The 72,089-nt window shown below is 38.0% G+C and overlaps 1 protein-coding gene and 3 long non-coding RNA genes across 5 annotated transcripts; 2 read left to right on the forward strand and 2 right to left on the reverse strand.

Moving 5' to 3' along the window:
• Positions 1-20,725: 20,725 nt before the first annotated feature.
• On the reverse strand, positions 20,726-21,181 carry LOC126585249 (uncharacterized). Its single transcript, XR_007610382.1, has 2 exons — positions 21,066-21,181; positions 20,726-20,938 (listed from the first exon to the last, which is right to left on the reverse strand). It is a non-coding gene; the product is annotated as an uncharacterized LOC126585249 (long non-coding RNA).
• Positions 20,871-21,353, forward strand: LOC126585248 (uncharacterized). The gene is made up of 2 exons (XR_007610381.1): positions 20,871-21,006; positions 21,103-21,353. It is a non-coding gene; the product is annotated as an uncharacterized LOC126585248 (long non-coding RNA).
• A 19,323-nt stretch (positions 21,354-40,676) lies between these two features.
• Positions 40,677-42,765, forward strand: LOC126587105 (uncharacterized). Its single transcript, XR_007610988.1, has 3 exons — positions 40,677-41,023; positions 41,429-41,487; positions 42,491-42,765. It is a non-coding gene; the product is annotated as an uncharacterized LOC126587105 (long non-coding RNA).
• A 10,459-nt stretch (positions 42,766-53,224) lies between these two features.
• LOC126587791 (upstream activation factor subunit UAF30-like) lies at positions 53,225-60,201 on the reverse strand. Of its 2 annotated transcripts, none has more exons than XM_050252863.1 (8): positions 59,665-60,201; positions 57,686-57,788; positions 57,403-57,577; positions 56,425-56,575; positions 55,794-55,914; positions 55,489-55,660; positions 54,866-54,919; positions 53,225-53,562 (listed from the first exon to the last, which is right to left on the reverse strand). In XM_050252863.1, exons 1-8 carry the CDS (start codon positions 59,982-59,984, stop codon positions 53,555-53,557), a joined length of 1,104 nt encoding a protein of 367 aa, XP_050108820.1. In that variant the 5' UTR covers positions 59,985-60,201; the 3' UTR covers positions 53,225-53,554. The 2 variants fall into 2 exon arrangements, with proteins under 2 accessions (XP_050108820.1, XP_050108819.1); XM_050252862.1 differs by having other exon boundaries at positions 53,225-53,482; positions 59,665-60,200.
• Positions 60,202-72,089: the final 11,888 nt, after the last annotated feature.

Raw genomic sequence — 72,089 nt, forward strand, 5'->3', positions numbered from 1 at the left:
TTCATGTTGTACGCCACTATCTTTATCTTCTTCCTCTCTCTGGGCAAGTTCGAATTAATTTGACAATTATCAAGGAAGAATTCAGAAATTAAGTGGATCTTCATTGCAATTTCGAGCTAATTTGACAATTATCAAGGAAAAATTCAAAAATTAATTGGCGATCATCGATTCCAAGACCAAATTGGAAATAAAGGATGATAGCGCCCATTGCGGTGCCTTCGCAGTAGCGTCGAGGTCTCTCCAACATAAATACTAGTTCGAGAAGATGATGGGATTTGGCGACGATGGGATGGACTCCGTTACTTTAGGCACCGATTCGGTTTTTGTATGGAGGAGTAAGACCCATAGAGAGAGAGTGGAGGAGGAACGGGAAGAAGTTGGAGCGCAAGGATGGGGAAGTTGGTGTGGGGAAGTTGGAGTTGGACTACTACAACAACTGTTTCAAATACAGTTTCCAACTCTCTGCACGTCTAATTTGTGTCCTCTTTTTTCTCTCCTACCCCACTTTTTTACCATTTTATCCCTATTTTTTTATATTTTTTGTGTTTCTCATAACTGTAATTAAAGGATCAATTTTGGATATATGAATGTTTCACCGTTTTTGCCTTCTGGCTATATATATATAGATATAAATAGTCTCTTCTCCTCAATTGCCTTGTATTATAAAATGTTACTGTTAGAGGTGCATTCACATAAAATCCTATTTGCATTTCTCTTAGTTAAGAAATTCTACACTTCATGTTGGTTCAAACTAATCATATATCGAAAAATTGAAATTCAGACATTATTACCTTATCTACACTCATCCCATTGATTTCTTGCTCTAACAATTCCTTTGTGATAGCAGATTCGGGAGGACCGTAGACAGCAGGATCTAGTTTGCTGAGAATCGGAAATTTCTGTGAAATAGAACCCAACTTAAGGACTCTTAAATTGACCCCAAGTTTGGCGTGCAAATTCATTATCACGCAACCAAGCAAATCTATCCACTAACCACAAATTAAATAGCAGGAGAAAGAAGTGAGATTAAAGACGAAATTAAATTGATGCTTCAGAGTCTCGACAAAGTTATTGTACTCTAATGGAGTAGTAAGAGTCTCGACAAAGTTTTCGATTTTATAAACCCACCCCTAATTACTGTTAAGCACTCAAATATAAATTCTTGTATCTACAAACCCGACCCATTTTCTTAAAACTTTCATATAACGATATATAATTTTCTGCCATAAACTCATCGTATATGGTGGTTGCATCCACCATTAAGTGAAAATATATTATGGCCGCTCAATTTTCTAGTTAACAAAGTAAAATATCCCATACAAGCACCTAGTTATTATATCTATCCAGTCCGTAGTTTCTAACAAAATTTGCAACAGATTTCTGATGTGAAAATTATGTTGACACACAAATTAAACCCTATTTGTGACAATTGTAGTAACGATGTAAGTAGGGATCGTTCTAACCGGGGATTAACTAGGGGTACTAATCACTTGAAAACTGAATTAGAAATGCAAAAACAAAGTTTAAAACACTAGATTAGACTCAAAGAATGCTAAACTAATGTTTAAAATACTAAAACAAACCAAAAACTCAAAACAGCAACTAAAAGACTCAAAACTGCCTTAAAAACACTTTCTGGGCAGTTTTGAACACAAAGCACCAAATTGGACGAATTTGGGTTTTAACTTGTACCAAAACACTTAAAAACATAAACCAACACACTTTCTAACTAATCTAGGACTTCAAAATAAATGGGGATTTGATTTGGACGAAAATAAACTAAATGGACAGATTGTAAAGAGAACAGATTGTAAGACAAAATTGTGATGAATCAATGGATGATGGAATAGCTAAGGGGTTCTTCTCCACACATGAATTATATGCAACCTAAATCAATTTCCAGTAATCAAATTAATAAGTTATGAACCTCGACACTCCAAGTTAATTAGGTCTGCTTAAATTAACCTTCAGATTTCCCTAGAATCATTGAATTGGATGAATATGCATCGCAAACAAATTATTCCTAACAAGTTCTCTATATGAACAGCATGATAAAGACACAAGTTAGAATCATTACGTTCTTTGGAAATCATAAGCATCGACAAGGCATTCGTAACTATGAAAAGCATGATACTCTTGCCATGAATCTACTTAACACGATCGTGACTAGCGACCTTCACTACTTGCGAATATAAATTCATAACGATTAGGTGAAACAAACTTATATCCTAGCACCAAATTCAAGCATGCAAATTAAGCGTGCACTCTCAATCAACATACAAGAATAAGTTCTAAATCAAACGGTTAAGCAAATTGTATTCACGACTTATGCAACGATAACTGAAAGTAATCAACTTATTTCACATATATAATCATGGTTTTGAATCCATCCTTAGCCAAAACGAAATTAGCCAATAATACTTAAAGCAAAACAAAGATTACATGAATTAGACATTGAAATATAAGATAGAAAACACCTAAAATCGTTCAACAACTCAGAACGAAGAGCCAAACAATTGTAGAGAATCTGTCCCCTTTCCTTGCTTGCGGCAGATTGGGTTGTGATACTTCCTGGACTGTTTTGATGATGTAGAATGGAATTTGGGGGGTGTAGAGGCACGGCAAGGGGTGTAGGATGAGTGTGGATGAGTGTTTGATGGGTGGAAGATGGTGGAAAGCTCGGCAAGAATGGTGGAGGGGTGCGACAGGTTGTAGAACTAGGTTTTCTGGAATGTAGAATGAATATGGCAGATGGTGGTTCAGCCTAGATGTTATAATGTGTATATATAGGCATCCAAAACCCTAGGGCAATCAGATTAGGGCCTCTAAAACCCAAATCCATCATAAATTAGGTCAAAACAATCAGATTTTTAGTGGGAAAAGGGCCTAGGGTGCGGCTAGTTTGCTAGGGTTAGAGATGGGCCTTCTAGAATGCCTTGCAAGGCAAGGAAATCAGGTATTCTAGAAGGCTAGGTGCGGCAAGGGTTAGGGTGATCAGATTAGGCAATGGCTAGGGTTTAGGTGCGGCAAAGGGTGAAAATCCACAAGGAATTAGGGTTTAGGTCCACTTAGTTGTAGAAAGGGATGTGTATAACCCAAATCCACAAGGAAAGGGCCTAACAAGTCAGAATTCAAGAGAGATTGGGCTAGGAAGGTGCGGCTCCAATCTAAGAGGGTAAGGATGGGTCATCTAAAAGCCCAAAGCCACGAATAGAAACTCTCGAAAATGGAAACCTCCAAGAATAGAAACTTCCAACTTTAGAAACTTTGGTTTCCAATTCTGAATTCTTTGTTCTTCACTTTTATTTCTTCATTTCTTAAGCTCCTTTGGCCTTCAAACTCGTCGATTCCTTGTGCTCCAAGCATGTACTTTCCAATCTAAGCTCCATTTTGCTCCAAAAGGCTCCAATTTGCATCCTTTTATGTAATATGCCCTTAAACCTGAAAACATATGAAACTAGCATAAAAGACTACTTTAAACTAAGAAAACATAACGAAAATGCATAAGAACTAGTTAACTAAGGTGCATAAATATGCTCCTATCAAATTCCCCCACACTTAGTTTTTGCTAGTCCTCGAGCAAAACAAAGAAACAAAGGAAAAACAACCGGAACAAAGTAATGAAAACATAACGTAAACCTTCCAACGTTTACCTCAGGGATTTCCAATGCACATGACAGATTAAAAATCATCATTCCCACAGATTTTAGTCATCTTCACACTTAAGCACATACTTAATCATAGTCACCACGTACTAGTGCACATTTAACCAATTAACATATGATTTTGAATGTAGTAACATGCCTTAGAGAATTTGCTCAATTCCTTACTAGATATGCACTCAATTTTCACACAGATTTTCTGACTACACACCCTATACTAGTTATATGTGAGGAGATTGATGTAAATATGAAAACGAATGCTCACATATATGTATAACAAAGAAAGCAATTTCCGGAGTTAATAAGCATGTTTTACAGTATGATCTCATGAATGGAATGCTATTACTTAGATGCGAGAACCAGTGACACCATATGCTCATACCAATTTTAAACTCCACAAATTGAAACACATAACACTCAAGATTGAAGTCAAAGGTTGTGACGGGGCTTGGGGTGTTGGCTAACAAATGAAGGATAGGGATAACAACCGTTCTTAAAGCAATAGCAAGCAAAGTAATGAAATTGAAACCTAGAATTCACTTAGACTACAGAAATCAACTTTGAACACAAAGGGAAGAATAAAGCAATACTTAGGGTCGAATTCAATGTTTTGAACCCTTTCTTCAACAAACAATACTTAAGAACTCTTTTTCACATCTTTTCAACTCTTTTTTCATACTTTTCACATTTTTTTTTTTTAACTTTCAAAGCCGTGCCTATGGCACACAAATTCACTAGAATCTCTTCCCCCATACTTGCTTTCTGCCAAACATTAATCAAAAGGAATTCAATTTGAATCATGCTTTACTATGCTTCAAGAACAAGGGTAAGGATGGTCCTAATCTAGGCTAGGTGAGGATAACATGGGTTAACAAAGAATGTAGGCTAACAAGGCTCAATGGGGTTAACTTAAACATAAACAACTGCATGGAATGAAGGCTTTTTGGCTATGGTGGTAACTACCAACTTCATCTTGAATATGTGTTATGCAATTCAATAACATGTTTTGAATGAAATTGGCATGAGTTCTAGCATTTGGAACTAAATGATGAAACGCCCTCTAAGTAATAACCAAGCAAAGAATAATGAGATCATGCAACGACTTTAGAAAACAACAATGCACAGATTTTAACTCTCCAAATAAACGTTTAGGCTCAAGTCTCACAAGGTTGTAGCGTTTGTTTGAGTTCCTTCCTTCAAGCATGTTACAAAAACTAATTTTTTTTTCTTTATGATTACATGTGAATTCATAAGTTATAACCACAACCAAGCATAAACAAAGAGTAAATCAAACTTTCATCCATGTTAATCATTCTCTTTAACAGCCATGCAATTACAAACCGAATCCTCATCATTGTGTTGGAAGGTACCCTAAGACACAAACAAACACACAAAAACAAATAAAAAAAACAACTCTTTTTGGTTTTTTTTTCAAAACAATTTTTCAATTTTTTCTGGGATTTTCGGATTTTTAGAATAACATATACTAAAACACATCAAAACAGCCTAAAAACACCTAAAAACAGCAAGGAACAACATTTGAAATTATGGGTGATAAAACCCTACGAATTTGCATCAAAACACTTTGGTTACCCCCCCCCCACACTTAAATCAAACATTGTCCTTAATGTTTCAAGCATAAACTAACACAAATAACCAACAAGCAAAGAAAACAACAACTAAACAATCTAAATGACAGAAACGAAATAGCAACAAAGAGAAGGGTTTAGGAACGCAAATATGGAATTGGAGTGCTCTCTAGGTCTTCCTTTGTCGAATGCATGGGTTGCCTCCCAAGTAGCGTTTTCTTTAACGTCGTGCAGCCGGACGATGCCACATGGATCAACCTTCAGGGGAACCCACGGCATAGTGGGTTGTCTCCTCCACATCATGTTCTACAAAGCTCTCGTAATAAGGCTTCAAGCGATGCCCATTCACCTTGAACTCTTGACCTGTTTTGAAACTACGAACTTGGACTGCACCATGAGGAAAAACATCAGTAATAACAAAGGGTCCAATCCAACGTGAACGTAACTTACCCGGAAATAGACGAAGACGAGAATTAAACAACAACACTTTTTGTCCAACAGAGAAGGACTTGGTGCGAATCATCTTGTCATGAAAGGCCTTCCTCTTTTCCTTGTAAAGGCGAGCATTCTCGTAAGCTTCATTCCGTATTTCCTCAAGTTCATTCAATTGTAGCTTACGGTGAAGTCCCGCCTCATCTACATCCATGTTGAACTTCCTCACGGCCCAATGAGCCTTATGCTCCAACTCCACAGGTAGGTGACATGGTTTACCATACACAAGCCGAAAGGGGGACATTCCTATGGGTGTTTTGTAGGCGGTCCTATAAGCCCACAATGCATCTTCTAACCTCAAGCTCCAATCTTTTCTTGTTGGCCCAACTGTCTTCTCAAGAATCTGTTTTATCTCCCGATTCGACACATCGGCTTGCCCGCTTGTTTGAGGATGATAGGGTGTCGAAACCCTATGTGTAACGTTGTACTTTTTTAGCAGTGCCTCGATTGTGCGATTACAAAAATGTGAACCTCCATCACTTATAAAGACTCGAGGCATTCCAAACCTAGCAAAAATGTTAGACTTCACAAAATCTGTAACCACTTTAGAATCGTTAGTCCGGGTGGCTTTTGCTTCCACCCATTTGGAAACATAATCCACCGCCAACAAGATATAGAGAAACCCATGTGAGGAAGGAAAATGACCCATAAAATCAATGCCCCACACATCAAATATTTCAACAGAAAGTATAGGGTTTTGTGGCATTTGATCCTTAGCACTTATATTACCCATTCGTTAACAACGATCACATGTAAGGCAAAATGTCCTAGCATCCCTAAAAATGGTTGGCCAATAAAACCCACATTCTAAAACTTTAAGTGCAGTGCGTTGGGTGCCAAAATGTCCCCCACATGCATATGAATGACATAATGTTAAAATAGATTGAAACTCAGATTCATTCACACAACGTCGTACAATCTGATCGGGGCAAAATTTCCGAAGGTATGGATCATCCCAAACATAATACCTAGCATCCTTTTTAAGCTTATCATTTTGATTCCTATTAAGTGTGCTAGGGATATGTTTAGACACCAAAAAGTTCACTAAATCTGCATACCAAGGCTCACTTACCTGGATAGACATTAGTTGCTCATCGGGGAAGGTTTCAGAAATTGGCGATGCTTCCTCATGCACCATTCGACTTAGGTGGTCAGCCACCACATTCTCCACGCCCTTCTTATCCCGAATCTCAATGTCAAACTCTTGTAGAAGTAACATCCAACGAATTAGTCTAGGCTTGGCCTCCTTTTTCGCGAGCAAATACTTGAGAGCTGCATGATCAGTAAAAACAATAACTTTAGTACCAAGTAAGTATGATCGGAACTTATCTAATGCAAATACCACAGCAAGTAATTCTTTTTCAGTGGTTGAGTAATTTAATTGAGCATCATTTAGTGTCCTAGATGCATAATAAATAACATGAGGTTGTTTGTTCTTTCGCTGCCCCAAAACAGCACCAATCGCATAATCCGAAGCATCGCACATCAACTCGAATGGAAGGCTCCAATCTGAAGGTGTGATAATGGGAGCCGAAGTGAGAGCTTCCTTTAAGTGCTTGAATGCCGTGGAACATGCATCATCAAACTCGAAAGCCACCTCTTTTTGAAGCAATCGGCATAGTGGTTGTGCAATCTTGGAGAAATCCTTTATGAAACGCCTATAAAAACCTGCGTGACCAAGAAACGAACGAACCTCTCTAACCGAAGTTGGAGAGGGTAAGTGACGAACAAGGTCTACTTTAGATTTATCCACTTCAATGCCTTTCTCAGAAATAATATGTCCTAGAACAATACCTTGCTTAACCATGAAGTGACATTTTTCCCAATTAAGCACAAGATTCGTTTCAACACAACGTTTCAAAATTAAGGTCAGATTATTCAAGCAATGATCGAATAAATTACCAAACACGCTAAAATCATCCATAAATATCTCAATAATCTTCTCCACATAATCAGAAAATATACTTACCATGCAACGTTGAAATGTCGCAGGGGCATTGCACAAACCAAATGGCATGCGCCTATATGCAAAGGTGCCAAATGGGCACGTGAAGGTTGTCTTTTCCTGGTCCTCCGGAGCTATCACAATTTGGTTATATCCGGAATATCCATCAAGAAAGCAATAAAATTGATAACCGGCTAACCTTTCTAACATTTGGTCCAGGAATGGCAAAGGAAAGTGATCCTTCCTTGTCATAGCATTTAACTTCGTGTAATCAATACAAACACGCCAACCGGTTATAACACGAGTGGGTACAAGCTCTTGTTCTTCATTCTTCACCACCGTGACTCCGGACTTATTTGGAACAACCTGCACGGGTGACACCCAACGACTATCAGAAATAGGATATATAACACCACAATCAAGCAATTTTATAACCTCATTTTTGACTACTTCCAACATAGGTGGATTAAGGCGACGTTGAGCCTCCCGAGATAGCTTGGCTCCCTCCTCCAAAAGGATGCGATGCATGCACGTGGTGGGACTAATGCCTTTGATATCCGCCAAGGTCCATCCAATGGCAGATTTGTGCTCCTTTAACACCCTTATCAACTTGTCTTCTTCTTGGGCCGTGAGTGAGCTAGATATGATGACGGGTAGTGTTGATCTTCTCCCAAGAAAACATACTTCAAGTGACTAGGTAATGGCTTCAACTCAAGTGTAGGTGGCTGCACAATTGATGGAAGTAACTTGTTAGCCAAAACCGAATCTAAAATTGAGAGTGGAGACTTACCAGATTGTGAGGGCAATGACTCGAGGGCCGCGACCATTTCACACACTTCACCACAAGGGGGCACGGCACTAGGGTCAAAGTCCATGCCGTGGGTTGCATGGATTCCCCCACACTTGTTTCTTGCTCCTATGCCGTGCACTAAGGCTATTTCAAGTGGATCGTCATTTCTTCGATCCAAGTGTACCTGTGCCAAAGAATCAACAATGTCAATAGCGAAACAAGAATGGTCCTCCATTGGATATTTAATGGTTTCAGAAAGATTAAAACGAATAATGTCTCCATCAAACTCCATGGTTAATGTTCCCATAAACACGTCTATCTTTGTTCTCGCTGTTTTCATGAATGGTCGACCTAGCAAGATTGGCAATGATGGAGCATGGCTCGAATCCTCCATTTCTAAGACGTAAAAATCTGCAGGAAAGATAAGATGATTGACCTGCACTAAAACATCCTCAAGGACTCCCTTGGGATAAGCGTTAGAACGATCGGCCAATTGAATTATAACGCCATCTTGTTTTAACTCACCAAGGTTCATTGATGCATAAATGGAATATGGCATAACATTAATATAAGCACCTAAATCTAACATGCATTGTTCAAATCTAGTGTTTCCAATTACACATGGGATAGTAAAGCTCCCTGGATCCTTACACTTTGGAGGTAACTTTCGTTGCAAAACCGCGGATACATTTTCACTGACTTTCACAACTTCTTTGTTTGAAATTCTTTTTCTAGTTGTGCATAACTCTTTTAAAAACTTTGCATACCTGGGCACTTGCTTAATAGCATCAAGTAAAGGAATGTTTACTTGGACTTTTCGAAAGGTATCCAAAATGTCCTTTTCGCTTTCTTCCTTCTTCGATTGTGCAAATCTGCGAGGGAAAGGAACATTGGGCAGATTAGTGTTCGAAATCACAACATTTGGGACATTCTTACCTGAGGTGGGCGGATGAAGTCTTAGATGGCTGCGGCATGGGTGATGCTACCCTTGCCGTGGGGTAGGTTTGTTCCTCCTCTTCGATTTGTATCTTCTCATCTTCCTTGTTTCTCACTTCTTTTCCACTTCGTAGTGTGATAGCCTTTGCAGATTCGAAACCACCCTTGGGATTGACCACCGTAGTGCTTGGTAACTTACCATTTTCACGGAATTGTCCCAAAAATTCGGCCATTTGGCCCAATTTCTTCTTTAGCTCATTAACCTCATTTGCTTGGTTCTGCATTCCCTGCGCCATTGTGGTTAGTAACTGATATGTTTTATCATCATTCATAGACGTACCTGGGTTGGTTTGGGATGATTGTGCCTGAGGAGGTGGTTGTGGTGCCATTGGCCTTGGAAAGAAACCCGGGGGTTGTCGGAATCCACTTTGTTGGCCATATTGTGTTGCATCTCTCCACCTAAAATTGGGGTGGTCACGCCATCCCGGATTGTATGTATTGGAGAAAGGATCCCCCCTTGGTTGGTTTTGATTCCCATAACCCACAGCATTGGCAGATTCCCACCCTCCATTCTCAATTAATTGAGGGCATTGATCAGATTGGTGTCCTTGAATGGAGCATACACCACAAATTGTAGCTCCTTGCGTTTTGGGGCCTTCAACCAACTGCGATAACATAGACGTAAGGTTAGCCATTTAGGATTGTAACTCAGAAATAGAACTTACCTCATTTACATGATGTGGCTGTAGGGTGTCTCTTTGCCCAACACATTCATATTGTTATGCATTGAGTGCTCGATTAGCAATGAGAGTTTTGGCATCCCTAGGTGTCTTGTCCACTAGAGCTCCTCCCGTGGATGCATCCAACATTTGCCGTTCAAGTGGTAAAAGACCTTCGTAAAAGTATTGAAGAAGTAGCTCCTCCTTCATCTGATGGAAAAGATTCAACAAGTGATTTAAATCGTTCATAATAAGATGGAAAAGATTCACCTGGGCTTTGCTGAATTCCACTAATCTTCTTGCGAAGAAGAATGACTCGTGATGTCGGAAAGAACTTCTCTAAGAAAGCTCGCTGCATACTCTCCCACGATGTGACAGTTCCGGGAGCCAACTCATTCAACCAATCCTTGGCCTTTTCCAACAAAGAAAAGGGAAAAGCCTTCATCTTCAATATGTTGCCGTCCACGTTCACCGGTGTCATACTCGAGCATACTACTTCGAACTCCTTTAAATGCTTATTGGGGTCCTCCATTGATAACCCATGGAACTTGGGTATATGATGTAGCAAACTTGACTTCAACTCAAATTCATCGGTCTTCTCAGGGGCTGCCCTAGGGTATTGGATGCAAAGAGGGGCTGCATTGGCCAAACCCGAGGCAGAAAGCTCCTTGATGGTTCGATTGTCGGCTGCCATGGTTGGTACTTCCTCTTCAAACCTTGCTGTGGCCTCCTCTTCAACCTCAACTTCTTGCTCTTCTAATTCAGGTTCGGGAGTAGGAGGATTAGACTCTTGCACTTTCTTTTTCCTTCTCAAAGTCCTCTCGAAATCACCGTCAAAGTCGAAGATATGCTCACGAACAGGTTGTGAGCTACGGGTCATAAACTAGTACCTGCACACAAGAGCAAACAAGGTTAGTAACCAACTTAATAGACTCGGCACAAGTAAGGAAATAAGGTGCCTATACACGGCACAAAGACAAAACACACACACACGGTGCAAAATTCAAAAATAAAACAGAAACGAAACAATTTAAACAAGACTCAAGACAAGGGATTAGCAACTTTGCTAATCCCTGGCAACGGCGCCAAAATTTGATGTGAAAATTATGTTGACACACAAATTAAACCCTATTTGTGACAATTGTAGTAACGATGTAAGTAGGGATCGTTCTAACCGGGGATTAACTAGGGGTACTAATCACTTGAAAACTGAATTAGAAATGCAAAAACAAAGTTTAAAACACTAGATTAGACTCAAAGAATGCTAAACTAACGTTTAAAATACTAAAACAAACCAAAAACTCAAAACAGCAACTAAAAGACTCAAAACTGCCTTAAAAACACTTTCTGGGCAGTTTTGAACACAAAGCACCAAATTGGACGAATTTGGGTTTTAACTTGTACCAAAACACTTAAAAACATAAACCAACACACTTTCTAACTAATCTAGGACTTCAAAATAAATGGGGATTTGATTTGGACGAAAATAAACTAAATGGACAGATTGTAAAGAGAACAGATTGTAAGACAAAATTGTGATGAATCAATGGATGATGGAATAGCTAAGGGGTTCTTCTCCACACATGAAATATATGCAACCTAAATCAATTTCCAGTTATCAAATTAATAAGTTATGAACCTCGACACTCCAAGTTAATTAGGTCTGCTTAAATTAACCTTCAGATTTCCCTAGAATCATTGAATTGGATGAATATGCATCGCAAACAAATTATTCCTAACAAGTTCTCTATATGAACAGCATGATAAAGACAAAAGTTAGAATCATTACGTTCTTTAGAAATCATAAGCATCGACAAGGCATTCGTAACTATGAAAAGCATGATACTCTTGCCAGGAATCTACTTAACACGATCGTGACTAGCGACCTTCACTACTTGCGAATATAAATTCATAACGATTAGGTGAAACAAACTTATATCCTAGCACCAAATTCAAGCATGCAAATTAAGCGTGCACTCTCAATCAACATACAAGAATAAGTTCTAAATCAAACGGTTAAGCAAATTGTATTCACGACTTATGCAACGATAACTGAAAGTAATCAACTTATTTCACATATATAATCATGGTTTTGAATCCACCCTTAGCCAAAATGAAATTAGCCAATCATACTTAAAGCAAAACAAAGATTACATGAATTAGACATTGAAATATAAGATAGAAAACACCTAAAATCGTTCAACAACTCAGAACGAAGAGCCAAACAGTAGAGAATCTGTCCCCTTTCCTTGCTTGCGGCAGATTGGGTTGTGATACTTCCTGGACTGTTTTGATGATGTAGAATGGAATTTCGGGGGTTTAGAGGCACGACAAGGGGTGTAGGATGAGTGTGGATGAGTGTTTGATGGGTGGAAGATGGTGGAAAGCACGGCAAGAATGGTGGAGGGGTGCGGCAGGTTGTAGAACTAGGTTTTCTAGAATGTAGAATGAATATGGCAGATTGTGGTTCGGCCTAGATGTTATAATGTGTATATATAGGCATCCAAAACCCTAGGGCAATCAGATTAGGGCCTCTAAAACCCAAATCCATCATAAATTAGGTTAAAACAATCAGATTTTTAGTGGGAAAAGGGCCTAGGGTGCGGCTAGTTTGCTAGGGTTAGAGATGGGCCTTCTAGAATGCCTTGCAAGGCAAGGAAATCAGGTATTCTAGAAGGCTAGGTGCGGCAAGGGTTAGGGTGATCAGATTAGGCAATGGCTAGGGTTTAGGTGCGGCAAAGGGTGAAAATCCACAAGGAATTAGGGTTTAGGTCCACTTAGTTATAGAAATGGATGTGTATAACCCAAATCCACAAGGAAATGGCCTAACAAGTCAGAATTCAAGAGAGATTGGGCTAGGAAGGTGCGGCTCCAATCTAAGAGGGTAAGGATGGGTCATCTAAAAGCCCAAAGCCACGAATAGAAACTCTCGAAAATGGAAACCTCCAAGAATAGAAACTTCCAACTTTAGAAACTTTGGTTTCCAATTCTAAATTCTTTGTTCTTCACTTTCATTTCTTCATTTCTTAAGCTCCTTTGGCCTTCAAACTCGTCCATTCCTTGTGCTCCAAGCATGTACTTTCCAATCTAAGCTCCATTTTGCTCCAAAAGGCTCCAATTTGCATCCTTTTATGTAATATGCCCTTAAACCTGAAAACATATGAAACTAGCTTAAAAGACTACTTTAAACTAAGAAAACATAACGAAAATGCATAAGAACTAGTTAACTAAGGTGCATAAATATGCTCCTATCAATTTCTATCCACCATTAAGTGAAAATATACTTTCCCAACAAAATTTGCAACATTCTTCCAGCTCATTATACAAAACAGTGGTGACTGATGATAGATGCGTAACTTTGTCATTTACAAAAATAGTCCAAACAAAATTTTCTTGCAAAGTAGTACTTGTATACTCTTAATAGCTAAAGAAATGCAGAAGAAATCTTAGAGAGAAATCGAAGAAGATGGAAGGAAGGAATAGAGAGAGAGAAAGAAAGGAAACTAAACAGTCTTTCTGTATATTGTATTGAATGAATGATTACACATGGTTTGCTATACATATAGCTGTTTACATTTGATGACTCAGCACTCTCTTTCTTAACCAACTAACTAACTTGTAACTGACGACATGTGGTGAATGATAAGCTATGATACACCCTCAGTTATTATCCCCCCTCAATCTCAGCTAGGGTAACCTAGTCTGAGATTGCAACAATGGTGAATAAAAGCAGGACCATGCAACCCTTTTGTCAAGATATCTGCAGTCTGATGGTCAGTAGGCACATACTGAACTTGTAAATCCTTCCTTTGAACCTTTTCGCGAACAAAATGAAAATCCGTGTCCAAATGTTTAATTCGTGTATGAAATACAGGGTTTGAACAGAGAGCTAAAGCAAAAAGATTGTCACATTGCAACAATGGTGGTTCAGACATGAACTGATGTAGATCTTTTAACAGTAGTCGTATCCAGACAATATCAGCTGCACAATGTGCCAAGGCTTTATATTCTGCCTCCGTTGAACTTCTTGAGACTGAGGCTTGCTTCTTAGACTGCCACGATATAGGATTGGACCCCATGAAAACCACAAACCCAGTAACAGATCTCCTTGTATTCGGATCGGCAGCCCAATTAGAATCTGAGAAAACAGTTAAGGATGTGTCCTGTGATGTTGAATATGTAATTCCACACTGCAAAGTACCTTGTATATACCTTAAGATTCTTTTAACTAGATCAAAATGTATATCAGTAGGAGTGTTCATATATTGACAAGCCACACCCACAGCATAGGACAAATCAGGTCTAGTAAAAGTTAGGTATTGCAAAGCACCAACTAGACTCCTATATGCACTTGGGTCTTCTAAAATCGTACCTTCAGTAGGCATAAGTTGAGTATGAGGCTTGCATGGAGTTGCAGTAGGTTTACAGCCATCCATTCCAGCTTTATGAAGCAAATCTCTTGCATACTTAGACTGATTGATGAAAATATCCCCATTGGCTTTATACTCAACTTGTAATCCCAGAAAATAAGCCAATCTACCCATATCCTTTAATTCAAACACATCTCCAAGTTCCTGAATTATAGCTTGAACCTGATTCTTATTGGATCCAGTGAGAATGATGTCATCTACATATAGTAATAGAACAACAATATCAGTGCCATCATGTTTCACAAATAAACTTGTATCTGATTGAGACATTTGAAAACCCATTGCAGGTAAGTATCCTGTAAATTTGGCATTCCATGCTCGTGGGGCCTGTTTCAAGCCATACAAAGACTTCATTAACTTGCATACATATCCAGGATAAGTAGAATCCACAAACCCTTGTGGTTGTTTCATATAAACCTCTTCCTCCAATTCACCATGCAAGAATGCATTCTTAACATCTAACTGTCTTAATTCCCACTGAAATTGAGCTGCAAGAGAAATGATTAACCGAACTGTGGTATGTCGCACAACAGGACTGAATGTCTCAAAATAATCTAGTCCATGCTCTTGATTATACCCTTGAGCTACTAATCTAGCTTTATATCTTGAAATAGACCCATCAGGATTCTTTTTCAGCTTGTAAACCCATTTGCTACCAATAATTGCTCTGTGTGTAGGTGGAGGGACAAGCTTCCATGTGGCTTGACCTTTCAATGCATCGAACTCTTCTTGCATTGCTCTTTGCCAATTAATATTTGTAGCTGCACTTCGAAAGTTCGTAGGTTCTGCTAGATCATTAATTTGAGCCAAAAAGGAAAACCCCTCAGTACCATAGTTATCATGTTCATTAATCTGTAAAGTTGACAACTGAGGAAAACTAGCTATAAAGGCTGAATAATCTTTTCTTGAAATAGCCCCTGTTTGTAACCTAGTTTGCATCCTTGGAACAGAATTATCAGATTGAATATGCTCAGATACTTCAGAAGAAATTAGAGGAAGAGTTACCTCTAATTATGCAGGATTGTGGACAGGTAACATCAAAGCTGTGTGTGGAGGGGATGAATGAGTTGTTTCAGTTGACGGAGAAGATGTTGTTGTTGAAATATGAGGGCTTGTCCCAACTGTACTTGCACTAATCTCATTAGCTGGTGCACTGATAGAATGTGGAGAACTTACACCTACTGAATCAGATGTCATATTTCTTCCATCAAAAGCACCAGAACGAGGCTGCACTGGAAGTGTAACAATAATAGGACCATTCACAGATCTATCTCTGAAAGATTTACTCAAAGAAGAAAACTTTGTAGTACAACTCAGGACTTTGTAAGGAAACACACTCTCATCATGTATAACATGCCTGGATATAATCAGTTTCTGAGACTGCATATGAAAACATAGTGCTCCCTTATAACCTTCTACATAACCAACAAACACACATTGAACAGCCCTTGGTTGCAATTTGTTCTCATTATAGGGTCGGATATAGGGATATACTGCTGTTCCAAATATCTTAATATCTTGTAAACTAGGCTTTGTACCAAACAGCAACTGATAAGGGGATTTCATCCCTAATGTTTTACTTGGCATCCTATTTATGAGATATACAGAATGTGCACAGGCATGAAACCACAAGTTCTGAGACAAATGAGCAGTGGTCATTAAAGTAATGGCAGTCTCTATGATGTGTCTATGCTTCCTTTCAGCCATCCCATTCTGTTGAGGGGTGTAGGGACACGAAATCTTATGTACTATACCTTTAAGTTTCAAGAAATCATCAAACTGCTTACTTATAAACTCTCCACCCCCATCAGTTTGAAGACATTTAATGCTAACATTAAACTGATTATGAATAAAGCTGAAAAATCTCTGAAAGACACCAAAAACTTCTGATTTATTGATTAAAGGAAATATCCATACATGCCTTGTGAATTCATCGACAAAACTAACACAGTATCTATATCCTTCTATAGACCTAGTTGGTGAAGGACCCCAGAGATCGGAGTGAACCTTCTGAAATGAAAAAGTACATGTATTTGTCCTATCTAAAAACACCTGCCTTGACATTTTTCCAGAAATACAGAATGAACATACATGCTGATTATCATCCACTGTAATAGCTATATCTGATAGTTTCATCATCTCTAAAAGCACTTCATTGCTGGGATGTCCAAGTCTTTGGTGCCACACTGTAGACTTCACCTTATGACCAAGTAATGCTACTGACTTCTGAACTGATGGAGACAAACACCTTGGGAACAGCTTGACTGGAATCCGAAACAACTCACCATCCTCACTCCTTCCTTGGTAAAGAACAGCTTTGGTTACCTTGTCCTGCACATAGAAATTTATATCATCACATATGAACCAGCAGAAGTTATCTTTGCACAATTGTTTAACTAAGAGTAAATTCACAACTATAGTTGGCACATGTAAAACATTCCTCAAGATCAAAGAGTAAGGTGATGTATTTAAATGTGTAAACCCAATATGTGTGATTGGCAAACCTTCACCATTGCCAATTGTAATTTTGTCATTGCCTGCATATGAAGTGACTTGTTGCAAAGAATCAATGTTTGCAGTCATGTGATGAGAAGCCCCAGTATCTATAATCCAGGAATCATTAGGTAAAACTATTGGTGGAGCATGAGCTTGCATTGCTGTGAGAGTAGGAGCAGGTGGTGTCCCTTGATAGGCAAAGTTATTTCTGTGATAACAGTCTAATGCACTGTGCCCTTTCTTGCCACAAATCTGACATTCCATACCCTGTCCACCTGAGCTTGATTGAGTAGGCCTTTTCCAGCAATTAGGGGCTGTATGCCCTCTTTTGAAACAAATCTGACATTCAGGCACTATGTTAGGCTTTATCTCAGTATTACCAAACCAAGATTGCCAGCTTCCTCCATTTGATCTGCCCCCAGACTGACCACCTCTATTGTTTCCATAATTATGAGATCTGTATGCACCATTCCCATTCGGCTTGGAACCATACTGAGGTCGAGAACCATTATTATGGAACTGTCGTGGAGTGTTGGCTGTCCCCACAAAACCATAAGCACTGGCATTCTCATGATATCCTAAATCTTGATGCTGTGGAAAGGGATAAGATGGAAGAAACATCACTAGTGCTGAAAACTGTGGAAAGGGCAAATGTATCGGAGTTTGAGACTGGGAAACAGGATATGGCATCTGTGCACCATTTGAAGATGATGCCCCTGAGCTATAGTGTTCTTGAGACTGAGAGAACGGATATGGAATCTGTGCAACATTGGAAGATGATACTCCTGAGTTATAATGTTCTTGTGACTGTGGAAAAAGAGATGGCATCTGAACAGCATTCGAAGAAGATGCTCCTGAACTATAATGTCCTCCAAAAACAGAATGTGCACCTGGTATTGGTGTTAAAGTACCTCCACTAATGAAAGGCACATTAGTAGAGTTACTAGAAAACCCTTGAGCCATGGAGGAATAAGAACCAGAACCAGAATTCCCTTGCATATACAACCCAGCAATATTTGGAGACAAATTTTGAATAACAGAATCAGCTTCTCTTTCTGCACACAATAACTGCTCCCTAAACTCTCTTAGCGTCATATTTGTATCTCTTGTAAAAATTACAGTTCTTATAACCGAATACTCTCTTGGTAAACCAGACAATGCTGCAACAATAAAATCATTATCACTGACTACTTCTCCAGCAGCAACTAACTGATCTTTAATATTTCTAAGACGAGACAGATAATGATCAATTGAACTTGCCCCTTTCTGCATAGTCTGAAACTCTGTCTTGAGGGTATTAACACGAGCTTTAGAAACAGATGCATATCGATCTTGCAAATTTATCCAAGCTTCATGCGCAGTTCTAGACCCTAAAACATACTCAATTGACTTATCCGACAAGGTAGCAATCAATAAACTCAGAAGAGCAAGATCCACAGACTCCCATTCCAAGAATGCATCAAAAACTGTATTTGTAACCCCTTGATCCGTACTAACTACATACTTTGGTGGACATGAAATAGAACCATCAAAATGACCAAACAGTTTATAGCCTTTGAGAACAGAAGTAAACTGAAACACCCACTTCGCAAATTTTTTATCATTCAGCTTAATGGTCAGCATGCCTAAAAGGCTCTCCACTTTCACAAATGACGACATTATGTGTACAATTTGTAAGAAAATAAAGAATCGACACACAGAACTTCAAGAACCTTCAATCTAGAACAGTAAACACCCAATTCAACAAACTACACAAATCAAGAAATGACTTTGTGCCCACAACAATCTACAGCAAAGTAATCACCAATGGCTTTGTGCCCACTACAAATCAAAACTCAAGAACTGGCTTCGTGCCTTCACAAACTACAGAAAAACCCAGAAAGATTTCGTGCCCACTACAAATCAAGACGCAAGAAATGGCTTCGTGCCTTCACAAACTACAGAAAACCAGAAATGGCTTCGTGCCTCCAAATTGACATATTTGCTTACAACTTTGAACAATCAGGCCAAGAAAAAAAAAATTAGAGAAATTTCACCTGAATCTGTCTTCAACTCACAAAACGAAGAACACCAAAATCACCATTGATGTAGCACACGAACCCATTATCCACACAGAAGAATCACTAGCTCGATACCATCTTAACAACTAAAGAAATGCAGAAGAAATCTTAGAGAGAAATCGAAGAAGAAGGAAGGAAGGAATAGAGAGAGAGAAAGAAAGGAAACTGAACAGTCTTTCTATATATTGGATTGAATGAATGATTACACATGGTTTGCTATACATATAGTTGTTTACATTTGATGACTCAGCACTCTCTTTCTTAACCAACTAACTAACTTGTAACTGACGGCATGTGGTGAATGATAAGCTATGATACACCCTCAGTTATTATATACCAACCGCCGTCAACTCAACTACTACAAGTACTGGGAAAATATTTTTTACGTCTCAATATTGGGGTGCATTTGTACAACATATTCACCAGTCTAAATATTTTCATATGCAATGAAAATATACTCGCAATATACAGATTAGAACAACGTTTGTTGATGGAATTTGCTAAACCTTATTTGATCATTCGACCAATGTTTTTCAAAAATATTTAGTAACCTGCTGCTTCTTAAGCAAACAAAAGACTTGCTAACATTTGAAGTGCATAGATTATTACGAAAAACGAACATCTATATACCTTAAAGAGTGCAAACCATTTTACAAATGCCCCCTAGCACCCACAACACCAATATATGGATTAGTCATTCATAAAACTCCCTGACCATGTATTATAGTACGAAATAAAATGTCAGCTGCTTTCTATTAACTTGTTTTGTTTAAGAAGGATTTTTCTTTTCTTTTCCCTAAAGAGACAATTCTATTAGAAGAAAGAAGAGGCAAATGCATCAAGTGGTCCAGCAGATCAGCCATAACACCGCAGCCACAAAAGGACCAGAAACAAACAAACGAAAGAAGGAAGATTTGATTTGTGTCTTGGTTCATGATTACTCTATCAATCATATTTGATTTAATCAAATAAAAATCAAATAAATCAATCTTCCCGATTTGACATTTTTATTTTATTTAAATTTAAATTAAATAATTTGTTTAATTTAAACTAAAACCAAATAATTCCCTTTTGCCAAGCATTGACACGTGTCCTCTTGATGACTAGTCCAGTTTTTTTATGAGTCACATGTTATGTGTACAATTTGTGAGACACATGATACATGCCACATAAGCCCTCGCATGTCAAAATTTAATATGTTGGTGAACATTTATTTTTCGCCGAAATACTCTTTCTCATCATAAACCTGCCCTTGGCTTTAATTTGCTTTCTGGAATGTGTTAGGACCCCGATCTGCAAAAATTTTGTTGTAGGACACTTGGATCCAAGTTATATCTAAGAGAAAGGAACGTCGAAGCTGCATATCTAGTGGACCAAAAAGGCAAAATAAACGTCAAGGTTGCGACTTCTGCACATTGGAAAGTATAAATCTCTTCCTTCTGCTCTCGTTTTGCTCAGCATTTACGGATTCAAATGCATTTCACTTGTTATAATCTGTGATGGCACCCCCAAATTGAATATAACTAATAACTGGGAAATTTAACTCCTTGAAAAACTTGGATCTGTATGCTGATGAGGATTTCGTACTGAACACGCTTGCCCCAAGTAAAAATATGAATTAAGACCTGGATCAAGCCTGAACATACATGTGGACCATTTGGAACTTGACCCGCTCTGAGGACAGAAAAAGAATCCACCCCCAAACTGAATTATTGACATATTTTTCATCTCTGAATGCATAAGTGACAGATCTGCAGAAAATAGTCATGTTTCCTCAATAAGTCATGAATCTGTTTACTTTTGGCAGGAAACCCTCAATCTGCAAATTGTACAAAAGCAACGTAAGGAAAAAAAAGCTCAAACATCACAGATCCAAACGATGACAAGGTAAAATCTCTTCCTCAGATTATGATGAACCCTAATCTGTGATTAAATTGCTGATGTACCTTTGTATATACTCATGTTGATTGTTTATGTGTGCAGGATTCTCAAATCCATGTTAGATCCAATGGAGAGTAAGCAACACGCCAACTTCAATAGACAAAGACAACAAAAGGTTCCATGAGCCTAGATTTGTGCATCTAGGAGGTAAAATTTCACATCCCTACAAGTTTGGTTGTTGTAGATCTGGTAATAATAGCTGTACTCAACTCTGTGGTGTATGGACCCGTGATTTAACTGGGCTCCTCATCCATGCATAGTGAAACTAAGTTGCAGACAATAACTGCTCAAAATTATGCCTTGGTACTGGATCTGCAATAACCACCCCCAAACTTGCATCTTTGAAAATATTTCATGATGTTAATTGCTTTAAATTCCTACATAATGTAGGAATATGGTTGATGTTAATGTAGACTTGCTATTGGATGCATGATCCAATATAATACAATTTACCTTTATTTGCCTTGTTTGCAACCTGCAATTATTCAATGTTTTTTTGAAAATTAAAAACAGAGCTAAAATCAATTAGGTAAATAAAGCAAACAACATATATTTTTTTTTTTAAGTTTACTATTTTTTTTCGGTGTTTTGTGTGTTTTTTGTTTGTTTGTTTGTTTGTTTTTTGTTTTGTTTTTTTTTTTTTTGAATGGTTTAAACTAAGTGAAAACTTAGGTATATAAATGCATCTAGAAATTTAAACTAATAATAAAATCAAAAATCAAATTGAAAAGAAAATAAGGAAAGAGTTTAGAAATTTGAGTTGCCTCCCAATAAGAGATTTATTTTAAGTTTGTAGCTAGACGTCGCAAAAGCCCGGTGGTTAGATCACTGGTTTCTTTAGAGTTAAAGATTCACGTGCAATATTGAAGGGTGACTTCAAGTATGGTTTCAACCTATGACCATTTACTTTGAATGTATTGCCATTAATTTCATTTGTAATGTCAACTGCCCCATGAGGATGAACTTTAGTAACCACATAAGGTCCATTCCAACGAAACTTCAACTTTCTTGGAAATAACTTCAACCTTGAACTGAATAACAAAACTTTTTGCCCTAGCTGAATATCTTTTCTAAGAATTTGTTTGTCATGAAATGCCTTAGTCTTTTCCTTGTAAATCATGGAACTTTCATAAGCATCTTTAAGAATTTTCTTAAGCTCGTTAAGTTACAACTTACGCTTTTCCCTAGCAGAATCATGAGAAAATTTAACTCCCTAATAACCCAAAACGCCTTATGCTTTATGTTGATGCACAAAATCAGCGAGGACTTTGGTACAACAGAAAGTGTCAGGTTTGTGACCTTCGCTTGGTTGCTTCGATCACTAGTGAAGATAAGTACGTAAATGAATAGGGACAGGGAAGCAAACACAAGATGTACGTGGTTCACCCAGATCGGCTACGTCCACGGAGTAGATGAGTTCTCATTAATTGTGAAGGGTTTACACAAATACATAGGTTCAAGCTCTCATTTTGTGAGTTCTAGTGAATAGTTTAATACAAAATGACATTAGAGATTATTGTGGGAGAATGATCCCTATTTATAGAAGAGAGTTTCTAGTTTTGTTCTAACATTGACACGTGTTATGTTGTGATTAGCTTCTAATGTTGACACGTGTCGAGCTGTGATTGGCTTCTGATGTCGACACGTGTCGCATTGTGATTGGCCTCCTGGTTGAAGGGAAGCTCTTCTGGGTCCTTGACGGTATAACGTTGACCGGTGCTCAGTAGTTTCGGGATTGGTCAAGTATGGTACAAACAGTGCTCCCCTAAGTTCCCGAGTAAGGGAAGCTCATCGATTGGGGACTTGCAAGATCCAAGCCATTGAGTAATCACGAAACTTCTAAGTACTGAAGTGTGGTATCATTTTCACGTGCCTTATCTGTCTCATATGTTGATGTGGCATCTTCTCTGGAAGTACTTTTCCTCCATCCATGGGTGATATCTTTAACCGATGAAGATGCACAAGGTAATGTATCAATTTCACTTGAAGCTTACTTGTAGTTTCGGGCTTGGTCAAGTGCGATACAAACCCTATAGTAGGAGTCCCACAAGTCGCCGAGCTAGGAGATCTGCCGAAAGAGGTGACAGACAAGGTAAGCAGTCAAACTTCCAAGTAAGCAACCCAGGATCGGAGGTTCGACTTTGGCTTCCGGTTGATTGTTCTCCTTCTCCTTGTCTCTCATTCAGCTGCCAGGATAAGGAGAAGCAAATGGAGAAGAGATGATATGAGATACTTTTGCTTTTGAAAAGTAACTTTCCACAGGCTTATTCTTGAACTGTGCTAGAGGGTTTTCTGGTTCCCTTCAGAGTATAAGGCCGACTCAAGAATTTGAGGGTCAAAACAAGTCCATCAAATCTAGAGTACGTTCGACCTTGATGATATGGGATACTTTTGCTGTTGACGGAATAATGAATGTGGTATGGAAAGGTGTCGTGCTATAGTGATCTGTTTCAGCTCACCGTTGAACCTTCTGCTTCAATCTTTTGCATTGCAGAAGTGGTGTGCACCATTTGAATTTAAATGGTCCTTCAGAACATTCCTTCAGTGTAAAGAGCCAATATCTGATCAACTGTCATGAGGTATGTGCCGGTGGAATTCATGACCTTGACAGCATTTGAGGATGAGTTCTCGAGAGCAATGCTAAGTAAGCAACCAGGCAAAGGTCTCAGGCAGTCAGTTCCAGATTGGAGGTTTGATTTCAGGTTCCGACTGACTGCTCTCTTTCTCTTTGTTCTGCAGGTGTGGACAAGGACGAAGACAAGGACAGGGAGAAAGCATGATATGGGATACTCTTGCTTTCGACCCTGATGATATGAGATACTCTTGTTCTTGGTGTGGCTTATTTGCTGAGGTATTATCAGGGGGAAATAAAGTTGAGTATTTTGAGAGGTTATGTTGAGGGTGCATTCTCGAATGCGAGAAAGGGTTGAGCATTTTTGCAGGTTTGCCTGTCCGTTGAGGAGGGAGGTCGATGTATATAGGGATTTCCCAATAACAAGTAGTAATGCTATTCCTTTACCCTTCTTGGTCACAGCAATGTAGTGGGAGCTGCCGGCTTCACGTGTTTTAACTTTGTCAGAGCACTTTGAAAAAGTGGTATGTGGTACCCGAGGAGTTGATGGTGCATGTGGAGAGTGATGATTGAACAGTAAGATTCACGTGCTTTCTAATTCACCAGAAATCTTCGACAGATTGCCCGTAATTTCCGCAAAGCTGAGTGTGCATGTGACAGGTGCTGACGAGGCTGAAAAAGCAGGTGTTTCTTCGATTTCTGAGATCGGCCCTCGTGGTCTCTAAGTAGCCCAGCTTTTGAGAAAGGAAGCGCCTCTTCGATTTTTTAGATCGGCCCTCGTGGTCTCTGAGCAACCCAGCTTTTGAGAAAGCAAACGCCTCTTCGATTTCTGAAGCTCCGTCGAGTGCAGATTTTTATAGAGGCTGGCATTAAGTTCCACAGCACATCTGAATCTCCACCAGTAGAAGCTCCCTTCTTGCACTTCTAAGATCTTGATTTGTCTAACCTCTTCTCTCTTCAACACCTTTGAAAATGTCTGGCCCCTCCGACCGTCGTTTTGACTTAAACCTTGGAGAAGAGGCAGCCACGCCTTCTCCAGACAACATATGACGCCCATCCTTCATATCCTCTACTGGTCCTCTTACCGTTGGGGATTCTGTGATGAAGAATGATATGACCGCTGCGGTGGTGGCTAGGAACCTTTTCACTCCCAGAGATAACAGACTACTTTCCAAACGGTCTGATGAGTTGGCTGTTAAGGATTCTCTGGCTCTTAGTGTTCAGTGTGCAGCTTCTGTGTCTAATATGGCCCAACGCCTATTTGCTAGAACCCACCAAGTTGAATCATTGGCTGCTGAAGTGATAAGTCTCAAACAGGAGATTAGAGGGCTCAAGGATGAGAATAAACAGTTGCACAGGCTCGCGCATGACTATGCTACAAACATGAAGAGGAAACTTGACCAGATGCAGGAATCTGATGGTCAGGCTTTACTTGATCATAAAAGGTTTGTGGGTTTGTTCCAAAGGCATTTATTGCCTTCGTCTTCTGGGGCTGTACCGCATAATAAAGCTCCAAATGATCAACCTCCAATGCCTCCTCCTTCTGGGGTTCTGTCTAGTACTGAGGCTCCGGATAACCACCCTCCGGTGCTTTCTCTTTCTGGGGCTGTACCGCATAATAAAGCTCCAAATGATCAACCTCCAATGCCTCCTCCTTCTGGGGTTCTGTCCAGTACTGAGGCTCCGGATAACCACCCTCCGGTGCTTTCTCTTTCTGGGGCTCTACCGACTACTGAGACTTCCCCTAAGCAACCTTCGTGAAGGCTCCCTCTTGTTTGTTTATTTTGATTCATGTATATGTACATATTTGTAACTTATCGGAAATATCAATAAACAAGATTTGCTTCATTTCAACGTATTGTGTTAAATACACCAAGGCCTTCTTCACTAAGTTCTTTGAATTTTTCCTTTTGTTGAAGCTTGTATGTTGAAACTTTGTGAGTGAAGCATGTAGGTTGAGGTAGTGCTCCCTTAATTTCCCGAGTGAGGAAAACTTCTTGTTTGGAGACTTGAAAAATCCAAGTCACTAAGTGGTCGTGAGACTTCCGAGTATCAAAGTGCAGTAGCATATGGTAGGAGTCCCCCAAGTCTCTGGTCGAGGGAGTTGACGAATGAGGCATTTCCTTTCTAAGTGGTAGCCCAAAACTCCTTCTTCATATATATTTGTTATGAAAGTTGTTAGGCCCAAAGAAGATGAGGCCTAGGCAATTTTATTTATTTTTTTTATTTTATTTCTTTTTTTTTTTGATTTTTTTTTTTTTTTTTTTTTTGAATTTTCAAATTTCCGGATTTTTGAATTTTCGAATTTCCGAAAAAATAAAAATTAAAAATAATATATATATATATTTAAAAGCTTTGTTGGTGAAGCTTTGGTGTTGAAGCTTTGTAGGTGAAGTTTTGAGGTTGAAGCTTTGTTGGGCATCATGAATTGATTTTGCTTCACACTATCTTGATGAAGAGTGTGTGAAGCTTTTATATGTTTTGGTGTTGAAATTTTGTATTGTAGGTGAAGCTTTGGGGTTGAAGCTTGATAGGTGAAGCTTTGGTGTTGAAGGGTTGAAGGGTTGAAGCTTTATAGGTGAAGCTTTTGGTGTTAAAGCTTTATAGGTGAAGCTTTGGGGTTGAAGCTTTATAGGTGAAGCTTTTGTTGGCACCATAAATTAATTTTGCTTCACACTATCTTGATGAAGATAGTGCAAAGCTTTTGAGATTGATATTTGTCCTCCATTGATGAAGCTTTTGTTGGCACCATAAATTGATTTTGCTTCACACTATCTTGATGAAGATAGTGCAAAGCTTTTGAGATTGATATTTGTCCTCCATTGATGAAGCTTTTGTTGGCACCATAAATTGATTTTGCTTCACACTATCTTGATGAAGATAGTGCGAAGCTTTTGAGGATTGTAGTTGTGTTCCATTGATGAAGCTTTGTTGAATTTCCCAATTTCCAATTTCCTCTTCTTTTTTTTTTTTTTTTTTTTTTTTTTTTTTTTTTTTTTTTTTGGGAAAACTAGAAATTTGAAAATGTGGGAGAGACAACGTATACAAATTTTGCTTCCATACTGTTAAGCGAGAGATTGTGATGCAAGCCACATCTTATAGTAGTCGAAGGTTTGGATGAACCATATAAATTGAATTTGCTTCGAACAGTCTTGATCAAGAGCGTTTGAAGCTTTCTATGAGTTGTAGTGTTTGCATTGTTACAGAGGAGAAATGTCTGAAGCAGATGCAAGAGGGCTGAAGAGCTTGATCTTCGTATACCAAGCACTAAAGCCATTGTTGGCTTGCAATAAGACTTTGTTGGTGACTATAGCTCTTGTTAGGCATAAGTGCTCCCCTAGTTGAGTTGTAAAGCTTGATGGTTTTTGATTATTTGTGAATGCTAGGAGTTCACATGTACAAGTTGTACCACTCGTCTTCTGGTTAGTGGAATGAATGGTGGGTTGCTTTCATCACTTGGTTGGTGGTACGAATGTGAATTCCTTAATCACCTTTCATCACATTTCATCACCTGGTTGGTGACATGAAGGAGAGTACGCGTTGTACATTTCATCACCTGGTTGGTGGCATGAAGGAAAGTACCCGTTGTACATTTCATCACCTGGTTGGTGGCATGAAGATGAGTTCCTTCTTCACCTGATTGGTGATAAGGGTGGCAAGTTTTCAATTAATATTAGAGTACGGGTTGTACATTTCATCACCTAGTTGGTGGTACGAAGGTGAGTTCCTTCATCACCTAGTTGGTGAGAATAAGGGCAAGGTGTCGAGGCACATTGTGGCAAATGTAAAATGACACAAAGTGTGTTGAACCCTTTCGAAGCACAGTTGGCTTATGTATGGATGTGTTGGAATGCATGATGTTTATGCATGAATGTGTTGGAATGTATGATGTTTATGTATGAATGTATTGGAATGTATAATGTTTATGTATGAATGTGTTGGAATGTATGATGTTTATGTATGAACGTGTTGGAATGTATGATGTTTATGTATGAATGTGTTGGAATGTATGATGTAGATCCTTTGTATAGTCTTGTTGACACATACTTAGATTTTGTTTTGTATTGGAAACATTTGCGTTGAAGCTTCAACACTTGAGTGTTTCATTGCTCAGAATGTAAAAGAGTTTAGGGCCGAGTTGGCTAAATCACCTCTTTATTGAATTCATACCAAATGGTCTTTGTTACATAGGATGCCGAACGGCTGTAGCTTAACACTTGTACAATGTGAGTCTATTTGTAATAGTACTTCAAGTGGTCAGCATTCCATGGATGGCCAAGGGTCTTGCCGTCGGAGTTTCTGAGCTTGTAGGAGCCAAGGCGGCTGATGCCGACGACCTCGAACGGTCCGTCCCAGTTAGGACTGAGTGTTCCTTCACTCGGGACCCTATCACAGAGTAATCTTTTCTTCAGTACCCAGTCTCCCACTTTGAAAGAGCAAGGTTTGACCCTTGAGTCGTAGTAGTTGGAAATGCGCTGCTTGTAGTCGACATTCCTCAGGTGAGCCTGATTTCTGTGTTCCTCGACTAGATCCAAGTTGAGGGTGAGTTGTTTGTCGTTCTCACTCTCCATGTAATTCTGGATTCGGTATGTTGCTTGCTCAAGCTCAACCAGGACAACTGCTTCTGTACCAAAAGCAAGTGAGAATGGAGTTTCTCCTGTGGAAGTCCGATATGAAGTGCGGTATGACCAAAGAACTTGGGGTACGAATTCTGGCCAACAACCTTTAGCTTTGTCCAAGCTAGTTTTCAGAGTGCGCTTGATTATTTTGTTAACGGCCTCGACTTGTCCATTAGACTGGGGATGGGCTGGAGAGGCAAAACATAAGTTGATGTTGAACTTAGAGCAGAACATCTTGAACTTCTTGTTGTCGAACTGCCGCCCATTGTCCGTGACTATCGCATTAGGAATGCCAAATCTACAGAGGATGTTCTTCCATACGAAGTCTTCTATTTTTCCCTCAGTAATGGTTGCCAAGGGTTCTACTTCAGCCCACTTTGTGAAGTAGTCAACTGTAACGATTGCATAGCGGACCTTGCCCTTCCCTGCAGGCATTGGGCCGATCAAATCAAGTCCCCATTGGGCAAAGGGCCAAGGGCTGATCATAGGAGTGAGCGGCTCGGGAGGGGAGTGAGGGATAGTTGCGTAGCGTTGACACTTATCACATGAGCGAGATATTCTGATGGCATCTTGGTGGAGTGTTGGCCAATAGTATCCTTGGCGAAAAGTCTTGTGTGCTAGGGATCGAGACCCAGCATGATCTCCGCAGACTCCTTCATGTATTTCCTGAAGGACAATTTCCGCCTCCGCAGGTGTAAGGCATCTTAGGTAGGGCAGGGTAAAACCGCGCTTGTAGAGTTGGTCATTAATGATCAGGTAGTGAGCAGACTTGTATCGAATCTGCTTAGCTTGGACTTTGTCATTTGGGAGGGTGCCATGGGCAAGGAATTTATAAATTGGGGTGATCCAACTATCTCCTTGTTGTAAATTGCACACTTCCGCGACCATGGTGCTTGGTGCTGCCAACAATTCGACATGAATTTTTCTCCCAATCTTGTCTTCCACTGCTGAGGCGAGGCGGGCCAAAGCGTCTGCATGACTGTTTGCCGCTCGAGGAACTTGGGTGATCTGGTAGTGGAAGTGCTTGAGAAAAAGTCGTGTTTGCGCAAGATATGCTGCCATGGAGCTATCCTTAGCATCAAAGTTGTTCGTGACTTGGTTGACCACTAATTGGGAGTCACTGAAGATATCAATTTGTTTAACTCCAAGATGTTTGGCCAAACGTAAGCCTGCTAAAAGGGCTTCGTATTCGGCCTCGTTGTTCGATGCCTTGAATTTGAAACGAAGAGCGTATTCTATCGCCACTTTGTCAGGGGTAGTGAGGACTAATCCTGCTCCGCAGCCCTGTTGGTTGGATGAGCCATCAACATACAGACTCCATGCTGGGGTTGTTGATTCTATCTTCTGAGCTTCCGATGGTAATGAAGCTATTGCTTCAGGTGTAGAAGCAATGTCAACAGGATATGTGAAGTCGGCGATGAAATCTGCTACTGCTTGACCCTTTTCGGCTGGTTTTGGTTGGTAGGAGATGTCAAACTCACCCAATGCTATCGCCCATTTGATCATTCACCCAGACGTGTCAGGACTCTGGACTATCTGTCGAAGAGGGTGATTGGTAAGCACGATGATGGCGTGTGCTTGGAAATAAGGGCGAAGTTTTCGAGCAAACGTGACCAATGCTAGAGCTAATTTCTCAATGTTGGAGTATCGTGTCTCCACATCTTGTAGGGCCTTGCTAGCATAGTAGACGGGCCGTTCGACACCACTGTCATTTCAAATAAGAACAGAACTGACTGCTGAAGCCGAAACCGATAGATAGATAATGAGAGTGTCACCAACTTCTGGTTTGGAGAGCATATGGGCTTTACTCATGTACTCTTTGAGGTTCCTGAATGCCTTGGCACATTCCTCCGTCCATGTAATGTACTTCTTATTTCCCTTGAGTGCTTTGAAGAAAAGAGCACATCTGTCTGTGGCCTTAGAGATGAATCTGGTTAAGGCTGCCACCTTGCCAGTAAGGCTTTGGATGTCTTTTGAAGTTACTGGCTCTTTCATGTCGAGGATTGCTTTGATCTTTTCGGGGTTAGCTTCAATGCCTCGTTGGCTAATCATGAAGCCTAAGAATTTGCCAGAGCCCACGCCGAAGGCACATTTGTTGGGGTTCAACCTCATTCGATACCTCTTTAGAATGGTGAAAGTTTCAGATAGGTTGGTGATGTGTTGGTCAGCATATTTTCTCTTGACTAACATATCATCAACGTAAACTTCCATGCTCTTCCCAATCTGTTCGGCGAACATTGAATTGACCAGTCTCTGATAAGTTGCTCCTGCATTCTTTAGACCGAAGGGCATGACTTTGTAGCAATATAGTCCCCTGTCAGTAGTGAAGGCTGTGTGTTCTTGGTCTGAGGGGTTCATGAGGATTTGGTTGTATCCTGAATAAGCGTCCATGAAGCTCAAGAGCTCACACCTTGCCGTAGAGTCTATAAGTCTATCAATGAGAGGAAGGGGGAAACTATACTTCAGGCATCCTTTGTTTAGGTCGGTGTAGTCAACACACATTCTCCACAAGACCTTTTGAAGCATGAGACTTTCCTTGGTCGGATTTTTCTTAACAAGGACAACATTTGCTACCTATGTTGGGTAATTGACTTCACGGACGAAGCCTATGTCCTTGAGTTTTTCAACTTCTGCTTTCATCGCCTCGTATCGTTCAACATCATAAGATCTTCGCTTCTGTTACTGGTTTGGTCTTGGGATCAATACTCAAGTGGTGACAGATGATATCGGGAGAGATGCCCGGCATATCTTTATATGACCAAGCGAAGACCTCGGCGTTCTCTTGCAAAAAGGAGATCAGCAACAACCGAATGGGTGGTGATAAAGTGGTGCCAATCTTCACCATGCGATCTGGATGGTCTTTGGAGATAGAGACATTCTCTAACTCTTCAGCGGGTTGTGCTTGCTGGGTGAATGAGTCATCTCGAGGGTCGTCGGGTTGACTGTTGCCATCATGAAGATCCGAGTTGGCTTCATCTGGACTAGTCTTTACTACCTGGTTATGTATAAAGAGGGTCTCCTTGGGGACAAGCAGGTGTTGTTGCTTAACTGAAGTGTTGTAACATGATCGAGCACTAAGTTGATCTCCCCTGATGTATCCATTGCCGAAAGGGGTTGGAAACTTCATCAATAACATATGTGTGGATACCATGGCCTTGAGATCATTGATGCCTGTGTGCCCAAAGATGACATTGTATGCCGTCGGGCAATTGACCACTAGGAAGTTAGTGGTAATAATAGCTGTGTAGGGGCCTGTACCAATGGTGAGGAGTAAGTGTATACTCCCTAAAGGTTGCACGATATCGCCAGAGAAGCTTATCAGAGGAGAAATCGAGCGATCGAGCAAGTGTTCAGCTACATTAAGTGCCTTGAAAGCTTCAGCAAACATGATATTGACTGAAGCACCTGTGTCTATCAGGATTCGTTTCACATCAAAATTTGCTATGTGAGCCTCCACGATCAGCGGGTCGTTGTGAGGGTAGATGATACCTCTTTCTTCCTCAGGGTAGAAACATATTGGATCCCAGTTAGGTTTTTGATACTTGTCTCCCCTGATGTCTTCCACGTGAAACACTTGATGGCCATGTCTCAAAGTTCGTTCACTGTTTTTCATGGCCCTATTGGAAGATTCAGACATGGGTGTGCCGCCGCTTATGGAGTATATCACATTCACCTGGCGTTGGTTACGGTTATCCCTTGGAGGGTGAAGGAGGAACTGATCAATTTTTCCTTCACGTGCCAAAGCTTCGATATGATCACGGAGGATGATGCACTTCTCGCCGTCATGGCCATTATACTCGTGGTAGCAGCAAAACACACCCGTGTTCTTCGTGGACTTGTAATCTGGCTGTCTTGGCTTTGGCTTTGGTATCAGGTAAGCTATACTGGGGTAGATGGCCGCGCATGTAGCGCTCAAAGGTGTGTATGTCTCATACATCGGGGTAGGGCCTGTCTTGACACGCGATTGGCCCACTGCGTTGACTGCCTGGGGATGGGTGTTATTGTGACGATATACTGAGTTATCGCGATAGTGCCCCTTATTCTTTTTATTAAAATGAGATTGGTGAGGATGGAAATCTTTCCTTTTGCCCTAGGATTGATATGTCTGCTGACTTGGCGAAGCATTAAATGAGGCCGGGGGGTGTGCTGCTACCGTTTGGAAGGTTGAGGTCTTTTCATTCGGTTGGATCTGGCCTCCACTCCCTACTTGCTGATAAGGGGTGACTGTAGGGGGTTTCCCTTGATATGTCCTTGCCTCAGCAGAGGTATGGTTGTAAGCTTGTGCCATCACCTCAGAGTAAGTCTTCCAAGTGTTGGCATTTATCATGTACTTGAAGAAACAGTCACGTAAGCCTCCCGTGAAGGCCTTGAGGGCGGTCTTGTCATCTGCCTCAGCGCAGCGGGAATACTCATGGCTGAAGCGGCCAGCATACTTTCGTAATGACTCGTCCGGCTTCTGGCAAATAGTGTACAAGTCATCTGCGGAATGCAAGCGATCGATCTGGAAGATGTGTTGAGAGACAAACAACTTCCTCAACTCTTCAAATGAGTCTACCGTCTCGGATGGAAGACGGCAATACCAGTTTAAAGCTCCGCTAGAGAGGGTGGAGGGGAAGAGAAGGCACCGTTCTTCATCGGTGTGTCTCCGGTATACCATGGTGGACTCAAAGAGGTTAAAGTGTTCAATCGGGTCTTCCCTTCCAGTATAGAGTTGTAAGTCAAGCTTCTGCTTTGTCTTCGCTTGGAGGGGGTGTTGAGGATCCTTCTTGTGAGGGGGCCAGGCCTGGGTTGGTTCCAGTCAGGTATCTCGGCTTGACGTTCAGCCTTCAACTTGTTTACTTCCTCCAGGAGCTGTAGGACGAGGGGGTCCTGAGTGGAGTCGTGCATCACTGAAGTTTTCTTCCGTAAGTCCCCATCGCCTCTTGGAAGTAGGAAAGTTTGATCAAGATAGCATGATTTTTCCTTGGACTCGTCACACTGACTCCTAGAGTGAGTATGTCGGAACATTTCCGAGTCCCCTGTACCTTCATGTTCTTCTAGGACTTGTTGCCCATTCCCTAGATTAACTGCTGGCCTGGGTCGTGGGAGAGGACCGAGTCTTTCAGAAACTCTTGGGTCATTGATCTTCGAGCTTATATGGATGGGATTCTCTCGACGTTGCTTTAGGAAGTCTCGACAATCGCGATAGACGGCTTTTGATCCTTCCACTCCTTCTGTGAGGATGTGATTTCCTCTACTCCTTCTGCTTCAGGTTGAAGCAGCTGGGTTGAGAGAAGTCTCATGTTGATTATCACATTGATGTGTAGCTCGATCCCTATCAGGGATATCCGTGTTGGATATCGGTGACCCTCAGTGTTGGGGGGCATTCAGATGATTGTTGACCTCAGCAGGGGCGACGAGCTTGTGTGCTTGAGCATGCCTAGCCTCATGAAGCATCTCGAAAAAAATTTCATACTGCTCCTGGAGGACCTCGTTCCTCATCACTATCTTGTTGTTCTGAGCTTCCAACTCATCGACTTTAGCTTGAAGAGTAACTCTATTTCCTTCCTGCTTTCGTTGCTTCATACTAGGTCCAATGGGGGTGTCATTCTGTGTGCTATGGCTTCTTTCGCTCCCCATGTTGGAAAGAGATGTTTGGCCAAAAGAAAGTGTACGAGCGGTGGAAACCAGCTTAACAAAGCTGAAGATAGTGGGAGTAAGTGTCTTTCCCACAGACGGCGCCAAATGTTGATGCACAAAATCAGCGAGGACTTTGGTACAACAGAAAGTGTCAGGTTTGTGACCTTCGCTTGGTTGCTTCGATCACTAGTGAAGATAAGTACGTAAATGAATAGGGATAGGGAATCAAACACAAGATGTACGTGGTTCACCCAGATCGGCTACGTCCACGGAGTAGAGGAGTTCTCATTAATTGTGAAGGGTTTACACAAATACATAGGTTCAAGCTCTCATTTTGTGAGTTCTAGTGAATAGTTTAGTACAAAATGACATTAGAGATTATTGTGGGAGAATGATCCCTATTTATAGAAGAGAGTTTCTAGTTTTGTTCTAACATTGACACGTGTCGTGTTGTGATTGGCTTCTGATGTTGACACGTGTCAAGCTGCGATTGGCTTCTGATGTCGACACTTGTCGCATTGTGATTGGCCTCCTGGTTGAAGGGAAGCTCTTCTGGGTCCTTGAAGGTATAACGTTGACCGGTGCTCAGTAGTTTCGGGATTGGTCAAGTATGGTACAAACACTCTAGATTGATAGGAGCATATTTATGTGACTTTGTTAGCTTGTTTGTTTGCATTTAGTGAGTTAGTTTATATTTATTATAGTGATTTAAGTTATTTTCGTGTATTTGTAGGTTCAAATGACAAAGTTGGCAAGAAAGTGCAATTTGGAGCATTTTGGAGCAGTTTTGGGCCAAGAATGGATAGCACATGCATGGAGCAAGGTGGATGGACATTTTTGAAGTTCAAGAGGCTAGGAATATGCTGAAAAGATGAACAAAATAAAGTCAAGACAAAAAAGATAAGGAATTAGCTAAAAAAAGGAACATTGTCTTAACCAACCTTATCTTATCCAACATTATCCAAACTAACCTTATCTTATCTTATCCTACCTTAATTCTAGCTGCAAGGGGGAATTATTTTCAGATTGGGATACCTAAAAACCTGGTTCTAGAAACCTACTACAACACCCCCTTTCTAGAAGATTTGTGTCGAACTCCTTATCCCTTTCCCCCTAGGAATATGTCATGCCAAATCCTTCTCATCTACAACCTTTGTGTCGTGCCTTATCTATATATAGACACCAAATTCGCACCATTCAGAATACCACATACACGAGCCTAAAATTAAAAAAAACACACTTGTGCTACAGCTTTGCAAGGAATGAGAAGAAGAAGCTTGGAGCCGTGCCTGCCATTCAAGACTTTTGGATTGTTGAAGCATTTCTAGGTGTATTCTATCCTTTGTTTTCAATGTTTAACTTTAATTGTCTTTGTTTAATTGCAAACATGTGGAACTAATTTCGTTTTAGCTAAAGGTGAATTCAAAGCCATGAACATATGTGTGATATGAATTGATTACATTCAGTTATGATTTCATAAATCGTGAATGCAATTTTCTTATCTGTTTGATTGATAACTTATTCTTGTGTGTTGATTGAGGATGCATACTTAGTTTGCATGCAGGGATTTGATGCTAAAATATAAGGGAGTTTCACCTAATAGTTATGAACTTATATTTATAAGTAATGGAGGTTGCTAGTTACGATCGTGTTAAGTAAATTCCTGCCAGGAGTATCATCATGTTTATAGTTACGGGTGCCATGTCAATGCTTATGATTTTCATAGAACTTAATGATCTTTGATATGTATCTTTATTATGCAGTTCATGTAGGGAACTTGATAAGAATAATTTGGTTGCGTTGCTGAGTCCAATTCAATGAATTTAAAAAAAAAATCTGATGGTTAATTTGTGCAGTTCACGGTTAACTTGTGGCATTGTCATTCATAGTTTATAGGAAGAATAACTGGAAATCAATTTGTATGCATATGTGTCGTGTGGAAAAAGACCCTCTAGCTAGCCTTTCACCCAATTTTCATCCAAATTCACTTTATTTCTACAATTTAGTTGTTTTAGTTTAAAATTCGTCCAAACAAATCCCCCTTTAGTATTTCGTGTCAATTTACTTCAATTTTCGTCCAAATCACCCTTTAGTTCCTGTTTTGAGTCAATTTGTTTGTTTTGTTCTGTTTGGAGTCAATCTGGTCAGTTTTGAGTCACTAGAATCTAGTTTTGTGTTTTTGAGTTAAATTTGTGTAGATTAGCATCCCTCCTAAACCCCGACCTAGAATGATCCCTACTTACACATACTACAACTGTCAAAAAGAGGGTTTAAGTTTGTATGCTATTTTATATCACATCATAGATCCATAGGTAAATGAAAAGCCTTACCATACACAAGCCGAAACGGAGACATTCCAATCGGACCTTTAAATGTTGTTTTGTGCGCCCATAGAGCATCGCTTAATTTCAAACTCTAGTCTTTATGAGTGGAGCTAACTATTTTCTCAAGAATGCGCTTTATTTCTCGATTAGAGACTTCAACCTACCCAGATGTCTACGGATGATAGAGTAGCAATACAATGGGTAATCCCATACTTCGCCAACAATGCAGCAAATGGCCTGTTCACAAAGTGCTTCCCCATCACTTAGAATTACACGCGGAACTATGGAAAGTTACCCCTTGAAGGAATTTCAGAATAACTAATCCTTGATTAACTGGTGCTGCGATTGCCTCAGCCCATTTGGAAACATACTCAACAGCCACTAAAATGTATTAATTGCCATGAGACGTTAGGAATGGTCCCATGAAACCAATTCCCCAAATCAAATAATTCAACAACTGAAATACTTTGATGTGGCATCTTATTTTGTTTGGACTGACTTCCCACTCTTTGACAACGATCATAAGATTTACACCAATTATAAGCATCCTTGAAAAGAGAAGGCCAAAACAAGTTACTTTGCAAAATTTTAGCTGCTGACCTTTTAGGTCCAAAATGTCCCTAACAGGCATAATGTTGTGCAAATTTTAAAACACTTTCTTACTCTTCTTCCAGAATACACCTACGAATAACTTGGTATGAATAGTGATTGTATAAATACATTTTATCCCAAAAATAATACTTTGCATTAGCCAAAAAAATTCTTTTTCTACTGGAAAGTAAAATCTAGATAAATTAACTCTCTAGCCAAATAATTAACTAAATCCAAAAACCATGGTGAACTGTTGTGGATGGCAAATAGTTATTCATCTAGAAAACTTTCTTTTAATAGCAGCGAATCCTCTTCTGCAGAAATTGGAAGATCAGCCTTGACAAATGATCAGCCACAACATTTTCACTATCATTTTCATCCCTCATTTCTAAGTCAAACTCTTAAAGTAGAAGAACCCAACGGATTAAATGAGGTTTGGCATCTTTTTTAGACAACAAATACTTTAAAGGTGCATGATCTACATAGATAATCACCTTAGCCCCAACCAAATAAGAATGAAATTTCTCTAATGCAAACACAATTGTCAACAATTCTCTCTCAATGGTTGCATAGTTTAGCTATGCATCATTGATGGTCCAACAAGCATAAAAATAACCTAGGGAAGCTTATCTTTTCGCTGTCCAAGAACTGCCCCAATTGCATAATCTGATTCATCACACATCAAGTCAAATGGTAAACTCCAGTCAAGGGTGACAATAATGGGTGCTATAGTGAGGATTGTCTTTACTTGTTGAATGCCTTTATACAAGCCTCATGAAAAACAAAAGGAGCATTATTAGCCAATAAACTACTCAAAGGCCAACCAATCTTGGAGAAATCCTTGATAAACCTTCTATAAAACCTAGCATGACCAAGAAAAGATCGGACACTTTTAATCGTTGTAGGCGATGGCAGCTTAGCAATGACATCAATTTTAGCCTTATCAACCTCAATACCTTTGTTAGAAATCAAGTGACCTAATACAATCCCCTGCTTAACCATGAAATGACACTTTTTACAATTCAAAATGAAACTTTTTTCAATTCAAAAACCAAGTTTGTTTCAATGCATCACTCAAGAACTAGGGATAAATTCTGCAAACATTGATCAAAGGAACCTCCAAAAGAAAAAATCATCCATAAATATACCTCAATAACTTGTTCAACCAAACCTAAAAATATGCTCATCATGCAACGTTGGAAAGTTGCAAGTGCATTGCCTAAACCAAAAGGCATCCTCTTATAGGCAAATGTGTTGAAAAGACATGTAAAGGTTGTCTTTTCTTCATCCTCGAGTGCAACTAGAATTTGATTGTAGCATGAATACTCATCTAAGAAACAATAGAAAATACGACCAGACAATCTTCTCTAACATTTGATCAGTGAATGGTAATATAAAATTATCTTTATCTAGCACCTGCATTTGGCTTTCTATAACCAACACACATGCGCCACCTAGTAGCCAAGTGTGCAGGCACAAGTTCATTGTTATCATTCTTCACAACTGTAATTCCGGATCACTTAGGTACCAGTTGGGTTGGACTAACCCACTTGCTACCTGAAATTGGGTAGACCATCCTAGCATCCAAAAGCTTCATAACTTCATTACATACAACCTTTTTCATAATTAGATTCAATCGACGCTGAGCATCAATGGTGGGTTTCACTCCAACTTCCATCAAAATTCTATGCATGCAAATTGTTAGGTTGATCCCTGTAATGTCTCTAATAGTCTAACTTATTGCATCTTGATAACTCCTCAAAATGCGCACTTTTCTTCTATTGGTGATAAATCAGCAGCAATAATAACTGGTAGCGAAGATTCTGCACCCCAAATAAACATATTTAAGTGTTTGGGCAACACCTTTAACTCCAATTTAGGTGGTTGTACTTTAAAAAGTAACAACAGTTTTTTCAGTTCCCCCAAACTTTCAAAAATGTGCCTCCAACATGACTGGTAAAAAGGTACACTTTCCAATGCTTAAATATACTCAAAAGCCTCTTCATCTTCAGTTTCTTTATTCTCGAACCCATGCAAAACGTTCAACAACAGATCAACAGTTAAACAGGGCATAATATATGCATGCATGATGACATCAAACACGGCAACTCACATACAATCTTGCACATTAGCTGGCCTTTTAGTTGCTTCAAAAAGACGGAAAACAACATACTGATTTTGCACTCTCAGTGTAAGTGTTCTAGCTTCTACATCAATCAAAGTCCGAGTTGTTGTCATGAAAGGACGCCCTAATATAATTGGTGTTTGCATATCTTCATGCATATCAAGACCACAAAACCTGTAGGAAGATAGCGATTATCCACTTTGATAATGAGATCTTCAATAATTTCCCTAGGATAAGCAACTGAATGATCCGCTAATTGCAGAATAATAGATGTAGGCTTGATTTCTTCTTGTCCTAGCCACTAAAAAACAAAAAAAAGACATTAAATTAATACTAGTACCTAAATCAATTAAAGCACGCTTAAAATTTCAATTTCCAATTGTGCATGAAATTATAAAACTCCCTAATTCTTTTTCTTTGGTGGCAATTTGTGCAATGAAACTGCACTGCACTGTTTGGTTAGAATCACTTTTTCAAAATCCACAAACTTCTTTTTCGTTGAGTAAACATCTTTAAAAAAACTAGGCATACGAGGGAATGTTCTTGATTGCATCAATAAATGGTAGATTAATCTAAACTTTAGCAAATGTCTTCATGAAATCCGTTAATTGTTGATCCATCGGCTTCAACCTTACGGGATATGGCATTAGGGCACAAACGCATTCTGCAATTTCAGCAGTATTTTCGGACCTATCCCATGGTAATGCAAAATCTGCATAAATTGTACAAGCTGCAGAAATTTCAAAATTTGCAGATTCTGCAAAAATACTAGAATCTATTTGTGGTTGTGTTGTTGATGCCTGCGAATTTCCGACATCGTTTTCATCTCGGTTATCATAACTTTTCCCTTCGGATTCGAAACAGTTTAGCTAGGAAATTTACCAGATTCTCTATCTAAATACTGCAACACAATCTACCCAATTTGCTGCTCCAAATTCTTTAATGTTGCATGAATATTTTGAATTTCCTGACTAGTTTGATCAAATTTTGTGTTAGTACTGTTTGTTAATTTTTCAATTGCAACCTCCCAAGCAGCTTTAGATGGTGCAGCAGGTTGTTGTATCGGCTGTTGAAATTATGGTTTAGCCAGTTGATCTCTATCACACTTTAAATTTGGATGATCTCTCTATCTCGGGTTGTAGACATTTGAATACAAATCGTTCTTTGGACGCTGAAAATTATTATAGGCATCAACCTATTTCGCTGTAAACTCTGGTTATGCATCCTTATATGGGCTGTGAAATCCCATCCTCAGAATTTCACCATTTATTACGTATTTTGTAATTTAAATTTGTATTTCACGATTGCGTTATCTTTATTAGTTAATTTTAATTCCACTAATTATAAGTTTAGTAATTGATTAGTTATAATCAATCTTTATCTTTCGTTGATATTTTGAAGTTACAACTAGTGTTTTTAAATAAATCTTGAACCCACAAACGCATAGGTGAAAGCCGTTTGCGAGTCTGAATTATATCGGTATAGTTACGGAAATTTGATGTGGTGAAAATATAGATTGTGGGAATTATTTTAGTTTCCACTTATGGGTAAAAGGCCCCAACTTTTTTTTGATTAATGGACCGGCTACTATAAGTGGAATTGGACATTTTAGGTGGTGGAAAAAGGTTAGTTAGCAGCCTAAAAAGGGGACACAACAAATTTTTTTTAAATGATGAGAAAGGACCAATAGGAAAAAGAGAGGTTGACATTTTCTTTTCGTATTTGGTGAACCCGTGTACACCATCAACCCTTTTTATTTTCAAACCGGCCAATTTTAGGCCAATTCCTACCATTTCTCTTCTGATTTTCCTATCTCCTTCACCTGCAACTTGCTCAACTACCTTCCTCCTTCCCTCTCTACCAAAAATTAAGGGTTTTTAAGGTCTATTTCATGTAGAACTCCATAGGAGAACCCGGGGGGTTCTCGACGACGAATTGTCATTTCGGAGAGTATCACCATTCACATCACCCTTAATCAACTTCCCTTTGACCCAAGAACAAGACCCAACTGGTGGTTGGGGCATTGGAACACCAAGGAAGCCGAATTAAAGAAGGTTTTGTTGGGTGCGAGCCAATTTGAGGGCCTTCCTGGCTAAATTGGACTCGGCCACAAGTATAAAGTTTACTCTACTTGTTGAAATCTTCATTCTTGTAAAATTTGAGAATTTTTGGAAAAAGTCAAATTTTCCGATATGTGACATTCGATTTATGAAAATGTTGTTGATTTGTATATTTTATTGATAAGGTCTGCCACTTGATTATTCTAACAATTGACAATCTTATCATTGAATTGAGACACAATTTTAATATGCTATTGTAGATATTGTTTAAAGACCTTAGGGACTTATAAGTGAAAATCTAGTGATTGGATTTTACGAAGCAAATGACGTAAGATCATGGACCCTACATTAGAATGACGGTTCGATTCCTCATTAAATGTTGTTGTGGGAGACATATGAGAATTTTTGAGTATGTGAATTATCAAAGGAAATCTAAATGTGGACTTGTGCTTTGTTAGGCAGTGATTGAACGTGATGCCTTAACTATCGTGCTAGGGTACATTAGCACATACTCTAGGTAAGTGACTTTAATATATGTGATATTGGTAATTACCAGGTTGTCATAATTATGATCCTGTATGGATGTGAATTGGTTTTATGAATATGTTCTATTGAATTGTTATTCCAATACTTCGATATCAATTTATGTTTATGAAATGGGGTGTGGCATGTATATTGGAAATGTGGTTTGATTTGTATGATTGGCATGTTGAGATTAATGTGAGGACTAGTAATGACCATTAACCATTATGATGGGGATTTGTTGCTTCGATATTGTATCACTTTCCACTTCGGTGATTGGTTCTAAATTTAGTAATTGTGCATAATCTCCCTTTGTTGAGTTTTTGTAAATTAAGTAGCTTGTGCTTGTCTCATTTCTTTAAGCCGCAGTACATTCTGATTGTTGGTCTTCTACAATTCTGTTGAGTGATGGTCCAGAATCGTATCCACTCGGATTCCATTAAGAGATGGTCTGGAATCCCTTCTATTCCGCGATTCCGTTGAGTGATGTTCCAGAATCGTATCTAAATTGGGTTTCATTTAGTTATTGTTACGTATTGTATTTATCGATTACGTTGAGTGAGGGTCCAGAATCGTATCCACTTGGATTCCATTGAGAGATGGTCTGAAATCCCTCCTATTTCACGATTCCGTTATGTGGTGGTCCGAGATCGTACTCACCTTGGGATTTATTGAATTTGAATTGTGATGACTTCAAAGGTGTAGGCTTCGACCAAACTGTGTCGCTCTAACTCTACTTTTCATTGTGTTGTATGAGAAGATGGTTGTGAGATGTTATGATTGGTTTCAGATGAACCGTTGGATGTCTGGGTGACTCCTTCGGGGTTTACAAAAGTTGGTATTGATTTCTTATGAATGATTTATATTCAAGATATGTAAACTGTGTTTGATGGTTGGCATTAGCATTATTATCACATACTTGATATTATTGTCACTCTCCTAAGCTTTGCAACTTATCTAGGTTGTTGTTTGCCTGGTGCACCATTCCGAGGGTATAGGCATTGATCGTTCAGGTGACAGGTTTGAGTAGACTCCAAGAAGTTTGTAGGCGGGGTTAGCAGTGCAATTATCAGAAACTTGGAGCGTTAGGTTACCCTTGTTTCACGTTTGTACTTTATCTTTTGGGACTTTCTTTTGAGCACCTCATACTTGTTCTTAGTAAAGCAAAGATTATGCTTCTTTTTGGGATGTACATATTAGTAAATATTTTGTGGAGAACTTAGCCACCTTCACATTATTTTGGATTATCAGTTAAAGTATTTCATTCCGTATCTTATATCGTATTCAACGAACATTATTTTCCTTGTCACGTGTCGATTTTCGACGTATGTTGGGATCGGGACATGACATGGGCAGCTCATAAAATCATGTGTTGTCATGCTACAGATGCTGCAGGCAGCTGTTATAGGTTGTTGGACAGCAACTTGCTATCTAGAATCTAGAATTCTTTGCAAGAGCATATCAAATTTTGCATCACATTTTTTTCATCTTTTTCTCCATCTTTTCAATTTGAGCTGACACATATGGAGACCCAACAGACATCTCAAAAACGCTCCTAGATTACAGTTGCTCAACTGCCCACTGTTGTGTATTTGCTGCCATTTTTTCAAACAATAGACACGTCTCTTGTGCATTTTTGTCTTTATATGATCCTCCACATAAAGTATTGACAAGAGTCTTTATTGTCATATTTAACCCTCTAAATAATATATGCATCTGAGTAGTACCGTCAATACCCAAGTGAGGACACTTTCTGATCAACTCCTTGGATCGTTCCCAAGCTTCATGAAATTCTTCATTTCGGTTTTTTAGCAAACGATGGAATTTAAATCCTCATGTCAAAAGTCTTAGAAGCTAGATAGTACTTACTTAAGAATTTTTCACTAAGTTGGTCCCAAAAGTTCGTACCGCTATAATAAATAAAGATTTATGGATGAAGTAATCGGAGTGACAAATGGTTACAGTTCTCATGCCTACTTTACCGCAGCTACCATGATCATAGCCATCCCCACTGGAATAAAAATCTTTAATTGGACAATGCTTTTAGATGGAAGTGTGAGGAGCCATCTCCTTGCTTGTTCCTTCAAAGTGCAAGGAAAAAAATGAAGCTTGATAGATTCAGTTGAAAATACCTTCACCAAAATATTCTTGCATCCCATTAAAAATTTTGTAATGTGCATGTTAGGATCGTTAGCTAATAACCCATTAAAAGTAGGTAAAATATTCAACATGTGATGCTTTACTTTCGAATGTAGAACCTTCCTCGACTTCTAGATAGCTAATGCAACTTGGTATGTTAGTGGCATGAGCTGTTAATGTATTCCCCAAGGGCTGACCAACTTTTGTTATAGCAAATGCCATGGTACCTTTGCTGTCCAAAGCCCCAGAAAATATAAATTGCATAAATGTCCCCTGCAGTGAAGGAACCCACTACAGATTCTACTCCATGCGCCTCCTTCTTAATGATTGTTCAGGTTCTGGATCAAAAGGAATGAGTTTCTACCCTGCTGAACGAGTGTTGACCATGTACAGATTCTGTAATTTGCACTGAACAGATTGCTGAAATCTACAGAAAAATAAAATAAAATAATTATTTTTTTATGTGCAACAATAATTAACTAAGAATTTGATTAAAACGAATTATTTTAAACAAGTCCCGGTAACGGTGCCAATTTCTTGATAGGATTTTACCACACGCACAAAAGGATTAAAAACACCTATAATACTTGCAAGAGTAACAAGGATATTGTAGTATAGATGGTTCTAGTAAGGTCGTTCTCCACAAGGATTATTAAATAATTCGTACTAAACCAAATCTCAATTAATTATTTAAAAGCAAAATTTTCATAAGATTGATTTTATGACCTAATTTACTAAAAACGAATTTAATTAAAAAGAGTAGAAAAATCTGCAGTATTAAGAAAAGGAGAGAAAAAGTCTTTAGAAATCAAATTGAGAAAAAACTAGGGTTTCACCGTCACCTTAATAATCCTACGCAGTTATCCCAATTATTTATGACTTATAAATGCATATTTTAAAGCTTAGGTTTTCCTAATATATGCCTACTTAGACCCCCAACATAAAGCGTTTATCAAACATGCAATCCGCTTGTGGTATTCAGATTAAATCTAAACATGCATGACTCATTAAGTTTTGTGAAAACTCTTTGAAAAACCATGCAACCCTTAAGACGTGGTATTCATCCTAAGTGAACTTGCCTATATTAACCACAAGAAGCCTTCGTCAATTTTAGGGACCGACCTCCAACCAAAATTGCATCAAATTACTTTTCTAAACATCCTAATGGTCGCGAATCATCAAGACACTTAGCTAGTTTAAACCGGTGATTAATAATTCAAAAACCTGCATGCATATTATAATAAGTAAATTGAAAAGAAACTACATATTCTTGCTAAGACTCATGGCCTTACCCTAGCAAAAGAGATTAGTTACACATATTCATAATTAAAATCAGAAGTAATTGTATTGAAATTGAAAAAGATCGAAAACACCTTGAATGTAATTCTGAAATCTCTAAGCTTTGGCTAAATTCCTCTCTCAAATATCGCATAGAGAAGAAGAATAATAAGGCCGGCCACAATGGCTTATTTATATTGCTATAATTAAATCCTCCTAGAAAAATGTCTTAGAATAAGACTAGGAAACCAAATAAAATAAAATAAATTAGAAACATAATCTTAAATTGACTAGTAAAATTCGTCCAAAATCTGCACAGCTACATTTTGGACCCATATTTGCTCCAAAACTGACCCATAATAGCTGGATTTCAAGCTTGGAATCTTTTGAACACTTCTTCAGAAGGCCACGATCCCATCAGAGGTTAACTTGAGCTCCAAAAATTGCAATTAAGCCCAAAAATGTTACTTTTCCAGAACTGCACATTGCTTCTTTATTCTATCGCCAGAAAATAACCGTTTGATAGAAAAAGCCGAAATTTTTATACAAACAAGATAAGGAACTCATGAACATCCTCCAATTCGAATCACTTCAAAATTCATCCATTTGATCATGGTTTGCTCCAGAGAAAGTCGAATGTCCTATATTAAAAATATAAAGCAAAATATCAAAACTCTGCCAAAATAATTATCAAAACATATTAAGAATAAGGTAAAATATGTAATATGAAATCGACTCATCAATTTGCATATTACAAGTTTTTTACTCTTCTCTATCGGTTAGATTCCTCCGGTCATTGTCTATTTATTGAATGGCTGAGGCTCTCCCTTCAACATTACTTTTCACAACCATTCTTTCTTAGCTATTCTCTTACTATTTGTTCCACCATGTCAAACCCTCAAGTCACTGCTAACACGTCTCTTACCACGAAAAGGCTTAGAATCTATGCCAACCAATATGTCCCAAACTCGGCAAACCATTTCCCAGTGCGTCAACCTGGACAACATGTGGTTATTAGGAAAGCTAGAAGCACCTTCACGTGAAAAGAAGAATCAGTAGAGTGAACACCACTTTGTGCTCTTCGATTAATGTCGAGCGCGCACATGCAGAGTAGAGTCCTATATGAGCAAATGTTCGGACAATACTTGGATGCCCATCTCATCAAGTGGAAGCTGAGCTTACTTTGGAAAAACGAGGTGAAAAATACCTTCAACTTGGACCACTTTGGTCGTAGATGGTTTGTCTTGGAATTCACTGATGAGGATGACCTGCATCTTGTTCTCGAGAATAGACTTTGGTATGTTAAAGGCCAAATTTTCCACCTTGAGCGCTGGACTATTCAATTCTGTGATATGGGTATAATCTCCGAATTGGTGATGTGGGTTCACCTACCAAGGGTTCCGATGCAGTACAAGGAGGATAATATCTTCAAAGATATCTCACAACCAATAGGCATGATCATTAAAGTGGATGAGATCACACTTGATCTCAATGATCTTTTCGTGAAAGTTCTGATTAAGGTGGATAATAGGTTCCCTTTGAAGAGGGTACTGATCATCAGTAGGCATGAGGATAATCCCATTTTTATTAGTTATGAAACGCTGTTTGAAATCTGTTTTTACTGTGGCAGAAGAAGGATAAATGGTCAATTCTGTCAAAAAGTTGAAGATCGTTGTTTTATGATAGATAGGGTTTTTTATGATGAACCGTTAATCTACCCTGAGGATACACAGGTCGATGAGGATATTAAGTCAAATCTCCATAAGGATGCCATGCTTTGTTTCCTATTTGCTGTCAATGTGGAGGAGGAAAACACGGAAATTGAAGAGCTTGGGCAAAGAGTGGAAGATGATGTTTACGATGATGAACGATGGACAACTGTAATCCCAAGGTGCAAAGGAAGGTGGACAAGTGAAAAAAATGAGAAGTAATGAGGTAGTGAAAGGATCGAAACACAAATGGATTCCTAAGGCAGATTTGTTGCAGTACTGGAGAACAACGAACGTCAGCAAGCGAGGTTTAGTGTCCTGAGTGATGATTCCTCTGGAGTTAGCACTCTCTTAGGTAATTTACTCAGTATTAGAATGCTAATGGAAGATGGATAAATTCCAGTTCAAGCTCTTTTTAAGGTTTGAATGATATGAGCTCTCTGTGTATAATTCTGACCCTGATAGCCGGACTAGTGGTCTCTATCTTTATTGGAACTCTTTGATTTTATCAATTATTGTATTGTCTCTAGCAGGATGAAGCCAGAGATCTGTATGAATGGGGGTATCCCCAAACAACAAAGTTACAATTAAAAAATGAACACTTATATATTAATCTATAAAGTTTTTCATACAAAACACTTAGAATCATTGTTGGCTAAGTCAGTCATATTGATATTAAGAGAAATGCTAAGGAAACTCTCTCAAAGTGGGACTCTCCATGGAGCCTCATATTTTTTGCACAATGTTTAATTATATTGGTACGGGGATTGTGCTAAAAACATAAGGTGTTCCGAAAGTCCATGGAGACTTTCGGAAGAGTCTCCTTAGCATTTCCCTTGATACCAATTAGCATATAGGGTTTAATTTTTATTTTAATTAGGGTTGGTCATTGAGATGCAAAATTGTACAATTTTTCTGTACCCAAAAAAAAATTTGGGTGGGGGCATCCTCTAGGCCTATAGTGGCTCCGTCTTTGATCTCTAGTTCTCGTTACATTTGTTATGTAGTTAAGATGTCAGTCTTGATCAATTATAGATTATTACTTTTCTGTATATGCTCCCTTAAAGGAATCTGCAAACAGATTTATGAGAGGAAATTTTGATGCTTAACCCTATCCATAAACCCTAGTGATTTGAAAGCCCCTGCTCCTGATGGACTCCAAGCAAGCTTCTACCAAGGCTGTTGGGAAGTAGTCAAGGAGTCTGTTATAAATCATATTAATATAGCCCTCATCACCAATGTGAAAAAATTAGAAACTGTGAGTAATTGTAGACCTATTTGTCTCTGTAAAGTAAGCTACAAGATTATTATAAAGGTCATCATTAAAAGGTTAAAGCCTTTATTAGACCATTGCATTTCAATGAACCAAGGTGCCTTTGCCCCTAGTACAATGTTTTGATTGCCCATGAGATATTCTCTAGCTTCAAGGGACAAAAAAAAGAAGGAAAGACTGGGGTTATGACCATCAAATTAGACTTGGAAAAAGCTTATGATTTGTTAAACTGGGATTTCATCAAGTATGTTCTCTTAAGGTTTGGCTTTCATTTTAAATGGGTGGGGAGCTTTAATGAAAAAGGTTTGAGTCAACATTTTCTTAACCAAAAACCATCTATGACTTTTATTTAATAAAAAAAGGCTTGGAATTTAATGAAAAATGACAAAAGTTACATAAAACAAGCCAAAATCAATTAAATCCCACAGGCTGAAACAAAGCCCAACATGCAACATTAAATCTTTCTTTCAGGTTTGCCCCTGACAGAAGTCAACCCACTTCTTATAATACAACTTCACATTATTTACGAAATTACCATTAAGCCCATAAAGCCAACTAAAACCAAAATTAATTTAATTTTTAATTTTTTTCCAGCAGCAAACCATTCTCCTAATTAAAACCCATGTCATTGCACTTCCATTTTTCCTCTCTCGCATCCACCATCCCTACTTCCATTTTTCCTCTCCACATTTCCCACAAACTAAAAATATTACTTTTCAAATTCAATTTAATAAACAAGAAACTTATCCCATTTGAAGCTTTCAATAGTCTAGACCTCCCATGGAAGGAGTAGATTTTGCATCAGGATGCAAGAAGGGTGTAGAGGAGCAGGTCACCCTGGAAAAGAATACAAGGAGGGAGATAGTTGTGTGGAGGAAACTGGCATTTGGTTGGTGGAAGGTTAATTATGCTGGTCCATAGAGAGAAGAGACGGCGATTAGTGGTACGGGTTGGGTGATTAAAAACAACAGTGGTTGGTTCCAATTGGGAGGAGGTCGTGGTAGAGTGAGGGCAGCCTCCAGTTTAGCCATCGAATCTATGGTGATGAGGGAGGCCTTATGGGCCTACATTGAGAAGAGAGCAAGTAATTGTGGAGTCTGACTCCCTTAACCTCATCTTCTGACTCCTTAACCTCATCTTTATGCTAAATGGTAAAGAAATATATGATGCTACCATTGAAAGTTTAATCGGGCGAGGATCCTCATTCCAAAATTATAACCTTCATCTCCAATTATTAGTCCATTATTATTATTTTAATTATTAATTTATTAGCACTATAATCAGGCCTGTAAATATATGTGCATCCACCATAAAATACCATATCAAAATCGTGTTGAAATTCTTATTGAAATAATATAATCAAAGTAAGATAATATAAATTTCATTTAAGTTATTTACAAAGAGTCAGTTTGAGATTGTTGTGGGTTTAAAAAAGTTACCACCAGTCATTATTTCTTAAACGGAATACTAACTATTTCTAAAAATGAAAACGAGTAGTACATTATTTCTGAAACTGAAACAGTACTACACTATTTATGAAACTGAACACGAGTACTACACTATTTCTAAATTGAACACGGGCAGTACACTCATTCTGAAACTAAACACGAATATTACACTATTTTTAAAACTGAACACGAGTACTACACTATTTCTAAAACTGAACACAAGTATCACATTATTTATGAAACTGAACATAGGTACCACACTATTTATGAATTTGACTATTTATGAAACTGACCGCGGGTACTACACTATTTCTAAAACTAAATAGGGGTATTATACTATTTATGAAACCTATTATTTATGAAACTGAACTCGAGTAATATACTATTTCTGAAACTGAATATTGGTACTACCAATATAAAATGTATGCACTAATGCACATAAAAATCAAAGTTATAATAACATGAACCTCCTCTCTTGGCAACTTCAACCAAAACTTCAAACAACCAGAAACAAAAATTTCACAACCAAAATATTATAAGAGTTGAGAAAACTATCTTGTAATCGGTGACACCACCTAATAAGTACATAATGGGCATATTGTACTATATAAACACAGGATAATTTTATCTATCGCATCATTGAGACCTTTAAAATAATATATTTGTTGCCCGTAAATTTCACTTACAAATAAACATTATACAACTAAACGCAATGACATTAGCAAGACAAACCGAAGTTAACTGAAGGTCTAAACTCGAAATAATAAGAAATATCCAAACCAAAGCTTAAAGAATAATATTTATTTGGTTAAAGTTTCACTCAAGCTTGACAGAATATATAAAATCAAGCAAAAGCTTTGTCACCCTAATGCATGTAAACTCAAAACTTCGATTTCGATAACTCGAAAGGCTGCAAATAGAGAGACAAAAAAAAAATGCATAGCCGTGCCGCACACAAATAGCCAGTATTCTAAAAATCGGCCTAGGCGCTGGGCGGTGGGCTTCCGTGCGATTTTGGGCAAAACGTTCAAGAAATCGGAGAGGATCTAGGCGGCCGCCTAGGCAGTGCTAGGCGGAGCTGGACGACCCTCGTCTTTTGGCTCTGCGGCTGTGCAAACTGACCCGTTGATCTCTGTACGAGGACGTTAACAACATGATGGAGGAGTACGACCGCATCGCACATAATCAAAACTCAAAGTCAGTGCGGCTCCGCCTCTTTCCCAGAACTTCTATGCATGAAAACGAAGAATTACCATGGTGGCTTAGAGGGAGTGATAGAGGGAGATGCGATGTGCGGATGAGAGATGGGAGGGTTTGAGTGGTTTTGATTTGTTGCTTTCAAGAAGAGAAGAAGATGGAGGGTTGAAGAGAAGAAGATAGAGGGTTCTCTTGGTAACAGTTAGAGGGAAATGTGCAGATGAGAGATGGAGTGTTGGAGTTATTGTGATTTGTTGTTTTCAAGGAGAGAAGAAGATAGAGGGTTGATGAGAAGAAGATAGAGACTAGACTAGGCAGTAGGGAAAATCGGGAAAGTAGAAAAAGTGCATAGTTTTGTGTGAAAGTCCCTCTTAATAAAAAAAACATAAATAATAATTACCTAATATCAACTAATAAATATATTAGATAAATTTTTTGTTCTGTTTTGAAAACAACTTTATATTATGTTCTTACAATATAATTTTTTTTTTCTTTTGAAGATCAGACTATATTATATTTTGCATTGTATATGTATATCTTTCCAAAAATAAAGTATTACTCAATGTTTATTTATCTATTATATAATAAATTTAACTAATTTATACGATATATATTATTATTTTATTCAAATCCGCATAGGCCGCCTAGGCGTCCGCCTAGACCCCGCCTAGCCGCCTAAGCGCTAGGCTCCTGCTTGCCGTCTGACTAGAGCCTAACGTTTTTTAGAACCTTGCTCTAGGGAATTTTGAGATAACAGTTCACAACCAAAGGCAAAGCTAATAAGGTTTTCTAAAATTTCAATTAATTTTGGTGGCCTTAGGAAAGATTGATGAACTTTAGATATTGATGGTGGACTGACATATATAAGAGAAATAATAATAATCACTAAAACAAGCTATGCTCTTAAACCTGACGAAGTCTTCTCGAAATGTGGTTCTAGTTCAACCATGGATCCGTCCACCCGTCCATATAGCAATATAGCATCCTGCGGGATCTGAAATACAACGTCATCATGGACAGGTGAAAGCTTGTGGATATCGGGAAATTGAGTTTGATCTTGAGGTTGCCGGATATGGTGGATGCGAGTGCTTTGGAAGACGTGGATGGCTTTTGTGGTTGCAGAGACGGTGGGTTTATGAGGTACTGAGATGACGTCGTGGCGGACATGGAGGAGGAGGAGGAGGAGGAGGAGTGCAGGCAAGGAGAGAGGAGACGATCTCCAGATAAGAAGAACACACGCGATGGAAACAGAGAACATAAACGGCCAATACTGACGATAGGGTAAAATTGGAAGCTCAATAAATTACTTATTTGGGCTAGGCTTTATTGGGCTGGTTTGATATTGTGTTTTGTTCTAACCATTAAGTAAAGTTATTACATGGTTTTTTATTAAAATTCAAAGTATTGAAGTCATTTTCATTAGTTTTCCTTTAATTTTATCATAAGCAAGGTATTAAACAAGGAGATCTTCCCTTTCCTTATATTTTCATTCTTTGCACGGAACCTTTAATTAGACATATGAATGCTTTGACAAGGTCTTCTAAGAATCATGTGGGTCTACTAACCTCTCCTAGTGGTTTTAAAATCTCGAACCTAGTGTTTGCAGACGAATGTTTGTTATTTGCTAAAGCCACAAGCAAAGCAGCTAAAGCAGCCAGGAACATTTTAGGGGTGCTTAACTCTTTTGCAAGAGCCTCAGGTGAAAAAAACCGTGGCTACTGCCGAAATGATGGCCCTCACTTGTCTCCTCCCTTTAATCCCAATTTTCCTTTTTCTTTTTCTTCTTGTTTGGTTAGATAGAATAGATCCTGCTACATGTGTTGTCAGATGGATTGAGCCATCTAAGTGAAGGGGGGAGGGGGGGTGGGTTGAGTTAGGTGAGGGAGAAAATCGAACACGAGATCACCAAAAAAAGTGGCAGCTACATAGGTTGCTTTTTAGAAATTTTGATTTTGGAGAGAGAGGAAATCGAACACAAGGTCACGGAATATAACAAAGGCATCATGCCTCCAGTCTCAGCATGTCACGATGTATAGCTGCTGCTGCGCAATTTTGTGTTAGGGCCTAGGATTCTATCCGGATTCTCTTTGGGATGATTCTAGGGATCAATTCATTTTATCCGTTCAACAGTCATTCTACGACCAGAAATCACTTTGAACTTTTTATTTAAAATTGAACACAAACAGTACCTAATAAAAGCTAACCGCACGATGTACGATAAACGGCTAAAATGAATTGATCCCTAGGATCCTCACAAAGAGGATTCGGAGAAGATCATCACAAAGAGGATCCGTAGAGGATCCTCATCTAGCCTCAACTATGCACCAAACATTTTACAAATACATATCATCCTCGCACCCACGTCAATCGAACATGAACCTCTTCCAACCAATTTGTGACGACTGCAACTAGACCAAAAGCTAGTTGGTATATATTCTACGCGCACATAGGCAGGAAAATCAGCAAAAAAAATGAAACTACATGCCAGAAAAACATATTTCTTTCGCCAACAATTGAACAGCTGCTGCAAGACAATAACAAGGACTAAAGTTCCTTTCTATCCACCTTCAGTTTCAACTTCTATGATAAACCATTGAAACTCTTTAGAAACGGAGAAAGAGCCCGAAAAGTTAAGCTGTAAACATATGAAAAGAAACTGCAAGGGGGTGCATAGCAAGCAAGAACAAGTTTACCAAAACTTGTATTTCCATTGCTTGAAGATGTTAGGAGCATAAGAACTACAAAACTACAGAAACGATAACAACCAGTGTAAAAATGCCCACTTTCAATTGGGCTCAAAGTATTTACACTTCATCATCAATCTGTCCTGTCTTGATGAAAATGAGTAGTCAGTACCTCTGAGATTGAGAAGCCAATGGAAGAGTCGACCTCATAAAGTTCTTTTAGCTTATCATCACAAATGGTACTCTGCTTATCAGTTGGATCCTTCAAGGGGGGCGAAACAGCCAAAAAAGTAGGTATGAGATCAAAAATTCAGCACCAAGATACAGTGGGACTTCAAGGAACAGGGAAAAGGGTGGAACGGCAATAAGCAAAAAAGTTAACAAGCTCTATCATGCTCTAAATGTTGGACTGACAAATTCAATGACAGACACAATACTACTAGGCGAGGCATCAATTTTGTATTCTAAAATCTAGAGTGGAACATGACACCGATATTTGACCAAAAAGAGAAATGTGATGTGATGCTGTCCTTGTGCAAGGGTACTTATAAATAGTATTACAAATTAACAACTATCAAGAACAAGAAAAAAAAAATGGGACATAAAGGAAATTCACAACATCGACAATTGGATACCAGTGTTTTGAGGTTTGACCTTTAGAGAGTTTAAAGCTAACAATGGCACAAATCAAGGGTTATACCTCACGCTTTTCACAAGCTCTAGTTGATTATGTTCCTCAGCCTAACTCGATATTCAGAACTTTCATTCACCACATCACAGTAGCCTTGCATTATACTCAGTCTCCAAATATCTTGGTACTAATTATGCAATGACTCTGTGTACCAACCTCAACGATAATCAACTATGATTCATGAAAAAGTTGCAAGATAAACGCTTGATATATTAACCAACCATTTTCTAGCTGCAAGGTCTATGGTGTAATCACAAAAGCATTCTAAAATCATTTGCAGTGACAGGACATAAACAGCGAGCATACTTGAGCTGAGCCTGATGCCACATAATCTTTAATTTCTCAAGCAATCGCTAGCAAGAAAATTAAGCCTTTTAATGTCTATGAACTCAAGGGAGCAAAATAAGCAACATCTATGAAAAAATTTTATATTGTTATTTTAATTTATTCGGGCAGCGGTTCATTTCTCACGGCTTGGAATATTTCATATATAATATAAGAGGTCATATCCAGGTGACTAACAAAACTTAAATTATATGATGTTAAGATCTTGAAAGCATAGGTTTGAAAAGGAACATTGCTGTACCTGTAAATCATTTTTTATGTACTCCTACAGTCTCTTACAGAGAACCCGTGAAAACAAATTTTCCCAGGTAGTAACGAATTTCACAAGAGCATTCAGAAGTGGCAGGGGAGAAAGAAGACCAGAACCACCTTTCTTCACCGGTTTTTCTTTTTTCTTGGGGTAAACTAAATCTAAATATTAAAATGGTACCGAGACTATGTTATTAACAAGTTCATAACTTAGAGCACCTTGATTCATTTCTTAACATTTTATTTGGAGACATTATGACAGTACCAGCATGCAAGATGTGGAATGAATGCCTAAATGAACGATAATTTTGCAACCCAACAAAGTTTGATAAACTGAAGACCTGAATTTATTTATCTCACCTTCTTCTTCCTCCTCTTCAGACTGGTTTTCCTTTTGTGAAGCGTCGTCTCGAGCTGCCAGATTTACAAGTAATACAGTTTGTCAAACTACCGAAGCAGATACCATGATATTTGTCAAAACTTCAACACGAGACTATGTATTCTATGGCAACATAGCATATAGATAGAATGGTGTAGACCAGATAACTGAATGCATTTCCTGAGAAAATTCATCACTTTAATCACTTGACATATAAACAAACACAAAGCAGCCCTACATGGATAAAGGCACACTTTAAAACATGTTAAGTACTCATTCGAAGATGAATGTGCAACCCTAGGTGAAATGTAGGCAATGCTCTTGCTATGTTTCATTCCATCCAACATATGTGGGAGAGGAATCACAATAATTAAGTAATTCATCCCTTCAACACTTTCCTACTAAGCAATTTATATATCATGAATCATGATCCATATGCACAAAACATGGAAATGAATGCGCAAAAAGAATCATATCCAATAAACTGTTCCCCACTCTACACAGTGCAATTTGATTCATCTGTGCTGAAACTGCAGGATTTATGACAATCAAACGTCCTGAACTGCAAATGTGTGGGAAAATGCTTATTTTTTAAGATGTATACCTTCTTCATTTAAGGGCAATATGTGCTTGGACAGAGCTTTATTCATTTGAAACATATTGATGCAATCAACATCAAAAAGGGCACGCAATGACTCATCACATATTATATCTCGTTTGTTCTTTGGATCTTGCAAATTGTTCTCCCGGATATAAATCCAAAGTTTCTTCACGACCTAATTCATAAAAGAATGGAATGGGTGAGGAATAAGTTTTGACATCATACTTTCAACAAATCCCAACTGGCTAAATAAAAGAAATTTCCCTCTCTTTGTCAAAAGTGATTTCTTGAAAATTTAAAATTAAGACCTCTGTTCTGGCCAATGCTGACACTCCAGTGAACTTTTGAAGTTCTGGAGAAAGGCTGCATAATTTGGTAAATCCACCACCACCTCCCCTTTTCTTGACTTCTTTATCCACTTTAGTAGACCTACTTGATAACACTCCATTAGAACAAATAAACACCAGCACCTCAGAACCAGGGTATTTTGCCCCAACGGCCATAGATGGTCATACGAATATAAAATAGATTACTATGGACCCCAGTATATATTGATTATGCAATAAACAGTAAACGACCACTTTTTTTCAAGAGCGGGGAGGGGGAAGTTAGGCGATATTCAAAGCATCACAAGTAAAAACTGTGTGGATGTTATCTTTTAAGAAAGTAAATAAGACGATAAGTGAATTCATTGATTGGGCTTAAAAATTACAGTTTTGGATCTCCAAGAATTCTGTTTTGCCTGGTTCTGTAAATAAATAACAAATAAATCATAATTTAATCTCGACATGTCTTCAAGTTACAGGATTAAACTTTCAAATTCTGACCATGGATAATAGATAAATTAAAAAAAAAAAAAAAACAGTGGAAACAATGAGAAGGTCAACGAAACCAGAAACCTAAATGCAAAACGGTAGGATTTGAAATTAAAAACCCAACCTTCGTTTCTTGCTTTCTTTTCTTCTACCACCTCTTTCTACCTCCACCTCCTCATTTTCCTCCACCTCTTCTTCCTCCTGTTCAGCTACATTACTTCCTTCAGAGACAGAATGATCACTTTCTTCCACTTTCTTCTTTTTCTTTACAGGTTCTGAGTTACACCATGTTATGGTGTTAAGATCTCAAATAAATACTATAACATGCAACTTCAGGTGACAGTAGTCAAGGTAAATGATAAGGAGCATTATAGATACCATTACATGAAATACAGCAATGATGCCAATTGGAAGACTCTTTGTGACGGATGAAGTTGTAAAAAATAAAAAATACCCCAAGTATTAACACACTGAAAAAGAGATTAGCTTATGAGATACAGAAAGTCAAAATAACCCAGAAAAGAAAAATAGAAATCATTGTTTTAAAATTAAAAAAAAAAGCACAAATTTAAAGAATCATGTTTTTCTTTATGCTTTGTAGCAAAATGCTATTTGTTATATTTAATACTTTACTTTCCGAAGAGAGAACAGAAATTAGTGTGAATATGCCTTCTGCTTGGTGAAGAAACCAATCGCATGAACAAAGTACACTGTGAGTGTATGTTTCCACATAACAAATTCACTGTAAGGTATGTTTCCATCCTATAATAACCAATCGCATGAACAAATGATTAGTAACATTGCCTGTCCTCTGTGACTTTACAGTAGAAAATAGAATGTGCTTATAAGAATTTCTGTTCTTTATTTTCACTTTGTGCACGTTTAAGTGTAGTGGAGTTCAAACGCATGTCAAGCAGCAGCATATAGCATGTACATCAAACAAAGTGGAACGTACAAATGAAAAGTATATATATTATTGAGCACTAATCCATATGAAAACATACAGGGTACTAAAATAACATAAACGAGAAAAATAATCAACAACAACAATTGGGTCAATATACGAGTGTCATAAAAATGAGAGAGAGAATTTTGGACATACCATCTTCCCCGCTAAGCGGCCATATATGCTTGGAGAGGACTTTATTCATTTGAAACATATTAATAGAATTAACATGGAAAAGGGAATGTAGTGATTCATCACATCTAATATTTCTCCTATTTTTTGGGTCCTGCAAATCCTTTTCCCGGATATAGGCCCAAATTCTCCTGACCACCTAAGAATGAAAGAGGGAGAATAAGTATGACTTCTTGGTTACAAATCTCCGTCCAAATGAAAGAGGCATTGACAAGTAAACAATAAAAAATTGCTTAACAAATTATACCTCTGTTCTTGCCATTTCGGGCTCCCCAACAAATTCTTGAAGTTGTGGAGACAAGCTACATATTTTATTGAAGCCACCTCTTTTGACGACACCTTTATCCACCCTATTTGGAAATATAACATAGCTTAGAAAAGCTAGAGCCCAGCACAAATACATATTTCCAGAGCAGCATATATCATATACTCTATAGTGTGGGTAAAAGTAACCAAATACAGAAAAAAGTAGATACATTAGGTCCGAGTGGTAAAAATGATAGCAGACTAGCAAGAAATAAAACATATTAAAGATAGAAGAAAAGAAAGATCTGTGAATGGTTAAGAATTCGTTCTTTATACTCTAAAGGTTATTACGTTCTTTGTGTCTGATTGTTTTGTGTACAAAAAAGGGGGAACATAACAATAAATACTAACGCATTCTTCTAGAATCAATTTAAACAAATCCTCGTCCCCGAAGTTTTCAAAGATAACGCCTTACTCTGAGAAATTTTACAATCATATTACAATAAGCTTATAATTGAATGCAACTTAAACAATCCTTAAAGCTCTCTCAAGATATATGCTTTACTTAGGAGAGAAGGCATGTTAGCCGTGCAAGTGTAGTCAGTATATGAGTTTTCCCAATATGGCACATTATCCTTCACTTGTCAGTTTAGTCATGATATGAGCTTCATTCCGTTCTTATAATGTTCTAAACAAATAAAACTTACGTGAAACAGAAGTAACAACAGAATTCTAATGCATACAAGTAATAACATTGTAAAAGGGGCTTACAATAACTAAGGTGGACTTTAAGGGCCATATGTCTAGATACAAATTCACTTAGAACTCAATGTGATTATTAAGGGATGCCAGGAATCCGAACTGACAACTTTGGCATTTTCTATTCACTGTCAACAAGTACACTTGCATATACAACACTACTACACATTGACGTCTCATGTACTCCCAAACCATATCTAAGTATACTACAGCTTAAAACTGGTATACCCAAAAATATTAGGAGCATTTTCAGTTCCAGAATGAGACAGAGAGACGGACTGCTGTCAGCCTCATTTTGCAACCAGTGCCAAAAGCCTCAGTATTTGATAATTCAATGAGCTTTGAGATTTTAGATGATGCACCACACCAGTGTGGACATGTAGAAACACCGAAAAACATTCATTGTTTAAACAGCAACTAAAGAACTATATGCTAACCACTAGTGGAGCCAGTGAGGGCTCAGGAGGATCACTTGACCCTTTTCACTTGCAAAAAAAATTGTTATATGATTGTTTGTATTTGGTTTTTTTATATCAAAATCTTTGAAGGTTTTGACCCTTCCGGTCCATTGAAAACATGATAATTTGATTCTTTGACCTGTATCCTCACCTCAGAGATATAGCTCATGAATGAAATTTACCATTTTGTATTTTTTTTTCGTTTCTATTGTGTCAACAATCACTGATTAGCTAATCACCTTATACAAATCATGTCTAATCATGTCATATTAGAAATGTAGAAGTTAATATACAATAATACATTTAAAATCGTCTTTAACGAGTTTTCGAACTATGATTTTGGGTTATTATACAAGCTTTTATAAAAAAAAAATTCGTTTTCACTTTAAACTTAGAGATGTTTAAGGTTGACCTCATAGTAGAATTTCTGGCTTTGCCACTGACGCTAACATAAAAAGTGCAATACAGACAATGTTGATATAGTTTAACACAACAAAAAGACATCAACTTTCATAAAAATTCTCAGCCATCCAATAGATAAAAGCAATAAAAACCGCCGTTTGGCGCAGATAATTCTCAGAAATATCGACACAATGTGGGTGGGACCCAATCCGAATAAAGAAAAAATTTATCTCATAAGCTCACAACAATTAAATTTCGTGACTACCCACCAACCCAATTTTCCCAGCAGCCAAACACTAATTAAAGAAAATCCAAAAATGCAGTTTAAAAAAAAAAAAAGAGTAATAAAAAAATAACTCACGTTTTTCTCCTTTTCCTTTTGCTTCCCTTCTCTTCCCCTTCCTCCTCCTCTTCTTCTTCGTCTTCTTCCTTAACGTGGTCGTTTTGTTTTGCATTCTCTGAGGCTTCACCGACCTCCTGCTCTGCTTCTTCGTCTTGGGGTTCGGTCTGGGTCTCGAGGTAAATGTCAATTTGGTCCCGGATAAACTTTTTCCGGTCCGACAGATCAACTCCGAAATCGGCTTCGAGTTGCCGGCGAACGCTGCCGGCGGTGGCCGTGTCGAGGTCCGAAGTGCCGAGGATTTCTCTGAGCCGGGTCAGGAGTCCCGAGTCTGATACCATTTTTCCTGGGCCTTTGAATTAACCGGTATTTCGGCAGGGATTGGAGTTTAGGGAGAGGAGAGAGAAAGGAAATGGCGTCTCATGCAAGTGATACCTGTGAAGAAGGAGAAATAAGGAGACGGGTAATGGTGGCGTGTGGACGGGTGAAGGGTATTTCTGGGATTTGAAATTTTGTCTTTGCTTTGCTGGGTCTAAATTCTTCACACTAGTATCTACATTCTACACCTTGGTTGGTTACCTCCTCCATTTTGTACTTAACAAATTATTTTACGATAAAGTAAATAAACTTAAAATTTTGACAAAATTTAGAATTCTATAGATTGACATGTACCAATATTTTTTTTATTTATAAAAAAATTGAAATTTAGAATTTTCGCGTGAAAAAAAACATTTAGAATTTGAAACCTCCAATTTTCAAGTTTAAATCACATGTTAAACTAATCTAGTTTAATATAAAAGGGAAAGATTATTGTTTAAAGTTGTCTCGTATAAATGTTATATGCTTAAACGATAAGTTCAAGGAATATGTAATTGGGAGAATGTGATATAAAAAAGTTAGATTCATGAGATCATTCTCTTTCGTATGCATATCTTAAACGTTCCTGATCATAGGATTGCCAATTGGGCATTGACAGTCCGTTAAGATCAGTACGTGTTATGTCTTCTCTTAGAGAGAGTGACTGGTCTCGAGTCATTGGTGTGACTAACACCAAAAGAAGCATGTAGGTGCTCAATAGAGAATGAGTCCACTAAACGTGATCAATAAGGAGTTACTATACTCATGTCACATGAAAACTCATGGTTGGGAAAATGCAAGTTAGTCTTTTGACTTGAGGCATCATAGTTGTCTTATGGTTAGGTCCTTGATCTTTAACTATGTCAAAGTCACTGTGTCAAAGGATGTCCACGGCATAGTTAGGGTTAAGCCACTTAGTCATGGAGGCAAGTGAATGCACAACAAGGGATCTCTAACCTTCAAACCGTTTAAGAGAGAATACTCTATTATATGATTAAGAATCTCTGGCCAGAGTATAAATGAGATTTAGGAATTCATTCCAAATCACATTCAAGGTAATTATATAAGTAAGAGAATCACATTGGATAGTAGACATGAATAGACTATCAAATCAAACAATGTGATCAAAAGTATTGTATTAGAGAAAATCCGTATTGCATATTGTAATCCCAAACTGAATAGGTTCTCCACCTCTTCTGATTGGCTAGGGTAGCCATGACATACTGCTAGGTGTCACTCACGGTTTGTAGAAGCCCTAAAGGTTTATAATCACTAAAGGAATAATTGAAAAGTAAATTTCAATTCACAATCGATTTGAAGAGTTCTAATCGCCCACTGTCTTGCTAAAATGAACCTAATGGATCGTACACCGTGAAAGGTAGAGATTGAAGAAACAACGGAGATGAGTAGGGATAATTAAATGGTTTAATTATTTATGGCTAGGATTAATTAATATGTTAATTAATCAAACGAATAAGTTCGTTTTAGACCGCGGGTTAGTTTTGGGCCTCAAGGCCCAATGGGCTTCGAATGTCAAGTCAAATAACTCAAGTTGTATGACAACTTGAAAACACAAAGGGCATGAAAGCCCAATGAACCCATATGGCAGCTGTTGATGCACAAAACCGGAGGTCTTGGAACAACTTAAATCCGACACAAGATGTATCGTGGTTCACCCCAATATTTGGGCTACGTCCACACTGATTATTGTATTTCTCTGAGAAGTGAGGGGAGTGAGGGAGAGAGATTCAGAGCCTCTAAGGGAGAGAGTGAGGCCTCTGATGGCCTAGGAATTGGCAGCCTCTAATTGTGAGGGTGAAGAGTCCTTTTATAGAATAAGGGCTCCTCACTTCTTACATATTTACCCCTTCCTTTATTACATAATTACATTTAAGTCCCCCGAGTATTTGTACGAGATCTAAATACGGAGGCCCTAAGTATGGTATAAATAGCAGCCATAAAGAGTGTAAGGGAGAATTGGTTTTAATTTCAATTATGCCACTCAATGTAAGTGGCTATAGAAAGGAAATTATAACTCATTCCCTCATAAGGGTTTTCTAGAGAGAACAGAGAAAAACACAAAATGCTCTCTCTTCTCTTAGGAGGCCCGCCACCCTAGGAAGAATGGACTAGCATCCATCTCTTCCTAAATCACTCATCTCTTCCTCAATGCTCTTCTTGGTGTGGAAACTTAGAGGTTCCTTTTCTTGTGAACTTGGAGAATTCATTCCTTCATCCATATCCAAGAAGTCATAGAGTCAAGAAGCAAAGATCCTCCATCCATATCCATGGAGCCAAGGAGCAATGAGACTAAGGAAAGAATGCCCTCACATGGGTGAATATCATTTGCTAAGAAAAGAGGTGCTTCAAGGGTATAAAAGCTTTTCAACTATTTTCTTTAAGATTTGAGTTGAGTTGAGTCTAGGTTCACCATAACTACTAGGCCTTGAATTTCATGGGTAAAGTTTTGTTTTGAGTGCTTACAAGTATGATTCCGCCTTTAATTGTTAATTGCATGCATAGATGTTGCTCAAATGAACTTGTATTCACAAATTTTTCCTTCAAGTCTGTGAGGTAATTTCATCTACTGGCCATCAAACTGAACACTTGTAATAGAAGTAAAGGATTTTTCATCTTTAATGCTCATGGAGAAGAATCCATTTCTGGATACCAGGAAGAGGATCTTGAGCAAGACGTGGACCAAGCAGTTGTGAGCGAGATAGGGGACAATGAAGCGTTTTATACCTCTTACTACCTAGGGTTGTCAGCACCCTAACTAGATATGCTAGAAAAATCTCATCCATGTGAGTTTAAAGAGGGGGTATGGGGACCCCTTATGTCCTTACAGAGCTAGGTTGCCCGACCTCTATTATTTTGACGTTTTAGACCATAATGTTAACCACACTGTTAGTGTTATGACCCAGCCTAAGCTGGATGAGCTGAGAAGTCAGTATTGTCTCCCAATTGGTATTGTTCTCCGAATGGCACTGCCAGGAGAAAGGCCTAGCCGACCATATGTGGTTAGGTAACCTTCTTCATCAAGCTCTTTATGTCGGGCATTTAGCTGGCCCTCACCCTTTCTTTCATATATAAGGTTTTTGCCCATGTTGATCTTGCCCCTACCAAATTAATTGGAACACTGTCCGCTTATTCCTTAGCATGTATATGCTCTGGATTAAGCTTCATCAGACAAAACCCAGCCTTAGCCTGATCAAGTATTGTTACAAGTTGAGAATCAGTCTTGGTCAGGTCGGGTTTTATCAAGTGCTCAGCCTTATGCTTGCTTTTTGTTGGCAACCCTTCCAACCATATGCCTTACAAGGAAATTGGTTCCTTATAAGTAGTAGCTGGGAAAGTTCGGTTAAGGTCAAGGCAACTGGTGCTTAGGTCGCTAGGTGGTTCTGGAATAAAGGTTGGGATGATCTTAAATAACTTCCTTTGTAATTTTTTTCGTGTGTGTCATATATAACCTTGAGCTCAAATGAAGATGAGCTCCAATTGTTGGTCATCCATTCCTTACACCCAAAAGACTTATAAATTGTCGTTATCTTGATCAACCACCGCTTGAAAATGGTCGGTCTTTTAAGAGGAAAATCATGATGAGGATGTTGGAAATGTGCCCTAAAACCAATCATATGATGATACTTTACGGACATTTCAAATATTAAACTAATCTAGTTTAACATATAAAGGGCAAAGATTATTGTTTGAGCCGTCTCATATAAATGTTATATGCTTAAACGATAAAGTCCAAGGAATATGTGATTGGGAGAATGCAATCTAATGAAGTTAGATTAATGAGACCATTCTTTCGTAGACACATCCTAAATGTTCCTGATCATAGGATTACCAATTAGGCATTGACAGTCCGTTAAGATCAGTACGTACTGTGTCTTCTCTCAGGGAGAGTGACTAGTCTCGAGTCATTGGTATGTGTGACATCAAGACAAGTACGTAGGTGCTCAATAAGAGAATGAGTTCACTGAACGTGATCAACGAAGAGTTCTTATATTCCATGTCACATGAGAACTCATGGTTGGGATAATGCAAAGTAGTCCTTTGACCTGAGGCATCACAGTTGTCTTGTGGTTAAGTCCTTAATCTTTGATTATGTCTAATTCACCCCCTCGGGGTGTCACGGCATCGTTGGGGTTAAGCCACTTAGCTATGGAGACAAGTGAATGCGCAACAAGGGATCTCTAACCTTCAAACAGTTGAGGGAGAATACTCTATGATATGATTTGGAATCTCTGGCCAGAGTATGAATGAGATTGGGGAATGCGTTCCAAATCACATTCAAGGAAATCATATAAGCAAACGATTCACATTGGATAGTAGACATGAGTAAATAAACTATCATACCAAACAATGTGGTCAAGAGTATTAGATTAGAGAAGGACCGTATTGCATTTGTAATCCCGAACTGAATAGGTTCTCTAACCTCTTCTGATTAGCTTGGGTAACCATGACATGCTGCTAGGCATCAACCATGGTTTGTGGAAGCCCTATACGTGTATAACCACTAAAGGGAGAATTGAAAATTGTTTCAATTCACAATCGATGTAAAATGATTTTAATCGCCCACTGCCTTGCTAAAAGGAACCTAATGGATCGCACACCATAAAAGGTGGAGATTGAAGATTAAACGGAAATGAGTAAGAATGATTAAATGGTTTAATCATTTATTTATGGCAAGGATTAATTAATATGTTAATTAATCAAACGAATAAGTTCGTTAAAGACCTCGGGATAGTTTTGGACCTTAAGGCCCAATGGGCTTCGAATGTCAAGCCCATTGACTTAAGATGTATGACAACTTAATGAATAAAGATTCACAAAGGCCCAAAAGCCCAAAAATCCCAAAGTAGGCCGGCCATGTAGATGAATTAGGGTTTTTGTTCTTTAGGTCACTTATTTGAAGGGACTATATAAAGGACTTTATAGCCAAATATTCATTATGTGATTAAGGGTTTATTTTGGGTGAAAATGGGTGAGAATTGTCTCTCCATTTTCTCTCTAAAGAGGCCAACACCTTGGAGGGTACATCTAGCAATCCTACTACTCCAAGGTCACTCATTTCTTCTACAATCAAACCTTGGTGAAGAGACTTAGAGGTTCCCTATTTTGGGAACTTGGAGAAACCTATTTTTCCATTCAAAACCATGGATCTAAGAAGCAAGGAATGAAGGCCCTATCTCTTTGGGTGATTAGCCTTTGCTTATGCAAAGAGGAATCTACAAAGGTAATAATTTCAACTCACTTTGTTTTGAGTTGATTAATGGTTCACCAATCTACTAGGCTTTGAATTTCATGGTAATGTTTTGTTTTTGAGTACATGCAAGCATGATTCCGCCTTTAATTGTTAATTGCATGTCATATGATGTTGCTCAAATGAACATGTTTTTTCAAAATAAATCCTTCAAGTGGTATCAGAGCCTAGGTCTAGTAGTTGGTGGATCCTTTTGGGTTTTGTAGTTCATAAGTTTATGATTTAAAAGTTGTAATTGTTACAAGCTTTATTCTTGCTTCTTTGAATGTAAATTTTGTTTGAAAATTTGCCATCTCAAATGTTGTAGATGTAGTTCATATGAGCATGAATATTGGAGCTAAAATTTGGTGTCATGATTTTGGGGATTTTCGGCCAAATCCAAAGGGTGATTTTTTGGGTTCATGTTTGTCTTGTTAAAATGGTTTTAAGGTGACTTTTGGAACCCCTAAGTACCCTAGGATGTTAGCCTCATTTTGAATGATAAAAATTTGAGTTTTATTGCATGAAAACATTCATGGAGCTCTTATGGGTTTTCATGGATGTTCTTCATATGTTCTTGATGTTCTTGCCAAGAACACAAAGGTTTGTGTTTTGATTCAAAGTTTTGATTTATTTCATAAAGTTTATGATATATGTTTTTCAAATAATTTATCATGTATTTAAAGTGTTAAATATTTGTATAAATGATGATGGAAACATCAATCATCAAAACATATATTATTTTTATGAAAGTATTTAAAGTGTTAAATATTTGTATAAATGATGAAAGAAATATCAATCATCAAAACATATATTATTTTTATGAAAGGTGAAAGCACTACTTGATTGTTTTTGACAAAACTAATAAATCAAAACACCCACCACTCCTTTTTATCCCTAAAAACCGGCCACCCTAATAAAATAGGGTATTTTTGGGGCTTTTATGCAATTACATAAAGTTTTGATACTTTTGTGTATTTGTACTTTGACCCGAAAGTTTACGTTTTGACGTTAAGGCCTAAAAACGCTAAAGGACAAATTGTTTTGCTCCTTTAATGAAGTTTTTGAATTTATTTAAATTTTGGGTTCTAGTTGTATTTACATGAAGTAGTGACTTTTGTGTTTTTACAAAGTGACCCCAAAAGTTTATGTTTTCGCAATATGGCCCAAAAAGTTGTGGTTATTGCATGATGGCCCAAATAGGATGAGAACAAAATTGTTTTGTCTCTTTAAATGAGAATTGGATTTTCATTTTGTTTAGCTCCACTTAAATCAATTTTATGGATACAAAAACCAAATGAAAATGTTGCATTCAATTAATTAGTTAAAGCGTTAATTAATTAAAGGATGATTATGAACCTAAGCCTAATATAATTGAGCTATGTGAAAGGCGTTTCAAATTTGTTTGAACCATGGGAATGTGTAGATTAGATTTTGGTTGTAATTTGATTTGATCAAATGTTGTAAAAGGGCATAAGTCCTTCTTTACTTTAAGGTAATTTGTTTTATGCAAATGTTGTAATGAGCATAAGCTCATCCTTTACTTTGAAGTATTTCTTTCTTGCTTTATATGATATGCATGAAAATGAAGTAATTGGGTCCAACGCCCCTAAGACAACACGCCTTAATGTAATTAAACGCGTAACTAAAATCAATCTCCATCCCTAGACCGAGATTCAACACAAGGCTCGTGTTGAATCTAAACAAAGGTTCATAGTCATCCTAAGGCCCTAAGGCAACTATATAGTCCATCAAATGAATGCAAACCTTATGTTAGTAGTAACATATACTCTTGCTTTAAAAACCGTTTTAAAAGCATAGTGGGAGTATTATGTACAACTAAAAAAAAATCATATGGACCAATAGTTGTAATAGGACCAAAATAGTTTTAATAGAGATTAAAATGTATGTTTATATGTGATGAGACCTAAAACCCTCAACCAAACCAATATTAAGTTGATAAGCGTGAGAGTGCTTTGAACACTCTTTCGTGGCCTTCCACCGTGGTAGGCTTCAATCGTGTGTGACTCATACACCGTATTCGTCCAATTCTGGGGTTGCAAAGTATGTGCTTACATTCAGGAGAAGCCTATACACATATGATGAAGTGAAAGGTAGGCAACTAGTGTGGCCAATATGGAGTTCTTCTGAGGCCATTCTTGAACCCCTACTTGAACTAGCATGGTGGGAATGACTTAACTAAGTGCAATGGTGCCAATATGGAGTTCTTCTGAGGCATCATTCTCTAGAGGCCAAACGAGATGGGTACTTGCATTAGTTGCAAATGAGTAAGCGTACTCTCTCATTATTATTGTTGCTAGCCAATATGGAGTTCTTCTGAGGTGGGCTTGGTAATAGTGAGCCTCCCATAACCTACTAGGAGTTTCATCCAAAACTCTCGAATTCCAATGAGGGATATGGAATTTGCCAAAAATAGTGGGTGGTGCTATTTTGATTTAAAGACCCGAATCAAATGGCTTAAAATCAATCAATTTATATACGTTATGTATTTGTTTACCAATATATTTGCAAACGCTATCCAACACTTGACAAATAAAAGCCGAACGTTTAGTTTACGGACTTGGTACTACAAAACCATAGATTGTCTTTAATGGCTTGTAAATGTACATAAGTAGTCTCATCCTCACAATCTTCCTATTGATAATGTATCATTAGAAGAATATGTTAGAAAAGGTCTATCATAGAGAGGACAACACTTTTAATGTCATAATTCTTCAATTACAAATTGTTGTATGAAGAAATAAAAGTTGCTTTGAACAACCCTTAGTCAATACAAACACTTAGTGCTTATTTCTTTGTTAATTGAACAAAGAACTTGAGAAGTAAGCACAAGGGCATGGACACTTTATGTGCCATGATTCTTCACTTACAATTTGTTGTGTGAAGAAATAAGAGTTGCCTTGTACAACTCTTTAAAGTTTGTAATTATGTTTAGAACATAATGGTTGGTTGACAAAAATAGTCCATTAACATGGACTTATGATGATTTTGAATCATTGAATGTTGAAGTGATAAACCACTTAACGAGACGGAAACTAGGCAAGGACTTCACCTTTGTTTCCCTATCCTAATCGTTCACTAAGTTTATTGTAAACTATGTAGTGAACAATAAACCACATGCTCTCCAAATTGTTTGATGTGTATAACACAATTGAAAAAGGTTTCAAGAGAGATAGTGGGAGTTTAGGGACCATGACTAATGTAGTCAAAGGTGAAAGTCAAATAAAGAAGATAAATAACTCCAAGGGAACAAACTTTCTTTATGAAATGATGGACATTGGAAGGGGTATTTGCAAGAAATGTCTTGCAAGTGTCAAGGACACACCTTTCGAAGGTGTTGTAAAATTGTTCTTGAATAGTTCAAAACAGTTGGTTCTTCTACTTGAATGTATGATTCCGTATTAGTAACTATGTTTTACAAATCGTTGTAAAAGTGTGACTAATAAGAAGTAGAAGATATATGAGAGAAGAAAAGGTGCTTCACATACGGAACGTGAATAAGATATAGATCTCTGCGAAAGCAGATAGTACTTACTTCCTCATATGAACTACCAAAGAAATTGGATTATAGTAATCTAATTGATTGTCTCTATAGTAGAGATGATATGGTAGTGTTAACTGTTTGGAATATAATGATGCTTAAAACCCAAAAGGTTGCAAGGTAGTGACTAATCCCAACTAAATTGTGATACCTCTAAAACATAAGTTACGAGTTGGTGAAACAAGGATGTTTTGGATCGTTAGATCCGGATCCAATACCTTCTTGTTAAAATTGTATAGAGGCGAAATGTTCGAATCTTTATTCTTTTGGAAAGAAGAAAGAATCACAAAGTTGTTGAGGTTAATTCACTTAGATGTTAGTGGCACTTGTCCACAACATAATACTACTCATGTTATATGACATTCACCGAAGATCACTCTCGGTTGGACTATAGTTTATTTTGAATAAACACAAGTCCGAATACTTTGCAAAAGGTTTCAAAGAATTCAAGAAATGAAAATAGATGAGTAAGATATCTAAAGTATTTACCTCCTTAGATTTGATCCAAGGAAAGGTAACACTTTAGATGAGTTTCCTTGAAAGATATCAAGGAAAATAGCATCATAAGATAATGTATTTCTCCATTAGGAGAAGAACGAACTTGAATAAGATTTAGTTCGTTAGATATTATCTATTACCCATATATAGGATATATACTTCTAAAACAATATGATTGTCAATGAGAAGATCTTCCAATATTTTCATGACTCCATAAGATGTAGTTGGAAAGAAAGACAAATCTTAAGCATGTTAAAAGATTTGGGGTTGTGTGCTAACAAGCAATATTTGTTTAATAAACAATCTTGTGGGATATCCTTAAATTAACTTTTGGATATCGCTTCTATAAACCAACTAACAAATGTTGTTTTGTTGGGTAGTTCATTGTAATCCTACAATGTGATTTGCCTGAGATGCAAATGAACGAGAGATAGAACTCAAAGAATGGGTTCTTTGAGAGACAAGATAGTAATCAACAAATATAACAACCTAGTTCCTATACCACAAGCTCCAAGGTAGTCGATAAGAATGAAAATCCTTATGACTACATTGAGTGCATATACGATATATACTCAAGGAAATGGTAAAGTACCATTTGACTCGAAATAATGAAACCTTCATAGCTAATTGGTAGCTTAAGGTAACTACAATCAAAGAGAATGGTTGACTTTGAAGAAACCATCTTTGAGATAGTCTTAGTTTCAATTAATTCGAAGATTGCTAGCTACAACTAAATGGTGATTCAATGTTTGGACATAATATGGGTTTCCGAAACCATTATTAAGATAGTCTTGATAATATATGTCTAAAACTAAAAATCACAAGACATGTAAGTTGTAGAGATCCATCCATCATGAATCTTAGCAAGCTAGTGGGAGCTATTTGCATTTTATGAGAAAAAGGATCAAATCATTTGATTGCTTATAAAGATGTAAATGAATCTTTTGTTTACTAGGTTTACAAAAGATTAGTGGGAGTTAATCATGTTCCTAAAATTTAAAATATATATGATATATTAATTTTGGAAATGAAATGAATTCTTCTTCGTTAAAGTTATGACTTTAAGCATTCTATAAACGATAGAATGTATATGGGAGATATAGTCTATATACATGGGAATGAAATCTATATTGATAGATTTTAGGATATAATTGGATTGTATCAATCCCTAATAATAGACAAGAGATGCTGGGAAGTTTCTCATATGATGATAAACTTCAATCAAATGGACAATTCTAGTAAGACTAAGAAGTTGTTGACTCCCAAATAAATAATGCGTAAATAGAATCCTTTATGCATAAGCAGAAAGGTGATTTATGTATTTCATATTGTATGAAAAACATTGATATGAGTTGTACCTAGAACGGTACAAGACGATATCAATACAAGCCCAGGATCAGAACCATGGCAACTGTCAAGTGAGTCCTTAAGTATTTAAGAAATACTAAAGGATAAATTCCTCAAAGATCGAGGAAGAATTAGAGTAACGTAATGGAAGCGTAAATGTATTAGATTATGAATCTAATCCATCATTGGATGTTTCTTCATTACGAATGAAGAAATAAACAGATATCTCTTTATTATGACTAAAGAGATATTTGGATGGAAACATTAAAGTAATGACTTTAGTGTGTTCCATTATGAATGCAAGATATATTGCCATATAGAAGTTTACAACAATGTTGTTTGGATGGGAAAGTTCATTTATGAACTCTCTATTCGGTTCCAACCAGAAAGTGTATGACACTAATGGGGCGATAGCTCAAGCCTGGGAATCAAGGGCTCATCAAGATCCGAACACAAATGAGAGACTGAACCACATGATTGAGAATCATGTATAATGGTGACGTCGATATTCTCAACGTTGCTTCTATGGATAACATATAGATATCCATTGTCTAGGCCTACTTTTCAGCCATTTATGAAATGAGTACAGAAGAGGTATCATCACTGATGACCAATGCTGATTGGCTATAGTGCAAGTGGGAGATTGTTGGAAATGTGCCCTAAAACCAATCATATGATGATACTTTACGGACATTTCAAATGTTAAACTAATCTAGTTTAACATATAAAGGGCAAAGATTATTGTTTGAGCCGTCTCATATAAATGTTATATGCTTAAACGATAAAGTCCAAGGAATATGTGATTGGGAGAATGCAATCTAATGAAGTTAGATTAATGAGACCATTCTTTCGTAGACACATCCTAAATGTTCCTGATCATAGGATTACCAATTAGGCATTGACAGTCCGTTAAGATCAGTACGTACTGTGTCTTCTCTCAGGGAGAGTGACTAGTCTCGAGTCATTGGTATGTGTGACATCAAGACAAGTACGTAGGTGCTCAATAAGAGAATGAGTTCACTGAACGTGATCAACGAAGAGTTCTTATATTCCATGTCACATGAGAACTCATGGTTGGGATAATGCAAAGTAGTCCTTTGACCTGAGGCATCACAGTTGTCTTGTGGTTAAGTCCTTAATCTTTGATTATGTCTAATTCACCCCCTCGGGGTGTCACGGCATCGTTGGGGTTAAGCCACTTAGCTATGGAGACAAGTGAATGCGCAACAAGGGATCTCTAACCTTCAAACAGTTGAGGGAGAATACTCTATGATATGATTTGGAATCTCTGGCCAGAGTATGAATGAGATTGGGGAATGCGTTCCAAATCACATTCAAGGAAATCATATAAGCAAACGATTCACATTGGATAGTAGACATGAGTAAATAAACTATCATACCAAACAATGTGGTCAAGAGTATTAGATTAGAGAA

Source organism: Malus sylvestris, chromosome 10 (assembly GCF_916048215.2).
Source record: "Malus sylvestris chromosome 10, drMalSylv7.2, whole genome shotgun sequence".
In the NCBI taxonomy this organism is placed as follows: domain Eukaryota; kingdom Viridiplantae; phylum Streptophyta; class Magnoliopsida; order Rosales; family Rosaceae; genus Malus; species Malus sylvestris.

Coding starts and splice junctions, on each gene's coding strand:
- LOC126587791 (XM_050252862.1), bottom strand. CDS start 59,984: ATGGTATCAGACTCGGGACTCCTGACCCGGCTCAGAGAAATCCTCGGC. Junction 56,576..57,402: donor GCCGCTTAGCGGGGAAGATG/GTATGTCCAAAA, acceptor GGTGTAACTCAG/AACCTGTAAAGAAAAAGAAG. Junction 54,920..55,488: donor ATTGCCCTTAAATGAAGAAG/GTATACATCTTA, acceptor TAAATCTGGCAG/CTCGAGACGACGCTTCACAA.